At 41.7% G+C, this 72,089-nt stretch overlaps 1 protein-coding gene across 4 annotated transcripts; it reads right to left on the bottom strand.

The window, feature by feature from the left end:
- Positions 1-19,088: 19,088 nt before the first annotated feature.
- tmem218 (transmembrane protein 218) lies at positions 19,089-37,358 on the bottom strand. Of its 4 annotated transcripts, XR_013885359.1 has the most exons (5): positions 36,296-36,944; positions 34,072-34,192; positions 28,852-28,957; positions 20,611-20,834; positions 19,089-20,452 (listed from the first exon to the last, which is right to left on the bottom strand). XR_013885359.1 is itself a non-coding variant. In XM_080182257.1 (4 exons), the coding sequence occupies exons 2-4, from the start codon at positions 34,182-34,184 to the stop codon at positions 20,709-20,711; spliced, it is 345 nt and encodes a 114-aa protein (XP_080038383.1). In that variant the 5' UTR covers positions 34,185-34,192; positions 37,318-37,358; the 3' UTR covers positions 19,089-20,708. The 4 variants fall into 4 exon arrangements, 3 of the variants coding, with proteins under 3 accessions (XP_080038383.1, XP_080038381.1, XP_080038382.1); XM_080182257.1 differs by lacking the exon at positions 36,296-36,944 and adding an exon at positions 37,318-37,358 and having other exon boundaries at positions 19,089-20,834; XM_080182255.1 differs by having other exon boundaries at positions 19,089-20,834.
- Between the last annotated feature and the right edge of the window lie 34,731 nt (positions 37,359-72,089).

The following is a 72,089-nucleotide window of genomic DNA, read 5'->3' as shown; positions in this document are numbered from 1 at the left end:
TTTAGCATGGCCAATGCACCTAACCAACACATCTTTCAGACTGTGGGAGCGCCCAGAGGAAACCCATGCAGACATGGGGAGAACATGCAGACCACAGAGTCAGTGACCTATGCTGGGAATTTAACCCAGGTCTCTATGCTGTGAGGCAGCAGTGCTAACCATTGTGCTACCCTCTCTACTCATTGGAAATCTGGAGACGACTGCCCATTGTCTCTAAACATAAATACCTTGCACTACCTCTTCTGTAATACAATCTTAAGCCTTCCTTCGATTTCTAACATTCAAAACAGGCCAACTTGTTAGGCAGACCAGAACAGGCCACATAAATTCCCTACATTCACCCTCAATTTAAAGCTACGGTTGCAAAATAAAAATTAATCAGCCTCATAATTTTAACATAACTTAGTCTCAATATTTTGAAACCTTCAGTGGACAAGCAGCTCTCAAAATGTGTCCGATTCATAAAGGACAATCAGATTCTAGGCTTAATCCCCAGTCTCTGCTGATAATTTGTTCAGTAATGACCCAACCAAGAAAGGGAAGGAGGAGTGGGGATGACTAGGTTGGGTCAGGAGGGTAAGGGGGGGGGGGGGGGGGGGGGAGAGAATCAGCTGAGATTCTCATTCATGACCACTTAGAATCCTACAGTGCAGAATGAGGCCACTTGATCCATTAAGCCTGCACCGGCAACAACTCCAACCAAGATCTATCCTTGTCACTCCATGCATTTATCCTGTTAGTCCCCCGACAATTTACCATGGCCAAATCAACCTAACCCACATATCTTTGGGCTGTGGGAGGAAACACACGCAGACCCAGGAAGAATGTGCAAACTCCACACAGGCAATGACCCAAGACTGGAATTGAACCCAGGTCACAGGTGCTGTGAAGCAGCAGTGCTAACCACTGGGCCACACTTAGAAATCATAGAAATCCTACAGTACAGAAAGAGGCCATTCGGCCCATCGAGTCTGCACCGATCACAATCCCACCCAGGCCCTACCCCCATATCCCTACACAGTTTACTCTCAAATCCCTCTAACCTATGCATCTCAGGGCAATTTTAGCATGGCCAATCAACCTAACCCGCACATCTTTGGACTGTGGGAGGAAACCCATGCAGACATGAGGAGAATGTGCAAACTCCACACAAACGGTGACCCAAGCCGGGAATCGAACCCAGGTCCCTGGAGCTGTGAAGCAGCAGTGCTAACCACTGTGCTACCGTGCCGCCCTCAACATTTGCGCAGTGTTTCTGCCTGAAAGCTGTGTGTTGGATGTGAGGTTTAGTCTTTGCTGTGATGTACTTCTTTCTTCCCCGCTCTGTGATCGATACTCACTGTCAAGGTTTACAAATATCACTTCAGTGAGGCACAGAACTTCCATTATCTGTCGAAACAATGCCCCGAATGAGTGACAGCATCTTCAGGAGGGGACAGGAAAAATGGGGAGAAAATGGAATAAGAATGTCTTAGTGGTGGGGAAAGAAATGAATTCCCTGTTATATCATTGGGAAACCTGTGTGAAATTCTACCGAGGAATTGCAGCATTGCTCCAAAACAGCAAGACATCTCCTGGCACTTTATCTTATCTGGTAACACAGATTAGAGATGGTTCTTAAATGGAACTGAAAGTTGGGCACTCTGACCCTCCATATCTAATTTCCCATACTAGTGCACTATCATTTAACAAGATTATGTACCAAGAAAAGAATCTTATAACCTCAGGGCTCTTGTTTTCTTCAAGTGTGTTCTTTTACCACGTTTTTTAAAAAAAACCCCACAATGTTTTATTGTTGAGCACGGCCTTTGGAATCCTTTCTTCAGCAGTAAGGGACCCAGGCCACGGTCTCCTTACTTCCACTGTAATACTCAATAGCTTCCGCAAAGACACAATGCTGTGATTGTTCACAGTTACCAAGGAGACAGGAATGTTGTATCCTAGCAATGGTCACACCAGAATTTCAGACTTGACACCATACTGTGGGAAATTACAGAACAGCTACCCGAAAAGCAGAAAGGCCCAGCCTCCAGGAACTCCAAACCTTAGCTGTGTTTTAAAGTCAGCGTGGATCTGCATTCACATTTCCCTTATCTTGCTGTCCAGAATCGGGTTTCCCAAAAATCAGCAAATAGTGTTGGAAAAGCAGCAATTTGCCTTGTTTAAAGTTCACCACAATAAATATCTGCACAAGCGCGGAAGTAAGGATTAGGGTATGAACAGAAATAAGTATTGAAGCCCAAGTGAGACCTTAAGGAAGGGAGAGGTTTCAGAGCATGACCCACAGAAGTTTCTCTCAACATCACCTCACCTCACCTGATATAGGTGCCTCACCGTGCCGTAATTTGTATCTGCCACACTTTGGGGCACTGACCAAACTCAAAGTTTGGTTCACTGGATTGTGTTGCTCTGTAATACATATATCGACTCAATGTGTGCAGTTGTTTCTATGCTTCCATAGCCTCTAGCCTGGTAATGGGCTCTGATGAACACTACATTGTGCTACCGTGCTTCCCACAGTGGTTAGCACTTAATGAAACAATTCTGAAAAGTTAGAGTAACAATGATAAAACATCAACAATTCATCGTCAAGTTAATAGGCCCGGAGAATGGCAGTGAAGTTCTATTGTTCATTGTTTTGACTGCTGCCTCACAGTGCCAGGGACCCTGGTTCGATTCTTGGCTTGGGTCACTGTGTGTGCAGAGCATGCACATTCTCCCCATGTCTGCGTGGATTTCCGCCAGGTGCTCCAGTTTCCTCTCAGTCTGAAAGACATGCAGGTTAGGTGCACTGGCTGTGCTAAATTCTCCCTCAGTGTACCCAAACAGATGCCAGAATGTGGTGACTAGGGGATATTCACAGTAACTTCATTGCAGTGGTAATGTAAGCCTACTTATGACACTCAAATATAAAGATCAATATTTTCAGTAGAGCACTTTCACTGCAGCTGTGGATCCTGGGAAAGCTCCGTTTCCATATCATAGAGAATTGCATTGAACTTAAAAGCTAGACTAAGCCATTCACCCCAGCCAGCCCACGTGAGTGTTTATCATCCATACAACAATCCTAATCTTACCCCTGCTCTCATATCCCATTACTTGCTTTTCCTTTAGCCACCTATTCTTCATTGTTACATTAGCCTCTGTTTCTATAACTCACTCTGGTAATGCATTTTGCAGGCTCACATACCATTATGCGAAAAAACTTCCTGTTTCTTTTTAATTTCTTGCATTCAATCTTCTAGATTGACTTTCTCAATGACTTGGAACAATGTTTCTACCTGTCTCATCCCTTCATAATTTAAAACATCTCTATTTAATCTCCATGATTTTAAAGAATTTTGAAGTCCTTCGTTGTAATTTTATTCCATCATACAAGATGGCAAACCGAGTGAATTATTGTATTTGACGCAGTTGAGAACAGTTCAGGGTCATGTACCAAAGCGCAAGGGTTTGCTTAGAATGCAAGTTCTCCATAGAATTCCTACAGCGCAGGAGGTTATTCGGCCCAGGGTCTGCACTGACCGTCTGAAAGAGGATCTTACCCAGACGCGCACCAACCCCTCCCTGCTCTATTCCTGTAACCCCATGCATTTACTATAGCTAATCCACCTAACCTACACATCTTGGGACTCTAAAGTGGAAATTTAGCATGGCCAATCTACCTAACCTGCACATCTTTAGATTCGGAAGAAATCCACACAGACACAGGGAGAACATGCAAAACTCCCCAGTCACCCCAGACCAGACCCAAACCCCTGATCTCTGGCAGTGGTGCTAACCACTGTGCTATCTGCAGACTAAATTTTTCAGATGTCAAAACCACACCGTTTTCAAAATGATGAGATTATACATAATTTGAGAGGAGTTAAAACTTAAGATTTTTTTGGAACGATATGTTTGGGAGAGGTTTTCTACAAAGTAATCCATTTTATTAATTTGGAAAATTAGTACTCATATACAGTTTATCTTTCTATAAGATGAACTTTGCTATCACTTTTGTATTTCAATTCATTATTCCAATACATCGAAAAAAATAAATCACCCTGAGGCACAAAAACATTTGTATTCCCTTAGGCTAGATATTTATGTGCAATATATTTTAACAAAATGACTGGATTTGTTTACCTATCGGGTCTCAGGGAAAAAAAAGGGGGCTGTCTTCCTCTCAGCCAGAAAATACATTTCACAGCTGGAGTATGTTCATTGTCCATTCTAGTTAACAAAGTTGTTAGCTGTCTGAATATTAAGAGATCAATATTACAGGTGCCTGTGACAATCTTTCATTGACTGCTAACTACTTGATTTATTGTCACATGTATTAGCATACAGTGAAATGTATTGTTTCTTGCACACTACACAGAAAGCATATTGTTCGTAGAGAAGTTACAGCTAGGCTGTAGAGAAAGATCAACTTAATGCAAAGTAGGTCCATTCAAAAGTCTGATGGCAGCAGAGAAGAAGCTGTTCTTGAGACAGCTGGTCTGTGACCTCAGACTTTTGTATCTTTTTCCCCAACAGAAGGTGGAAAAGAAAGTATGTTCAAGGTGCATGGGGTCGCTAATTATGCTGGCTGTTTTGCTGAGGTAATGAGAAGTGTAGACAGAGGCAGTGGATAGGAGGCTGGTTTGCGTGATGGACTGGGCTACATTCATGACCTTGTGTAGTTCCTTGCAGTCTTGAGCAGAACAGGAGCCGTACCACGCTGTGATACAACCAGAAAGAATGCTTTCTACAGTACATCTGTAAACGTTGGTGAGAGTCTTAGCCGACATGCCAAATTTCCTTAGTCTTCCGAGAAAGTAGAGGCGTTGGTGGGCTTTTTTTAAACTATAGTGTCAGCATGGGGGTACCAGGACAGGTTGTTGGTGACCTGGACACCTAAAAACTTGAAGTTCTCCACCCTTTCTACTTCATCCCCATTGATGTTCCCCTCTATGCTTCCTGAAGTGAATGACAATCTCTTTCATTTTGTTGACACTGAGGGAGAGATTATTGTTGCCGCACCAGTTCACCAGATTCTCTCTCTCATTCTTGTACTTAATCTCATCATTGTTTGAGATCTAGCCCACTATGGTGGTGTCGTCAGCAAACTTGAAAATTGAACTGGAGGGGAATTTGGCCACACAGTCATAGGTGTATAAGGAATGTAGTAGGGGGCACCGGTGTTGAGGATGATTGTGGAAGAGGTGTTTTTACCTATCCTTATTGATTGTGGTCTATAGATTAGGAAGTTCAAGATCCAGTCATAGAGGGAGGAGCTGAGGCCCAGGCCACAGAGTTTGGAGATGGGTTTCATAGGAATAATGGCATTGAAGGCTGAGCTGTAGTCAATAAATAGGAATCTGACATAGATTCTTTGTTATCGAGATATTCATAGACTCTGTTATCGAGATATTCCAGGATTGCGTGGAGAGCCAGGGAGATGGCGTCTGCTGTTGACCTGTTGCAACGGTAAGCAAACTGTATTGGATCCAGGTAGTCCGGGAGGCTGGAATTGATTTGTGCCATGACTAACCTTTCGAAGCACTTCATAATGATGGATGTCAGAGCGACTGGACGATAATCATTAGGGCACGCTGCTTGGTTTTTCCTTAGGTACCGGGATGATGGTCGTCTTCTTAAAGCAGATAGGGACCTCAGATTGTTGTAAAGAGAGCTTGAAAGATGTCTGTTACCACCCTCTCCAGCTGATCCATGCAGAATCTGAGTGCTCTTCCAGGTACCCTATCCAGGCCCAATCCATGGGTTGACTTTTGAAAAAGCTGCTCTGAAATCTGCTGATACAGGTTCATCCAGGGCTTCCAACTAACTGCACTGTCTGAAATCATCCAGTTAAAACCACCGACAAGCACTATTTTAGTGGATGATAAATGATAAAAAAAGGGCAGCTCTTCTGAGCAAAGAGCAAAATGTGGCTGTGTAGTTTTTGTCACAGTCCAAATACCTATAACCTGTTTACACTGGCTATGGGCATTAATATGTCACTGCAAAGAATGTGTTTGTCTTTCGGTGAAAGGCTTTTATTTCATGGTCTTTTTAGCCCTGATCTGGGTTTATCATTAATTTATAAAAACTGCACTGTCATGTGATACTACAAAAAAACTACAAAAAGATGTTGCTGGCAGCAACATAAGAATAGCAATGGTAATGAAAATAATGTTTGGTGGGATAGTAGAAATAGAAATAGGAAGACCATTTTGAAAAGACAGATATTACTTTAACATGTGCACTTGCAAATATATCCAGGCCTGTTGCACAGTCCAAGTTGATGGACTTTTGACTACCGAGTGTTCACTCAATGCAGCCCAAGCACTTGCGAAGCAACTTCAACTTAGCCACGCTCAGGAAAAACTGAACAAGATTCCTCGCCCCTCATGACGTATGCATGGTAAGCTCCCCACCGATCATGGGCCAGGTGTTGGAAGTTGATAAAGGGATAGGACAGGAAATTCTAAGCATTCACCAAACGCAATGCTAGACTTAAGAAAGTAGAAATTTGGACTGATTTCATTTCAATACAATATAGTTAGTCGACGAATGGTTTGTTTTCATGGAGATCGCGTTATGCTCAACTATAACATCTACTGACAGTGTGGCTATATGGATTGTTAGCTAGATTTTCTCATATCTAACATCAGTCCCTCAAGAAACTCTGATTATTCAGGTAGACTTTATGGCTTTGGGATACAACCCGAGATCATTGGAATTACCCGCACGCTGAAACCGTACATTTCTCTTTTATTGCTACGCGTAACATAACTCAGAAGACTTCTCAGAACAAATCAATCACCATCCACACAATTAAAGTAGTCCAATAACTTACTCAGGAAGTCTTGTGCCACAGCGCGTAGCATCCCTGTCTCTGAGCCGGAACCTCTGAGTTTGAGTCCCACACCAGGACCCGACAGCCAAGGAAGGTATGTTCATAGTGTGGCCAAACAAGTTGACCTGCAAAATCCTCCTAACAGATGCCAATGACAGGTGGTAAGAGTGGAGAAAGACTTCTGGTCGGCTATGCTTGATGTGGAGGGGCAACCTTCAAGCTATAAGCTCCTTGCAACAGGCTAGTGACCTGTTCCGGGGGAAAAAAAAACTAGCTACAGAAACATAAAGAAAACTGCTTTAGTGACTTCCCACTAAGTGTGGGAAGATAAAGAACAGCAAATAACTTACCTAAGAACTGAAATGGCACATAAACATCAGTCACTCAACCACGAATTCAGATATTCATTCAGCAGGTAATCACCCATCCCATAAAGAATTTGCATTTGAGAAGCACCTTTCAAACCCTCAGGAACTGGAGCATCATCTAGGATAATATGCACAAATCTCTGCAATAGGGTTTGAACCAATGACCCTGTGACTTGAGAGGACAGTGATATTACTGAGAAGCCAAGGTTAATAGCTGGTGATTGATCACTCGTTCAAACATTGAATTGTTTAAATACTCCTCCTCTTTCATAACTCACTCAGACACTAATCAATCCATCAATAATTAGATTTTTGCCCATTTGGTCTATCATTTCTCGATAATTTACTACCCACTCAGCATCACTCAGTCCCTGATTTATTCACTCAACACTACAATCTAGCAACCACTCACCCACCAATTAATTAGTTAATCACTCACTCAATCACTTTAGACATGCCTCATGCAGATCGATCACTGAATTAATTGATCAAGCTAACTTCTGAAATAATAGCCTTGTTTAATTTTCATTCCTTGTCAATTCTCTCTCCTCACAGCAGTGTTGACCGAAGCAAATGGGCACTGTCCACCTCCCATTAACTGGCCAAGTGGGGCTCATTCATATCTTGACCTTGTCTTGTGTTCAAGCTTTGGTAGCAAGTGCTGACAGGCGATTGGGATTATCACAACCAAGTAGAGTCCTGTCATCACCCAGTGCCCACATAGACACAGTTTAATGAAAGGCCATTGATTAGCAATTCAGGAAAGGAATCTCTTCCTAACTGAGAGGTACTGAGGGCAACCATGTTGCACCGATTGTTCCCTCTGCTCCATTCCTGTTGTAATATTTCCTTTAAAGTTCCGAGTAACACGCAGGCAATAACCCCAATCATGTTGCTTTTAAATTACTGGCATCCGGGAGCGATTTGCCTATTTTCCGCAGTAATATCAGTAAAACAGTTAATGATGTGCATGGAACATTACTGGGACATCTGTGGCAAATTACAGAGTTATAGTTTCACTGGTCTTTTTCCATGATACTTCATTCATAACGAGAAATGTCCTTGTGGGTATAATAACACAGCAAAAATAATGGAATCGGAAATAAAGTAATCAAAATTTTATTCCGTACATTATCCAGAGCTTAATTTGGGTGAGAGTGGGAGGTTTTTCAATGATGTTGACATTAGAGTGGGTTAGACACAGATGATGCTAGGTTTTATCACCTCTCTGCTGCATGAATAAGATCAAAGCCCCGATATCTCCACTGACAGATTCCGCAAGAAGTTTTCTGATGTCAGTACATTTTCTTTGAGATGTGCCTTTTGCTCTGCTGGTTACATTAATGGGATATTCCAAATCTTACATTCTGTAAATGCATTTTTTTTTTAATTAGCTTTCAACCTTGGTCTGACCTGTCCACTTTTAAAATGCGCCTCATTTTCATAGTTAGCAAAAGGCATTGATCTCCCCGTTTAACAATTTGCAACAGGGCATCGAAGGAACAACACCGAATGATCTGAATCAGTACTGGAAAGCGAGGTTATGGAGCTTTGAGAGACCTGATGGTAACCGGTCTGAAAATCTGATTACATAGCTTGAATTTCCATCAGGTCATTAAAATAAACCATGCTGTGTGCTTTGATGATGAGAAAGCAAACTCCCTCTGGCTTGGAGCAGTGCATTACACCAGGGACTGTCGGGGAAACAGTAGCCTGAACCTGTCACAGGGCAATCCAGCAATAGGTTCAACACTTTCATTCCGAGACACTCACATTCACATTTTGAGCTTTTCACAGCCAGCAGAACATACTAACCAGCTAACCATCATCATTAAATTCTTATTAATCCTCTGTATGTTATGCCTCAACATCTCTTATCCCAAATCAAGCACTTGGACACTAGGACAGCTAGACTGTTAACATCTGCCCCTTTGCTGCAGGCACTTACTTAATAATCCAGTTGCAATTTGTATTTAGAACAGAATGCATCACCATTATAGTACATTGAACCAGAGCATAGGGCTAATTATAAGATGTTTATTATTCCCTTCCCCCAACATATCTTCTTTTATTGCACAATTGAAAAAAAAAACAACAGGCTTAACGGAAAGCTGAACGTAATGGCTGTTAAACTGACAAATCCTACAATAGTTTGGCCCATCGTTCATTCATAGTAGCTGCTTTTCTCTTAAATGTGCCCCATTTCAAGGTAAGGGGGAGTAAGACCTTGCGATCTCAAATCCTGGGCTACGGGGAGTGAGACCAGTTTGGGAAGTAGAAGTGTTGTGGGACTTGGTGCAGTTAAGGATGAGTTGTCATTGAAGTGTATTTTGAACAGGACGAAAAATCAGAAACTGACAAGGAGAGTTCTGACAAAATAAAGGTGCACTGTGTGAGCACGGGGAGCAAGGCTGGTGTAGGCAGCTGGTGTCACAGAGTTGAAGGAAGATGCCCTTCTCACAACTGTTAACATGGTCATATAGTAATAACTTCTCTGCCACCTTAGGTCTCCACTTGGGTTAATTCCTTTGTGACAATGTGGCTCAGAAATATATTCAGCACTGAGTCCATATTAATTCAAAGATTTGAGCGTCAAATCTAGGCACGATGGTACAGTGGTTAGCACTACTGCCTCACAGCGCCAAGGACCCGGGTTCAATTTCAGATTGGGTCACTGTCTGTATGGACTTCGCAGGTTCTCCCCGTGTCTGCATGGGTTTCCTCCGGGTGCTCCGGTTTCCTCCCACAGTCTGAAAGATGTGCTGGTTAGGTACGTCGACCTGAACAGGTGCTGGAGTGTGGCGACTAGGGGAATTTCACAGTAACTTCATTGCAGTGTTAACGTAAACCTTACTTGTGACTAATAAATAAACTTTAAAACTTTAGACTAACACTCCAGTGCTGTCTGGCCAGAAGTGTTGTCTTTCAAGGGGGGCTGTTACTGCCCTCTCAAATGGGTGTAAAACATCTCACATTATTTTGAAGAAGGGTTCTATCTGAGATCCCAACAGATGTGAATCCTTTTGGAAGCATCACTAAAACAGGTTTCTTGCCATTCTCACATTCCTGTTGGGTGCAAATTAGTCGCCAATTTCCCCTACGTTACAACAGTGCCTACACTTTGAAAGTACTTCATTGGCTATAAAGCCCTTTGCAAAGGTTGTGAAAGGCAATATCTAAAAAAAAGGCATTTCTTTTTTTATATAAAAAAAGCAGATGGCCAAAAGATTCAAAAGTCTGACGTCACGTACCAACTGACTCAAGAGCAGCTTCTTCCCTACTGCTGTCAAACTTTTGAATGGGCCCACCTTTCATTAAGTTGATCTTTCTCTACACCCTAGTTATGACTGTAACACTACATTCTGCATTCTTGCCTTTCCTTCTCTATGACCGGTATGCTTTGTCTGTATAGTGCGCAAGGAACAATACTTTTCACTGTATACTAATACAAGTGACAAAAATAAATCAGAGCAAATCAAATCAAAAGATGGTGAACACACAAATGGAGGTTATAGGAGGAGGCTGTTGGAAGGAGCTGTTATATTCTCTAACCTTCACACTAACTACATTGCAGTGTTAATGTAAGCCTACTTGTGACACCAATAAATAAATAAACTTAACCTGTAATGGTGAAAAAACTCTGCTTCTGATGACAGCTGTGCGCGCTGATTTAAAATCATCTCCCACCCAAAACACTGTTCACCACTCACTGTTCATTTGTAACTGAAGGGGCAGGTTGGAGACCCACCCAGCTCTCTATATAACTTAGTATCATGACATTCACAGCAAAGGATGCAGTTGCCTCACTCTCTGACATGCAGTGAGGTAGCCTTGTGCTACTGGGTGAGATCAGGAATGGGGGCTGATTTTAATATCCTTGTTTGAAATTTAACCTCGGGACTCCCCACCTGGTGACATCGTGAGGAACCTCTCACACAGACTTGCATTTATTTTACACACCACAGCACGCAGCACTGAAACAGGCCATTCGGGCAAACTGATCTAAACTTCAGTGGAGCCTCCTCCTCATCCCACGTTATCAGTTTTCTCCCTTGTGCACTTTTTTAAATTTATTAATGTCACAAGTAAGGCTTACATTAACACTGCAACGAAGTTACTGTGAAAATCCCTTAGTTGCCACACTCCGGCACCTGTTTGGGTACACCGAGGGGGAATTTAGCATGGCCAATGTACCTAACCAGCACGTCTTTTGGACTGAGAGTGGAAACTGGAAGAGGAAACCCATGCAGACATGGGAAGAATGTGCAAATTCTGCACAGCGACCCAAGCCAGGAATCGAACCCGGGTACTTATCTGGATTACTCTTGATGTTTTTTAGTATGTCACATTATATATGTTTCTCAAACGTCTCATACAATTCTATATGCCCTTGGTTGACTGCGATGCTCCAGTGAAGCCCAACGCAAGCTGGGGAAGTAGCAACTCATCTTCTAGCATTCAGGACTCAACGCTGAGTTTGGTAACTTTAGATTTTGACTTTTCCCTTCCATCTTAAACCCCCTTTCTCTTTTCTTTTTTTTAATATTCCATACACATATTGATCTATGGAAAACACCTCCTCCCCTTCTCACACCAGACCACCTATTGTTTGTTCTTAAAGTTGCTATTTTTTTGTTGCAGTTTCTTTCATTCTAACATTGTCCCTCCTTTCAGTTCTGACAAAGGGTCTATGACTTGAAACATCAACTCCATCCTTCTCCTGCTAGATGCTGGTAGAGCTGCTGAGGAAAAACAAACCAACAGCTTTTCAGGGTTGAAATGATGGAGAAACAGGAAAGGATATAGGCAAATGAGGGCTGTGAAGAAGGACCTTCCCTTGCAATCGGATGCCTAAGGTGCAAGGGGTGTAAGTTATCTGTGTGTGCCTCCTCCACCAGGGACACTTCAGTGACGGTCACTGGTCCTTTCTGTTGTAGGCCCTTTATTTAACATTCTACGTGCTCGCTCCCTGCAAATGGGGGAACTGAATCAGTCCTAAGAGTGGTTGGTGTGGATGCGTGCTTCTTCGTGATGTAATCGAAACAATGAAAGTAAAAATCAGGCAGTTGTAAAAGGAGTCGAGCTGGCAGCTTCTGAGGATAATGGGTACAGGCATTTTGATGGAGATTAGATGAGAATGGGTGCAGCTCAAGCAGGCCAGATAAGATGAAATGAGGATGACATTATCAGCAGTCATGAAATGATGGTGAAAAATGGTATAAAGCTGGAAATAGGAGATCCTGAAAAGTGCATCTTAAAGTTACGGTGGAACGAGAGACTTAGAGTTCCATGTATATAGTTCATTAAAATGTCATGAATTGGTATTGTACAAATGATCAAAAATTGCTGACCTTCATATCTAGAGGACTAGAATATTACAGGCTAGAAAGCTCCTCAAAGCCTTGGCTAGACCACACCTGGAGTACTGTAAACAGTTTTGTGTATCACACCTTAGGAAAGATATATTGGTCTTGGAGGGAGTGCAGTCTAGATTTACCAGAATGATAACTGGGACTGCCACAGGATAAATTTTTTAAAAAATGACCCAAACTAAGGTTATATTCTTTGGAATCCAAATGGTTGAGAGGTGATTTGGTTGAGGTTTTCCTGATATTTAGAGGAAACTGATGGAGTAGATAGAAAGTATTTCTGCTGAGGAAGCAGGAGTTAAAGTTAATTTGTCACGATTAGGCTTACATTAACACTGCAATGAAGTTACCATAGAAATCTCCTAGTCGCCACTCTCTGGCGCCTGTTCGGGTACAGAGAGAGAATTTAGCATGGCCAATGCACCTAACCTGCACGTCTTTCGGACCGTGGGAGGAAACCCACACAGACATGGGGAGAACATGTGTGAGAATCAAAATGGAAGGGAGTGCAATGAGCCATTGTGATTGGTGCAGTGAAAAAGGGGGTGTGGAGAGGAGTGGTATGAATAGGTTAGGTGGACAGCAGGGAGTTGAAGGTTCATTGCCAATGTATAAAGATGGGTGCCTAATTATTATTCTTGACCCGATCATGCCATTGAAATCTTTCCTGAATTGGATCCATATCAATGGCATCACAGTCCTGCTGATCCTCCTCCATCCAGGCAGTTTGACTCTTCTTTCTACTTGCGGAGAACAATCCATTGCCCCTTGCCCTCACAGCACCCATCAGGACCTCATCAGAAGCCTCAGAGAATTGTGTGTTAGAGTTTCATAGGGGCACACACCATATTCCCTCTATTTTTCAGTCATTTAACAATTTCTTTAACTCTATTTTCTCTGTCCTCAGCCTCTCTCAAAGAATTTGACAATGATTTTTAGGCAGTCACCACGAAATTGAGTCGTGGTGGGCGGAATGCCTGCAGACATGTGATCCTAACTTGAAAATGAAAGCTTTATTTAAATGACACCTAGGCTGTTCCAGTCTTCAAAGTTGCTCACTGATGATCTCTCGCACTGTGTTCCCCTCTTCCAGATAATACTGGGGTCAAGGAATTGGGAACAAGAACATTCAGACGGGCTAAATTTAATTGTTTAGATCATTCCAGTATTAAACAGGACTTAATTCAGCTTATATCTGACTTGCAGTGGAAATGAAGTCCAACTGCGCAGATAATTGTGGAATAGAGGGAAATGGTGGATGGATAAGACTGGAGAGTCATCATACCTTGCATCTGGATGATGATACTGAAGAACACCGCAAAAACAGAGAAATTAAGTGAGCCGGAAACACGGTATAATGGGGCTGACTAGGCAAGGGCAAAAATAGAAAGCATTGCTGGAGATGAACTGGGTACACTTGGACATCTAATAGTAGAACCATGAAAGGCTGGATCAATAGAGATGGATTTGGGTGATATGGACGGGCAGTGAACCATGATGAATGCCACAGAGGGGTCACACCACATGTTATCGATGGTGATTTTTGACCAAAGTGATCTTAGTACTTTCCCTACACGTCTGCTGCGGGGATAAATTAAGGCAGATTTAATAGTTCAAAGACTGAATCATAGAAACCCTACAGTGCAGAAAGAGGCCATTTGGCCCATTGAGTCTGCACCGACCACAATCCCACCCAGGCCCTATCCCCATAACCCCACATATTTACCTGCTAATCCCTCTAACCTATGCATCCCAGGACACTAAGGGGCAGTTTAGCACGGGCAATTAACCTAACCCGCACATCTTTGGACTGTGGGAGGAAACCGGAGCATCCGGAGGAAAACCACGCAGACACAGGAAGAGTGTGCAAACTCCACACAGACAGTAACCCAAGTTGGTAATCGAACCCAGATCCCTGGAGCTGTGAAGCAGCAGAGCTAACCACTGTGCTACCGTGCTGCCCCAGTACTGGCTCACAGTAGCTGCTTTCTGAAATGGATGATTAAATGCGTCCGAGTAGAAACATGACTAATGAATCAGATCTGGTCTTCAACAACTCCTACTGGAGGCGCTCAAAGGTTGTAATGGGTCATAAAGAAGAAGACAGAGCTCTGGGAAATGACTACCTGCCCAAACTCATTGTTGGAGGATGACAGACAGAAAACTTGAAAAGATGGACCATAAACAAACTTAGATTAGCATCTGTTTTTACCAATAAAGTACAACAAAGCAGCATTACAACCTAATAAACAAATGCTTGAGAGGCAGCTGTGGTAAAAATAGCAATCTTTAGAAATATAATGAGATTTTGCACAAAAAAAATCCCATTTGATTTCCGCAACAGTCTGCGGAGTTTATTTACTTGGAAGTTACAGGGCTTTAAGACAATTAGCGCAATGGACGTCAATTAAAGCGCAGAATCTGCTCTGAGATGGAAAAATAGAGGTAATTAGTTTTTCTTAATGAATGAGTGGTTTACAAAAGTTAATAATTAGCTGGAAAGAGCAAGTGATCTCATCTATGTGCTATCACAACTCACCCAAAAATTTCAATTACACAACACAGCCCTTGTTCAGCATAGCATAAGAAATTCAATTGGCCTGCTTTTTCAAAAACCTGAAATGTTCCCAGGAAGAATTGCCTTGATCTTCCAAAGATGTGCGGGTTAGGTTGAATGGCCATGCTAAATTGCCCATTAGTGTCCTGGATGCACAGGTTAGAGGGATTAGTGGGCTAAATATGTAGGATTCTGGGTGGGACTGTGGTCGGTGCAGACTCTTTGGGCTGAATGGCATCCTTCTGCACTGTAGGGATTTTATGATAGCGCCACATCAAGACGTCCCAAAGTACTTTACAGCCGATGAAGTAATTTTAAAATGTACTTGCAAGAAAAGCTGCAGCCAATTTGTAGACAGCAAGGTTCCAGGAATAGCAATGACCAGGTCATCTGGTTTTTTGTTATTGATGTACGTTAGTTGAGGGATAAATATTGGCCAGTAGGCTGAAGAAAACTCAAACACTTTTCTTCCAATATTGCCATGGGATCTTTTACATCCAGCACTAAGAACAACTGGGTGCCTTTGTTTAACATCTCATCCAAAACCACCCGCAGTGAAGGACTTCATCAATATTCAGCCGAGGTGTCCGTGTACATGCCTCTGGAGTAGTATTTGAACTCTCATCCTTTTGACACGGAAGTGGAAGTGCTACCATTGTGCATGGCTGACACCTTCTCTGGCGTGTAGGAGGCTAAGCGATAATCTTATCAAGGTCTATAAAATAACGAGGGGCATAGATCAGCTGGATAGTCAATAACTTTTCCCAAAGTTAGGGGAGTCTAAAACTAGAGGGCATAGGTTTTAAGGTGAGGGGGAACAGATACAAAAATGTTCAGAGGGGCAATTTTTTCACAGAGAGGGTGGTGAATATCTGGAAAAAGCTGCCAGAGATAGAAGTAGAGGCGGGTACAATTTTGTCTTTTAAAAGGCGTTTAGACAGTTACATGAGTACAATGGGTATAGAGGCATATGGGCCAAATGTGGACAATTGGGACTACTTTAGAAGTTTAAAAAGGGGTGGCATGGACAAGTTGGGCCAAAAGGCCTGTTTCCACGCTGTAAATCTCTATGGCCTTGGTATAATGACGTGTAGGAACACTGCATTCACTTTAGAAAAAGGCTAAGAGGTGACACGAGGAGTTTGTTCCATTAGCCCAGTGAGTAAAATGAACGCCCAATGTGGCACTGAACTATCTTCCAGGTTTAAAAATAAGAAGTAGGAGCAGCAGTCGGCAATACAATCCCTTGACCCACACTGCCACAATAGGTTCATGGCTGACACTCTACCTTAATTTTACTTTCCTGCCCTCTTCCTATATTTAATAACACCATAGCATTTATTTCCAGTGGAGACAAGAGGTTATATAATGGAGCCTGTAAAATAAATTGCAATGGTTTTGATAGCATGAATCAGAAATGACCTTTTCCTCCTGTTAAACATAGAAAATAGAAGCAGGGATAGGCCATTCAGCCCTTCGTGTGTGGTCCACCATTCATTTTTATCATGGCTGATCATCAAATTCAATATCCTGATATCCCTTGCCCCACCCCCCCATCCTTTGATCCCTTGAGACCCAAGTGCTATATATAATTTCCTTGTGAAGTAACACAACGATTTGGCCTCAAGTTCTTTCTGTGATAGTGAATTCTATCGGGGAAAAGATACAAAAGTCTGAGGACACGTACCATCCGACTCAAGAACAGCTTCTTCCCTGCTGCCATCAGACTTCTGAATGGACCTACCTTGCACTAAGTTTATCTTTATCTACACCCTATCTATGACTGTAACACTACATTCTGCACTCTCTCCTTTCGTTCTCTATGAACAGTATGCTTTGTCTGTATAGCGCGCAAGAAACAATACTTTTCACTGTATCCCAATACGTGACAATAATAAATCAAATCAAAATCCACAGATTCATCACTCTCTGGGTGAAGAGCTTTCTCCTTATCTCAGTCCTAAAAGGTTACCACCTTATCCTCAAACTATGATCCCGAGTTCTGGACTCCTCCCACCAACAGGAATCAATAATAAAGGATTCTCAATTAAAAGCTGTTACGCACATGAGGAAGTGATTAAAATAAACTTCACTGTAAACTGGCGCATAGAAAGCCATGCCCAGATAGTAGTTGAGACAGAGATTATTGAATCTTTTAAAAGGAAGTATATGAATATTTAAAGTGGAGCAAAATCTAAACAACAGGACAGTAGGAATCAATTTGGATTACTTGTGCAGAGTGACAGTGGACCAAATGGCCTCAGAAATCATAGAATAATAGAATCCCGACAGTGCAGAAACAGGCCATTCAGCCCATCGAACCTGCACTGATCACATCTCACCCAGGCCCTATCCCCATAACCCCATGCATTTATCGCTACGAGAGGACACAGGTTTAAGGTGCTGGGGGGCAGGTACAGAGGAGACGTCAGGGGTAATTTTTCCACTCAGAGGGTGGTGAGTGAGTGGAATCGGCTGCCGTCAGTCGTGGTGGAGGCAAACTCGTTGGGGTCTTTTAAGAGACTTCTGGATGAGTACATGGGATTTAATGGGATTGAGGGTTATAGATAGGCCTGGTAGGTACAGATATAATCGGCGCAACTTGTGGGCCAAAGGGCCTGTTTGTGCTGTGGTGTTCTATGTTCTATACCCTAGCTAGTCCCCCTGACACAAGGGGGCAATTTAGCATGACCAGTCTGCATATCTTTGGACTGTGGAAGGAAACCAGAGCACCCAGAGGAAATGCATGCAGACACGGGGAGAATGTGTAAACTCCACACAGACAGTGACCCAAGCTGCGAATGGAAGCCGGGTCCCTGGCACTGTGAGGCAGCAGTGCTAACCACTGTGCCACCCAGTTCAGATACAATGACTTACCTTGAAATGGAGTGATTGCTGTTGTGACATTCATCCTGGTGCAGCAGCCATCTTACACACAGTGAGATAGCGCAAACAACAATTCCATCAACGCCCAGTTCATCTGGTTTTTTTTGGTTGAAGGCACAATTTTGGTCAGAACTTCCGGCTCTTCAAAACAGTTGTGGGTTCTTTGGTGCCCAAGCAAACAGAGTGAGTTTAATACATCCTATGTCTTCAGTTGCAATGTAGCGTCAGCCTAGATTACATGCACACCTTCAGTCACAGTTTCCTGACTCAGAAGCATCCTGCCAACTGAGCTGAAGAGAAGCAGGCATTCAGCCTCTCTCACCATACAAGGGAAATCAGTATTTCAACTCCATTTACCAGTCGGGGGGAAAGACTGGAAAACATGACCGAGGACTAGAGATATCACAGGCTGTATGTTTTGCTGGAAGATCAGGTTAACAATAAAGGGCACAGTCTGCTTGTATGCCTAACTCAGATCTGTCCAATCTTACCTCTCTGTGGTCTGCTGAGGGTGGGGTATTCACTGTGGGAATCAATCACATGAGGAGAATACCTAACCAGGTATGACTGAATAAATCTGTTCTAGCTAGCATAAATTAACTTAAGCGTGACATCTTACATTATGCAGGGGTGTTACAGAAAGTGCACAATAGATTATGTGTGCAAGATGTAGCTAGATGTATTTCCTTCTCTCTCTTCATCTTTAATGTATTTCCTCATGTGTTCTACTTATTTTTGAGACATATTCTAAATCCTATTTCTGTGCTTTCTGTTGAACAGCTAAAGCTGCATTTACTTTCCAAATAGAGATCCTAGATTTTATCAGTAGGTGGCAGTATGGCACCACTTAGTGCCAATTTCTTTAATCAAGAATGCCAATTAACAGATAGGGGCTAAAGGGACAACAATAAGAAGCATTTTGCTGCTCTCACAATGAATCACGAGTCTCGGGCTGAATATTTTATGTGTAGAATGTGTTTTTTTTAATTCAAAGAGACTAGGATATATGGCCGCGCTTGCATTCTCCAGCACTCTGTTTTAAACAGCTGACTGTTTTAAATTATGCAAATCTAAACTGCAGATTTATAAAGCAAACTGTTTATTCAAAAGAAATAACTACAAAATATATGTTTCCAAAATATGCAAAATATTCTCACTGTACAAAGTTTTGTTTTAAATAAATAATCAACTGCGTAAGGCAACTACAGAAATAAGAAAGCAGCAGCATCTTGTTGGTTCATCATTATTTTAACTACTTCTACCAGACTCCACATCACCATTCCCAACACCCCTCAAATCCCTTAATCTCCTCTGGCCTAACAAAAACAGTTCCCATTTTCCGGTCCTCCTTTCTGTTTCACTTAGCAGGCAGCATCTTGGTGAATGTGAAGGATCGCCTCTCATGCCTCAACGCCCTCAGTGTTGTCTGGAGCTAAAAGCTGCACACAATAATCCCAACTGCGGTCTTTGTAAAGTTTTATACAGGTTTAATAGTGGGGATGGTGGTGGGGGCGGGGTGTGCCTCTGGGAGGATGCAGGATGAGACGATGTCAGTAAGCAACGTCTCACAGATTCTAATTATTTGTACACAATGATATATCCTCCACTTATGGTGGCACAGTGGTTTGCGCTACTACCCAACAGTGCCAGGTTCCCGGGTTCGATTCCCGGCTTGGGTCACTGTCCGTGCAGAGTCTGCGCATTCTCCCTGTGTCCGCATGGGTTTCCTCCGGGTGCTCCGGTTTCCTCCCACAGTCCTGAAAAGACGTGCTGGTTAGAGTGCATTGGCCGTGCTAAATTCTCCTTCAGTGTACCCAAACAGCCGGAGTGTGGCGACCAGGGGATTTTCACAGTAACTTCATTGCAGTGTTAATGCAAGCCTACTTGTGACACGAATAAGTAAATTTAAACTGTGTTGGGCGTTTGGAATGTGGATTTTCTATGAGTCTGCAATAAAGGCATGCTTTGTGTTTAAACAAAGAATACTTCTCCTTTCCTCATTATTCTCTCATTAGCTCGGATATAACCACAGATTGGCTGCCAGCTACCAAAGCTTGCGAGATTAGTATCAAATAAGCTGGTTGGACTCTAACCTGGTGTTGTGAGACTCCTTACTGTATCTACCATTTTCTCCAGGGGGCTGCCCTTCATTCACTATTATCTTCAGTATACTGAATTAAAGGATGGTGGCAAAATTTAGCTGAGCATTGTTCTATAAATCTGGAGTTGAATCATACACTCATTGGTATGAGATGGGGGAGGTGGTGGGTGGGGTGTGTGTGTGTGACATGGCCCAAATAGTCGTATTCGATGCTGTAGTTTCTATGATTCTAAGTTAGCAGCAGTCTCCATTTTGATCGCCTGACCTTGGAAATGGTATTTTCCTCACCAAATGCTGCTTCAATCAAGGAAAATTCTCCTGACTTCCTTCCAAGACCCTGGGAAACTGTAGAAAAGTAAAAGTAATCAAAGATTTGTGGGAGTTTTGCAATTGGAAATTACCACAGGTCTGTCATTCCCCCACCAGATATTACAATATCTGCACCTCACAGGTTACACAAAAATAAACTTTTTAAAAGGTTGAGTAAATCACAGAATCCTTACAGTGCAGAAGGAGGCCATTCTGCCCATCAGGTTTGCACCGACCAAATGTTGCTCTAATACACAAAAAATGCAGAGGCTCGCTGGATCATTTCTCAGTTTCAAATGAGTTTAGCTTCCACATGTTCCAATAGATAATGGGGAAAGAGTAGAATCAAGCCCATCAGTAATGCCACAATCAGTATACACAGCAGGCTATAGCGGCCAATGAAGAAACTGTCATAAATCTGAAAGAGAAGCAAAGGGGGACAGGGATCAGATCTGTGTGCCAGCTTCAAACACTTCCCTCCTTTTGAGAAAGCAGAGGTAATCTGCTTCCATATTTGATCAAACCAATTTAATCGGAGTGCAAGGTGGAGACCAGTCTTAGATGACATCTCTTTCTCCTCACCTCTTTCAGAGAAGCCCTCAGCTGCCATCTCAAAGCCTCTCACTGTAAATTGGGAACTAATTCTAGTAGAAAAATCGCAAGTTGTCATTTCAATGTAACATCCGACGATGCTGGTTGTAACTAGCCGAAGCATAATTGCTGCAATATTACTGGCCCCAGTACAAACAAGGGTTTAGTTCTCCCTGCTAATTGCATCATGCAGATGAGTGCTGAGGTACACAGACCAGAGGGGTGCAGATTTTGATCAACAGATCCCGCTGAGTTAGCTGATTTGAGCTTGGATGTTGGGGTGGTGCAGTACAAATAACCTCAATGAAACTGGATAAAGATGGAAAGAGAAACAGGGCTGTCACTCCCATTTGCTACCTGGCAGTCCGCGCCCCCAACCCCCACCCCCTCTTGACAGTGAAGATCCAAGGAGAAGATGGTGCCTACGGTAATTTTACCAGAGAAAGAGTACAAGACGTAGGGTGAGAAAAGGAAAAAAAAATAAAAATAACCTGGCTTATTTAAGTTGGATTTTGCAACATCCTACAGTAATATGCTGAAATAACACTGAATTACACTTATCTTGACAACGTGCCAAAATTATGGATTGTTTCTTGTACAATGTGCTATTTCCAAGGTCAGACTATTGTAAACAGAAACTTTTGAGAAAAACATTTTACAAACCCCTTGAATTGAAGAAAGGCTGTTTTTAAAAATACAGAAAACAAGGGACTCTTACACAAAGAGATTATATTTCACTCTTTTTCCAGAAAAAAACAAGTGTGACTGACTTAAAAAAAAGTGGGACTTCGTAAGTCTGGAGTTTCAGCCCACACCATGCAAGGCAGACAATGTGCAGTGAAACACAAGACCTTGTTAAGTCCAGTGCATTTTCGCACATAATCTATTCTGGTGGCAACATCAAAAACTGGGTAAAGCTCACAGCAGATTTCCTGTCTTATGCCATTACCATTCTGTAACTAGCTGCCAAAAGGTACATGCAGGAGGATCCCAAGCTGCTTTTCATGTTGATATTCCTTTGCTAACTGTAAGGATGTACCCAATTCTTCCCATGTATGCTGCAAATCAGCAGTTTGATGAATCACCATCTCTGAAGCTATATCCTATTCACATTAGCGTCCAGCGTATTAGCCCACCTTACTACTGGGATAGCACTGCTGAAAGTGGGTCTTGATTGTTGTCTAGTGATATTTCTAAGTGTGTGCAGCAAGTAAATAAAGGATCCTGTTTGTCCATGATGCCCTTCACGCTCAGCAAGCTGAACAAGGCCAAACATGTAGGCTCATTTAAAGAATGGTGAGTTGGAGGTATCAGAGAACAACTACAGCCTGGGGAACAGTATCTCAGTCTGCAGACTTCTGGCAGAAATCGAGAGAAAATTGGAGGCAAAGGAAAATCCTTTTCATACTTTCTGAAAACTCCTGGCAACTAGGGAAGTGGTAATCCAGAGCACAACACTCAGATAAATGGAACAAAATCAGAAAACGCTGGAGGAACTCAGCAGGTTTGACAGCATCTGTGAAGAGAGAATAGAGCCAACACTGAGTCAGGATGACCCTTCCCACTCAGCTCTGCTGAAGGGTCATCCAGACTCAAAACATTGGCTCTATTCTCTCTCCACGGACGCTGTCCGACTCAAGTTCCTCCGGCATTTCTTGTTCTGGTTTCAGGCTCCAGCATCCACAGTATTTTCCCTTTATCTTGTGTTTAACTCAGATAAATGGAACCACTGTTGTGTAAATCAACAGCGGAGAAGACAAGAGGAGTTCTCATCTGAAATGGTGTTCTCACACTGACGTCTGATAAATAATGAAACGAACGGCTGAGACACATCATCTTTATCAGCATTCTGTCCACAAACTGTTCAATCAAATTTTAAACAATAATGGAAAACGATCATCAAATTTAAGCAATAATGAAACAGACAACTGAGGGGGTGGAAGATACATTTTCTGATGGGCAGTGTACCTGAACAAACACTTAAAGGATATGTGCTCTATTCCTGCAGATAGCTTTTATTTAAACCAGAGGTGTACCTGTTAACCAGAGATATACCTATTAAACAGGTAACACAACTATGTTAATAACACAGAGAATCTTTGTGCAAACACATTAAGTACACATGGAATGTTAACTGGTAACCATAAAGTTATATTTGTTAATTGTGTGGTTGTTATTTTGAATAATAACGTAACATTAGTTGCAAGCTTAAAGCTATTTCTAAACACACATACATGTTTGAATCCCAACTAAACTGTTTTATATTGACTTTAGACTTGCTGTGTTCCTTTGCTGTTGTCTTGGGTGGGGTGGGGTGGGGTGGGGTGGGGTGGGGGGCACTCACTCTTTAACATACTTGGATCTCTGAAGTAATTGTAAGCTTGCTGGACTCCTCTTGGTAATATGGATCCAGTTACGGAAGGCTGACTCTGTATATTTAATCCTCTGGTACAGGGACCTTAATCTGATGCTAAAACCACGGACCCACTTTTTCACTGGCTAACAATGTCAGAAGCCTGGATGTCTGTACTTTGGAAGGCAGTTAACAGAAGAACAACCAGGCATCTGCAGCTAACTGATCCCCTGTGTGTAACAGCACCAAAGGCTTATAGGAATCTCCAGCGACACTAGAGTACAGTTGATTGCTAAAGGCTGTCTTTTGAATTTGATATTAAACGAAAGTCTGGTTCTGCTAATCATAGTCAATATGGTGGTGGCACTTTTTCCACCTTTGGAAGAGAACAGAAAAACACTCAAACAAGAAAGAAGTAAAAATATAAAATGCCAAATTCATGAAAGGAACAAACTTCACCCTCAGAAAGTAAAATAAACTCAGGGACTTGCATTTGATTTACAGAGTTTGGGCTGGGAGAGAGAGGAGCATAAACAACAAGAAAGAGGAGCAAGTAGGCCATTTGGCCCTGCAGGTCTTTTCTACTATTTAATGAACCACGATTGAATCTCGAGTTAGCCTCCCTGTCTGATTCCCTTGAATCCCTGAGTATCCAAACATATACCAATCTCTGCCTTGCATATACACAACAGACCAAAAGAGAATTCTGAAGACTTACAATCTTGTGTGTGAAAAAATTTCTCATATCTGTCGGTAACAGCTGTGGTCTTAACCCAAGTCGGTGTCTCTGGCTGTAGACCCCCCACCCAAGAGAAAACAGTTTCTCGGGATCAACTCTTCAAAACCTTCTGTTTCAATGAGATTATCTCCCCTATGCCTAAACTCCAGAGAGTACCGGCCAATTGTTGCACTCCTTTGGAAAGTACATCCTTCCTTATGCACAGAGTCCAAAACTGCACACAGTATTCTAGGTATGATCTCAGTTAACCTTGTCCAATTACCGCCTGACTTTCTCACTTTGGTAGTCCAATCCTCTTGCAAATAAAGGTCAACATACTATTTGCTTTCCTAATTTTCTGCTGTACCTTCATGCTCACTTTGTTTTTTGCGCAAGGACACCCAAATTTCTCTGAACAGCACCATCTAATTGTCTTTCATCATTGAAATATAATCAGCTTTTCTATTCCAACCAACCTCACCTATGCCCAAGTTACGCTTCACAGCCAACCTCTTGCACACTGACCTGCCATAAAACCTCACGTGCAAGGCAGCATTTTCAGAACTGGTTTATGACATAGAGAATGACCAACAACAGGAAGAGACTGTCCAGCTGATAGAAGGGGCCAGGACACTAAACGCATTAAAGTGGAAGGGGTAGAAGCATCAATATTCTGCAACAGCGAGTCAGATGGATGGACCTTCTATACGCAAACATTTTGTGAAACGACAGCTTTTCCGCTGTCGTGCTGCAATTTCCACCCAAAATTTAAAAGAAATAACTGAGTTGAAATAAATTTTAAATGGAATCATCCATGCCCTAATAACAGCATCATTTTGATCATGATTGACGGGACATAAGCATTTACTTGTGACTCACCAAATAAAATCAGTGCTACACTCATAACTCCATTTTAGAGAACACTTTACTTGAAATTCCTAGATAATGTTAGCATGCAAATCTGCAACTTTATGTGTGGTCTAAAATATTAATTAGATTTGAGAGCAGAACGGGCAGAGAGAGAACACCAGAGAAAGAATGCTAACGAATGCTAATCATTGCCTCTGCAGGAGGTTTTGGCCGTGTGCTCTCGTGCAGCAATACAAGGGGCTTGCTACACGAAGATGATGTTGAGGAAGAATAAACTCCACCTCGGCGACAGACAAATCTCCTGCGGACTAGACAGGCTCTCGTTTAACACACCTCATTCTTTAATGAGCCAATTAGTGGGGCCTGGTACTGTGAGCAGTACACAGAGCTTGGGCCATGTAATATTAATAGCTCATTGGTTCACGAGCAGAAGTCCTGCCCTGTGCCCTGCTAATTGGTACCACGGTATTCTATTATTTGATCAGAGGTGGAAGTTAGCTGAAGCACACTACAACACAGTTCCATTTTAAAGTCAGTTTTATGAAATCTCACATCTGATCAGCTGGAAGTGTTCCAGCCAGTAATTTACATTAGTCAGGCTAAATTATTCCCATTTACTAGGCTTTTATTTTTAAGATCCTATATATTTTTCTTTGACACTTCACCTTTATTGATTGACACAAATACCAAAGGAGAACTTGCAATATGCCAAGAAAGTATGTACAGCCCCTTAAAGAAAATGACTACAGCCAGTCCCAGGTGTTTTCATATTATAGTGTGGAGACCATCAGTGCAGAGAACCACGTGAGGTGGAGGTTTTCTGAGCCTCCTCTGGGGCATTCGTACTGCTGGCAGTGTGTATAAACAGATGCAGATGCTGCTGGATGCAGTGGCTGCAGAATGGCCAGAAAAGTTGAAGTCACTATAATCTTTTGAAAGCACAGGCACTGCTGTTTCCCACTTGATACTAATGCTCTTAATTTTGTTCTGCAGTGTAAATGAAACAGACCCTGGAGCACTGTGAGCCAATGCATAATGCTGAAATGCTTCAAGCAGAAAGCAGTTCTGCAACACAAATAGGAAATATTTATATATAATTTATACAAAGAGAGAGAGAGAGAGAACAGATGGAGAGAAATTCCTCTCTCCCTGGGCAACTGTTTTTGTTTGTTTTCAGCTCATGCATTGCAATGCTGAATATAACATTATCACTGTAATAAAAGCTACTCAAACACAATCACTTGGATGTTTTTCAATTCAACCATGACAGTCTACCTCTGTGACATTCCTCTGGAACTGTACACTCAAATTTTAGGCAAGTGGCATCAACTTAGACATCTCCAATGTTTTCGACGCACCTTCAACAAAGCATTTTTAAGATCTCCTGCTTCATCTTCCCTTTGGAAAAGCTCTGTATCTGTGGTGCAATTGATGACTCATTTTTAAGACTCTGCATCATTGCAGAGATTCTTCCAGACTGCCACACTATTTCTACTTTGTGATCTCCTGCACCTGTCATTCAACACAATCTCTATAACCTTAAGCTTTTTTTCTTGAATTGCACACCGTCAAGGCACAGGCCTCAATCCTCACTCAGAGCAATTATTGAATCTTTACATTTTGATCACCTGCAAGCTCTTCATTGGGTTCAATTCTTTGAAGGTTCAGTTTCTTCATATCTGTCACAATTACAACTAAAATCTTTCACCTTTTTCCTTTAATTCCTCCACTCTTAGTCTTATTTATTGTTGAAATTCTTCTCTGACCTCTGATGTTACTTCTATATGTGATCCACTTCCTTGTCAAATTCACACTTTTGCCTTCAACAACCATAAATCCAGTGTTTTCCAGACTGTGAGTCACCAACCCTATTTGGGTTGTAGAAAGTGGATGGAGTTGAAAGTTCCCTTTCTCAGAATGCACCCTGCACTGAAGCCCAAACTGTAGTCCTCTCTACCCTGCCCTCCTTCTCACTTTCCTATGAAGGGATCGATGCACCTAGTGGCTAGACAGGGAGGCTTCTGACATCCTGTCTCAGCTGAAGACCCCAAAAAGAAGCTACCAGTCCCATCAGACAATTTCCGCCAGGTTTCTCCAGGGGATGGGCCAAAATTAATGGCAGATATCCTGGGATCGGAAGCAGGTCAAAAGGGGCTTTGCTAAGTCTCCCATAACTGGGGAATGTGGTGAACTGAAACCTAAGTATATGAAATCATAAGTACTTTAAAATACAGATTTTTATAATTACGTGTATCTACAATGCACAAACTTTAATTAATATATGCTGAATGTTACTCTGCTGTTTTATCGTGTTTTTTATTGGCATCTGGGTCACATTACTTTTCAAGTGTTAAAATAGAGTCCTATCAAAAATAGTCTGGGAAGCACTCTGTTGCATACAATTTTCAAATGAGGATCCTTTCACTATGATTCCAACAACATCATAATTGTATCAGTAAGTTGTAAGATTTCAGGATTTTTTGGTTGATTTTTGGCACGTGTGTTCTATTACTGTATACCTATTGAAGATTGAGGCTTGTGGGTGTCTGGAATTCACTTCCTGAGTTGGTGATGGAGGCAGAAACCCTAAACCCATTTAAAAAGTACCTGGATCTACATCTTAAGTGCTGTAAATTACAAAGCTATGGGCCATGTGCAGGAAGATGGGATTAGAATATGCACCAGGTGTCGTTGGGTCAGCATGGATAAGATGGGCCAAATGGCCCCTTTTTTAATGCTGTACAATTTCTATGGTTCTATGTTTTCTGCAATTATTACAACTTTTGGGCAGCTGATATGGTCTTAAGGAAGTCAGTTTTTCAGTGAGGTGGATCCCATGGAATGTCAATATTTTTCGATACTCCACAGAAAAAAAGTTTGAAAACTATTGCACAATAAATCCCACATCCACCCAGGACTCAGAGAACATGGACAAACCAGATAATGCTTACAATACCTTTCTTGTATCAAAGACCAGATTAGTTTAAAGGGAAAATTTCTCACCTGATGCAGGGGCCATTTTCCCATTCTCGCCTCCAACATCTGGTTACTCAATCCTCTTTGTAGCTTCTCCTTGTATCAGTGTTTCTGTGGTCTTTGCTCCTCTAAACATTCTCCCCCAGATTCAGGTATGTTGCTTTTTCATTCCTCTGTTTTCTAGACCTCACTTACATTGAAATCAAGATTTATATTTGGCATGGATCCCTCTGTAACTCATTCTTGTCCCAAATCCCATTCTGGAACTTCAGACCTTGTGTCACCTCACCCTCTTCCAACAGTCTAAATGTTTTTAAAAGCCAAGTGTCTTCACCTAAACACAACCTCTTCTTCTCTCCTACTTCCTTGACTTTTTTCCTGCAGCACATGCTTTCAACTGAGTTTCTCAATTTCAAAATAAAAAAGATAACATCAGGGAAGATCAAAATGATGAGGGTAAAAAATAGGTTTACAATAAAATTCTGATCTTAATCCGAGGCCCTGGTGCACTAGCAAAATTTATAACATGAAGAGGAGAGGTCATAGATACTCAAGCGACCTCAATAAGTGAGCTTTGATGCTCTGTTCAGAGGAATATGTAGGAGTCCAGAAGCACTCACTGAAATTAAATGGATAGAGTGAGGGAGTGATATAGTGAAGGGAATCATTTACCACTGGGGTTTAGTTTGCTTTTAGGTTAAACCTTTGATTTGTTCTTTTGGGAGTTTTGTCTGGGTTTATGCTGCAGGTACAGTACTTCATCTTTCACTGAAATCAATACATTGTGCACCGCATATGTGAAAAATGTGACTGCCCTGAGGGTTGAAAAGGTTCTGTTGCCTGCACATGGTTCGTTGTTTTTAATAAAAGCTCAGGGGCAGGTTATGAAAGATAATATAGAGGAACACATATAAGCACTGTTCTTACCACATCTTTAGTTACTGGCTCCGGTGTTTCCTTGGTTCGAGGAAAGAAGATGAGGATCAGTGTGATGATCAATGCAAGGAAGAAAACAAATACAATCGAAAGCCAGCTGCATAAAAATAACACACAAGATATTCTTATTGAATCCGTATTGCACACCAGATAATACTTTATTGTACTGGATATCAACCCAGAGACACAGCAAGGGGATCGGAGCATCAAAATCAATGAGCTAAAGATAAATTTAACTCAAACAAAACTGGTGCTGCATTGATGTTGCACTAGCTCCTGCAAATTGATTGCAGTTTCATCAGACCAAGCTTCTCTTCTGTTAGTCATACAAGTTTCACTTTCTTTTTCCAATTTTTATTTTTTTCAAAAGGTCTGCTCTCTGGTCTCCATCCATTAACTTGACCCACTCTCTCCCAAGCTGTGCATTCTTTGTATAATAGCCCAAGTTCAGATCTGCTTTCCACAGGCCTGACCTGTACCAATCTGCCCTTGCTGTGCTCCTTTCTAAGCAACTCAATCCCAATCTTTATTTTTATGCTTCTCGAATGATGCTTTGACTCTGTGTCATTCCATATACTAACCACTAGGCACATATAATTAATTGGGTATCCAGATGTGATTAATTACGTTTCTTATTGGTAAATAACAAATGGCCTAGGAAATCTTATCACAGTACAATTTACAAAGTACATGTATGTACATTTTGATGGGTTGGAGGTGTTGTGGATAGTGTGGAGGGATGTCAGAAGTTGCAGCGAGACATTCATAGGATGCAAGGCTGGGCGGAGAAGTGGCAGATGGACTTCAACCTAGATAAGTGTGTGGTGATTCATTTTGGCAGATCAAATACGATGACAGATTATAATATTAAGGGTAAGACTCTTAGTAGTGTGGAAGATCAGAAGAATCTTTGGGTCCGGGTTCACAGGACGCTCAAAGCAGCTTCGCAGGTAGAGGCTGTGGTTAAGAAGGCATATGGCATACTGGCCTTCATCAATCAAGGAACTGAGTTTAGGAGTTGGGAGATAATGCTGCAGCTGTATAAGACCCTGGTCAGACCCCACTTGGAGTACTGTGCTCAGTTCTGGTCGCCTCATTACAGAAAGGATCTGGAAGCCATAGGAAGGGTGCAGAGGAAATTTACAAGGATGTTGCCTGGATTGGGTGGCATGCCTTATGAGGATAGGTTGAGAGAGCTTGGTCTTTTCTCCCTGGAGAGACGAAGGACGAGGGATGACCTGATAGAGGTGTATAAGATGATGAGAGGTATTGATCGAGTGGATTCTCAGAGGCTTGTTCCCAGGGCTGAAATTGTCGCCACAAGAGGACACAGGTTTCGGATGCTGGGGAGTAGGTACAGAGGAGATGTCAGGGGTAAGTTTTTCACTCAGAGAGTGGTGGGTGCATGGAATGGGCTGCCGGCAGTGGTGGTGGAGGCGGATTCGATAGGGTCTTTTCAGAGATTTTTGGCTAAGTACATGGAACTTAGTAAGATAGAGGGTTATAGGTATGCTTAGCAGGTAGGGACATGTTCGGCACAATTTGTGGGCCGAAGGGCCTGTTTGTGCTGTAGTTTGCTATGTTTAATATCTGTATGCATATGTTAAGCCAAACTGTGTGACAAAAAAAGTGTATGCATGTACTTTTTGATCATGCTGAATGATTTATTTCTTGACTATTAACCACTGGTAGATACTTACAAACGATATACGTGAAGTACATTTACATTTATTGTCTAAGTACATGACCTGTGATTGAGAGATTTTTGTTAACCAACGGTATTAAGGGATGTGGACAAGGAAGGTTTCTGGAATTATGTTGCAGATTAATCATGATCTCATGGCATGCCAGAACAGGTTCAAAGGGCTAAATGGATTACTTCTGTTTCCATACTTTCCACTGAAATTAGTGTAAATAGCCTAATGTGTTGCTATGGCCACACCTGTGGCTTGTTAGAAACTTCTTTTGGACAACACTCTCCTATTGCCTCCCATTTTCTGTGTTTGGCGTTTTATGGCCTGAACCATTCTCTTCAGTTCTTTGTGCTCCTTGTTTTGTGACATGACCTCTCGGAGGGGATTTTTTTCCATCCCCTCCATGGCGTGTTTCACAGCGGTGGAAGAACCATAGAACCCTACAGTGCAGAAAGAGGCCCTTTGGCCCATCAAGTCTGCACTGTCCACAAATCCCACCCAGGCCCTACCCCCATATCCCTACATACTATTACCTGCTAATCCCTCTAACCTAAGCATCATTGGACACTAAGGGGCAATTTTAGCATGGCCAATCAACCTAACCTGCACATCTTTGGACTGTGGGAGGAAACCGGAGCACCTGGAGGAAACCCACACAGACACGAGGAGAACATGCAAACTCCACATGGACAGTGGTGCACTAGTCGCTGGCGATGGAATGTTATGGTCTCGCTGATGTCAATGGGGTTTCCCACAGAACAAACCTCTCGCCGCTGGCCAACCCGCAGCAGGGGTACACCCAGGTGTAAACGGCAGCAAGATTTTGCCAACTCACACCCACTTCCTATACTCCTTGTTCCGTGGCTTGATTATTTCATTATAGCTCCTTATGTACTAACTATGCAGCAGTCCTGACATCCTCCCTGTATTCCTATAAAAGTACAAAATTATAGTGCAGAAAGAGGTCATTCAGCTCATTGTGTTTGCACCAGGCAAAAAGAAGAAGTTTATTATTTATTTACTAGTCACAAGTAAGGCTTACGTTAACACTGCAATGAAGTTACTGTGAAATTCCCAAAGTCGCCTTGGTCCGGTGCCTGTTCGGGTCAATGTACCTAACCAGCACATCTTTCAGAATGTGGGAAGAAACCGGAGCACCTTGAGAAACCCACGCAGATATGGGGAGAACATGAAAACTCCACATAGACAGTAACCCAAACCAGGGATCACTGGCCCATTCTCTTCAGCTCTTTGAGCCTCTTGTTTTGTGATGTGACCTCTTGGAGGGGATTTTTCCATCCCCTCCGTGGGTCTCTGGTGCTCTGAAGCAGCAGTGCTAACCAGTGTGCTTCTGCATGTTAACCTCACTATCTAGTACCTGGTCCGTAGCCTTGCAATTACAACACTGCAGGTGCCGATCCAGGAATCTTTAAAATGAGTTGAACTTTTCCATCTCAGCCACCAACTTGGACAGCCATTTCTTGATGTCCACAACCTCTGGGTGAAAATGTTTTTCTTAAAGTACCCTCTAACCCTTCCAACAATCATGTTAAATATGTACGCCCTGTAACTGACCCCTCAGCTCGGGGATTAAGTCTTTCCTGTCCACTCTATCTAAGCCCCTCACAATTTTATACACCTCAATTAGGTCACCCCTTAGCCTCCTCTATTCCAAGGAAAACAACCCTAGCCTATCCAATCTCTCCTCACAACTCCAATTTTCGATCTTGGAACATTCTTGTAAATCTCCTCTGCACTCCCTCCAGAGCAACTGTTTCCTTCCTGTGATGTGGTAACCGGAACTGTTCACAAAATACCAGCATTTTATTTAGTTCCATTATTACATCCCGGCTTTGTATTCAGTACCTCGCTCCATAAAGGAAAGTGTTCCACAGGCTTTCTCTATTACCGTACCCACCTTGCCCTGCCACCTTCAAGGACATGCACTCCAAGGTCTCTCACTTCCTCAACCCCTCTCAATATCCTCCTGTTTATTGAGATTCCCTTGCTTTGTTTGTCCTTCCCAAATGCATTGCCTCACACTTTTCCGACTGAATTCCGTTCGCCACTTCTCAGCCCACTCAACCAAACCATTGATATCATCCCGGAGTCGACAGCTATCCTCTTCAGTATCAACTACTCAGCCAATTTGTGGTTCACCTGCACATTTCTCAATCATGCCACTCACATTTAAGTGTAAATCATTAAGATACCTAACAAATAGCCTCAAGACTAAATCCTCTGGAACACCATTAGAAACAAATTTTCTATTCGCAAAAACAGCCACTGATGATTACCCTTTGTTTCCTGGCACTGAGCCAATTTTGGATCCAACCTGCCATCTTCCCAAGTACCACAAGAGATTTCACTTCTGAAAAATTCCTTATTAAAATCCATGTAGACAACATCTACTGCACTACCTTCATCAATCCTCCTTGTTACCTATTCATAAAATTCTATTAAGTTAGTAAGACATGATCATCCCCTAACAAAACCACGCTGACAATCCCTGATCAATCAATGCCTTTCTAAGTGACAGTTTACTCTGTCTCTTAGTACTCTTTCCAATAATTTACCCACTATCAAAATTAGGCAGATCAGCCTATAGTTTTCTGACCTATCCCTTGCACCCTTTTTAAAAAATGGTGCAACATTTGCAGACCTCCAATCCTTAGGGGCCTCACCTGTACCTAGTGAATATTGGAAAATTATCCTTAGAGCATTTGCTATTTCCTTCCTGGCCTCCTTCAATAGCCTAGAAAACAATCCATCTGGCCCTGGTGATCCACCTTCAAGGATATCACACCCTCCAGTACATGCATTGGGTTAGTGCATTGACTATATTAAATTCTACCTCAGCGTACCCGAACAGGCGCTCGAGTGTGGCGACTCAGAGATTTTCACAGTTACTTCATTGCAGTGTTAGTGTAAGCCTACTTGTGACTAATAAGTACATTTTAACTTTAAGTACTGCATCTTTGACTATGCTTTCTGTACCTAACATTTAAAGAGGAGTGAGACAGATATGACAGAGATAAAAGTGGATCGAGATACGGAGATATATAAAATAAGGGAAAGAAAGCGAAAGAAGCAAAGAAAAATGAAAGAAAATATCTGAAATGGAAGATCCATTGATAGTAAGATTGGTAACCACTGGTTTAGAACAATTTTTAAATCCGATCAATAAAAAGTCATTTGAGCTGCAGTTTATGTTTATTTTAAGGAACAATTTCCACTTTCTTAAAAATTAACGTGGACTTTGCATTAAACAAACATTTGAGTAAAACAGATCTGTCTCAAATTCAGCATTTGGGTTACAGTTTCAGCTTAAGTCGGAGAAATTGTTTCAGGCAGGTATATCAGTACAGGAAACCAGAGACTGGGCTAAGTTTGACATAACTACATTAATTTAAAGCCAACTTATTAAGGTAATAGTTCCAAAGTAAAGGGAGAATCCAAAATGTGCTCAATCTTGCATTTAAGTTGTAGATTTAAGCAGCAAATGGAAGTGCCTTACCTAATCGTGCCTCCTGATCGCGATAACAGCATACATGTCAGCAACACCAAAATCCATAAAATAGCAAGGATAAAAACCCCTGCCCCTACTCCCATTATAGTGCCAGTCATCATGGAGGTTACTGTAAGTAGGAAAACACTGTTAGTGCCAGGAAGAACTTAAAAACATCAGTAGATGTATTGTTGGAGTACAGCCTCATCATTATCTTTAAGTATGTCAATCTTTTCAGTAGTTCTCCTAGCAATCCTCTCCAATCAGGCTTTGATTTTTCTTTCTTTCTACCCTAAGTTTCTTTATGCTACACACCATTTAATAGCTAACACAGCAGAAGCAGACAAGCTCAGGCAAGCTGCTGAGTAGTGTGCGAGATTAGCCAGGAATGTCTCCTCACTCTCTGATCATCCTGAAAGGAAAAGGCTGCCTAGATTCCAACACATAATGTGTTTCTCCCAGATTTGGCAAGCCAACTGTTTGCCCTGAAAGAAATCTGCTTTTGCCTCATCGCCATCATTCTGACAGAAAGGACATAGTTGCAAAGTGAGAATAAATCTTGCTTCTTGCTAAAAACTTTAGAAATACTCAGTTTGTCATGCAAGTTTTTGTACAGAGAATAACAGAGGATATGGGGAATTGCCACTTTGAGAGAACCTATGATCAAGCTTGTCACATGTAAGGTGCCAACAATATAGAAATTACACTATATTAGCTGAATACCTTCAGGCCTTTGACAGCAATCTTTAGAAATGATGTTTCACAAAGTTTTTATTTGAAATGTGTTTATGACCTTTTCAATACAATAAAGAATGTATCACATCTCAATCAATCGCCTATTTCTTTGCGCATTTCATCGAAATACTAGCTGCAAAATATTTCCATCCCACTCACTGTTATTAGCAGGTCCCAAGACCCAAAGCATGGGGATAAATGAATTCCCCAAACATTCTGAACAGTGTGAAGGATAGCCCTTGGAAGGATCGAAGCAATCTTCAAAATAATTGTTTGCAAACCTCAGTCTAACACAGGGAGAAGATAAACTGTGGATTGTGTTCTACAATAATACATAAAACTGAGTGGTGCACTTTGAAGTAATGTATTTTACAAGTCTGTAAAACAATAGGAAAAGATTTGCCAGATATAATGATTCAAGAATCTTTAAATTGTCAAGACAATAACATTTCTATTTTAACTCTTGATAGTCAGAAACTTCTTCCCATGGTGGAAGAATCAATTAGTAGGAGGCATTGGTTTAAGTTGCGAGGAGCAAGGTTTAAAGGAGATGTACGAAGCAGTTTTGTTTTACAGAGAGGGAGGTGGGTGCCTGGAACTTGTAGTTTGTAGGAGGTAGTAGAAGCAAATACGATAGTGAGTTTTAAGGGGCCTCTGGATAAATACATGAATCAGATGGGAATAGAGGGATATGGTTCCCGGAAGGGTAGGGGGTTTTAGTTCAGTCAGGCAGCATGGTAGGTGCAGGCTTAGAGGGCTGAAGGGCCTGTTCCTGTGCTGTAATTTTCTTTGTTTACTCCCTACTTACATTTACCTTGTCTCTGCTATTTTCTGCTACCTGAGGAAATATATTTATTCAACCCCAAGTATTGCTTTGTCCTTATTGATATCCAAAGATTATAAAACAACTTTGGGCATGCAAAATAAGTGGTAACGAATTACCTGCCATTATGCAACCAACCTGATTTTCCCATGAGCTGCCGACCCTCTACTTTCCTTTGTGCCAAAGGTTAATTTTATCCCTATGCTCTCTACCTCCAAGTTATGCCAGGAAATCTGCAGCCACCACCTACTTGAAGAGTCCTCCAAACTGTCCTCATCCTCCATCACCCTTTTCCACCTAGTTGAAATTTTGCTTCCATTAAAAACACTTTCAAGTCAAAAGGTATTCTAGGTAAAGGTAAAAGGCATTGCTATGGATACGCAGAAGAATCCTTCTTTTGCCTGTCCTAGATAGAATATTTTGAGCTTTCTTTGTCTAATCCTAGTTAGGATCCATTTCAAGCTCTCATTTCAAGACTGGTGTCTGTGTCTGTACTGTTTCTTACTCTAGCTCTGATCTAGAAATTTTCTTTTATTAACTATGCTTCAAATTTCCAGTTCTTATAACTGTATGGTCCAATTCAAAGTCTGCCTTTCTTTGTCTCCAGCAGTGCTTTATCTCAGGGATCAGCTTTCCAGACATATCTAGTACGTGCTCACTAACTCTCATATGAACCTGGGCAATACTTCTTTCCGCTTTGCTTTCTGCGAGGACGCATTTCTTTCTCCCAGTTCTTCAATTGCCATTTAATCTGTTCTGATGATGCCCAGTTTTATTCCAGAGCAGTGGAGATGCCATTTCTTTTCCCTTTTAGGTTGCGTGGACCCAAGAAATGACCACTTATTTACCTGCACTTCCCTTGTCTTTACCAATAATGCCACTAATGATTTTTAGCGTACAGTCAATTCTTTTAATTACAGCAAGCTTTTCCATTTTTTACTTAACATACAAGGGAACTTTTGGGTTGCTTTGCAGCTGTGCACAAATGCAGCTTAAATTTTTAAAATTTATTTATTTGTGTCACAAGTAGGTTTACATTAACTCTGCAAAGAAGTTACTGTAAAAAATCCCCTAGTCACTACACTCTGGCACCTGTTCAGGTACACAGGGAGAATTTAGCATGGCCAATGCACCTAACCAGCACATCTTTCAGACTGCGGGAGGAAAAGAGAGCACACAGAGGACAGCCACGCAGACATGGGGGAGGAGGTGCAGACTCAGCACAGACAGAGACCTAAGACTGGAATTGAACCTGGGTCCATGGCATTGAGGCAGCAGTGCCAACCACTGTGCCACCATGCTGGACCGTTAGCTTCCACCCTGAGAATTTTGCCAACTTGATCCCGCCAGCAAACACATCTTTCTCTACCCCCCCCCCCCAACTTTTTTCCCCCATCTCTACTCTTTAAAGGACTCCAAACGGTGAGGAAACTCCTCAATTTGCTGAGCTTTTTTTTTGGCACCTCCCCAGTGCGAGCGCAGCCCCCATACTGATCACCTCCTTCCAGAGGATAACCCCATATGTGAGGCTGTCAGCCCGGAGAAACCAGCTGCACTGTTAACATGCTGATGGTTATGGGGCTGGGCCCCTCTCTCTGAGAGGACATGGGCCGCTGAAGCAGCCGGGCCGGACTCACTGTATCCACCCCAACCAGCCCAGCACCGCGCTTCCTTTCCCCGAATGAAGAATTACAAACCCAGGCCTCCGGCCTTGGCGACGCACACCCACACCCCGCAACATCCGCCACTCTGATTGGGCGAGCCCCTAGAGTCACCAATCAGAACCACCAATACTGAGCGGGTAGCAACTCCTTAGCAACAATAGACTTAACAGTACAGCAGGAGAGAGAGAGACGAGAATACAGAGTTAATGTACAGGGAGAGACTAAAATACCGAGTTAATACAGAGAGAGACCAGAATACAGAGTTAATAGAGAGACTGAGATACAGATTTAATGAGCAGGGAGAGACCAAAATACTGAGTTAATGTACAAGGAGAACCCCAATATACAGATAGATCAAAAAGCAGAGTAAATACAGAGTTAATGTACAGGGAGACACCAAAATACTGAGTTAATACAGAGAGAGACCATAATGCAAAGCTAATGAACAGTGAGAGACCGAAATACAGAGTTAATACAGAGAGAGACCAAAATACAGAGTTAATACAGAGAGAGACTGAAATACAGAGTTAATGAACAGGGAGAGACCAAAATACTGAGTTAATGTACAGGGAGTGACCAGAATACAGAGAGACCAAAATATAGAGTTAATACAGAGAGAAATTGAAATACAGAGTTAATGTATGGGGAGAGACCAAAATACTGAATTAATACAGAGAGAGACTGAAATACAGAGTTAATGTACAGGGAGAGACGAGAATAGAGTTAATGAACAGGGAAAGGCCAGAATGCAGAGTTAATACAGAGAGACACCAAAATACAGAGTTGATACAGAGAGAGACCAAAATACAGAGTTGATACAGAGAGAGACCAAAATACAGAGTTGATACAGAGAGACACCAAAATACAGAGTTGATACAGAGAGACACCAAAATACAGAGTTGATACAGAGAGAGTCTGAAAAACAGAGATAATGAACAGGGAATTCCAAAATACTGAGTTAATACAGAGAGTGACCAGAATACAGAGTTAATGAACAGGGAGAGACCAGAATATAGGGTTACTGAATAGGGAGAGACCGGATAACAGAGTTAATGAACTTGGAGAGACCAGAAATCAGAGTTAATGAACAGGGAGAAACCAGAATACAGAGTTAATACACAGAGACCAAAATACAAAGTTAATAAACAGAGAGGCACCAAAATACAGAGTTAATGCAGAAAGAGACCAAAATACAAAGTTAATGAACAGGGAGAGTTAATAAAAAGAATTAATATACAGTGTTGCAGTGATGTAAAAAGAGTTAATAGAGTGATCTAACGTACAGAAAGTTGATATATAGAGTTAATGTGTAGTGTTAATGTAGAGTGATCTAATGTACAAAGAGTTAATGTACAGAGAGTTCGTGATCTAAAACTGAATTAATATAGAGAGTTAAATACACATAAAATTAATGTACAGAGTCATTTAATATACAGTTAATATAAAGAGATAATATACAAAGTAATCTCATACAGTTAATATATAGAGTTTAATAGAGTGATCTAATATACAGAGTTAATATACAGGGAGTTAATACACTGAGTTACAGAGTGATCTAATATATAGAGTTACAGAATGATCGAGAACAGAATTAATATACAGACACTTTATATATAGATAAAAGCAAATTACTGCAGATGCTGGAATCTGAAACTAAAAGAGAAAACGCTGGAAAATCTTAGCAGTCTGGCAGCAACTGTAAGGAGAGAAAACAGCTGACATTTTGAGTACAGAATATTTAGAGTTACAGAGTGATCTAAAAAAGAGTTATTATGCAGCATTAATATGTAGAATTACAGAGTGATCTAAAAAGAGTTAACCTAGAGTTTCAGAATGATCAAATATACCGAGTTAATATATAGACTTACAGAGTGATCTAATATACCAAGTTAATATGCAGCAAGTTAATACGTAGTTACAGAGTGATCTAATATACAGACTTAATATATAGTTACTGAGTGATCGAATATACAGAGTTAATATACGGAGAGTTAATATGTAGAGCTACAGAGTGACCTAATACACAGTTAATGTACAGTTAATATACAGTTCATAATATAAAGGAGTTAATATACAAAGTTACAGAATGATCTAATGTACTGTTAATATACAGTGTTATCCCCCAATGGGTGATCTAATATAAAAGCAGTTAATATACAGAGTGATCTAATATACAATTAATGTACACAAAGTTAATATACAGAGTGATCTAATATGCAGTTAATATAGAGTTACTTTACATAATGTTAATACATCGATGATCTAATATACAGTTAATGTACAGAAACTTAATATACAGAATGACCAAATATACTGTCACAATACAGCAGTCAATATACATGGCGATCTAATATACAGATTGATTTGATGTGCGGTTAACGTACAGAGTTTATATATAGTGATCTAATGTACAGTTAAGATGGAAAGATAATATAAAGAGTGATCTAATATACAGAGTTAACATTCAGAGTGACATAATATAGAGTTAATATATAGAGTGATCTAATATACAGAATTAATATTCAAAGTTAATATCTAATATACTCAAGTGACCTAATATACAATGAGTTAATATATTCTGTAATGATATGCGGCAAATTAAGATACAGAATGAATTAAACAGAGTTACTATACAGATTGACTTAAAATACTTAAAAGTAATATACAGACTGACTTACTAAATAGAGTGATTAATGTACAGAATATCATGAAATGAATTGACTTTATTTATAGTGAATTAATATACAAGGAGCACTAATATAGTGTGCTTATACAGAGTGACCTAATATAAATCAACTTAATATACAGTGACCTATGATAGAGAGTATCCTAATATATACACAGTGCATAGTGTAGAGTGCTCTGATACATTTGTTTAGTGGACAAGTTGCTTTAATCTGTTAATAAGGACAGGGTCTCTAAATACTAACCAAATATGAACTAATCAGAGACAGCCATCATGAACTTGTAAAGGGTAAGTCATATCTAACTAAACTAGTTGGATCTTTTTGAGGAATTAACTGTAGTGAGGAAAGAAATGTCTGTACATGCTATTTTTTGGATTTGCAGATGACATTTGATGAAGTTCCACACAAGAGACTTCACAAAAATGGGAAGATATTGAATTGGACATTAGAAAATTGGTTTGGTGTACACTTGTATAATGGTAAACACTCAAAATTGGCAGATGTAGCTTATGATTTCCCCAGGGATCTCAATATTCATAAATGATTTAGGAAAAGGAATAGGGAACCATATGGGCACATTTGCTCATGACACAATGGCATTGCTGCGAGGAACAAATGAGGAAATAGTATATGTAAGAGAAGAAAGTTCTGAAGGATTGCATAAATTAAGTCAATGTGCAAAACTGTGGTGAATTATCTGATCATTATCTTGTTGCTGTTTGTGGAACCTTGCTGTGAGCAAATTGTTTCCTATGAGACATCAATATAAAAGTACACTGTTGGCTGTAAGGCAGTTTGACATCGATTAGAAAGATGCTACTGAATTGAAAATTCTTTTTGGGGCACTGTATAAATAAAAGAAAGACTTGCATTTTTAAAACATTTTTCACAACCATCATACTTCTCAACAACACTGTACAGCCAGTGAAGTACACTTTGAAGTGCATTCAAAGTTGTAATGGAGGAAAGTTGGCAGCCAATTTGTACTAAGTAACCTCCTCTAAACAGCAGTGCAATATGGACAGCTGTTTTTGTGACTTTGATTGTGGAATAAATATTGGCCAAGTCAGCAGGAATAAATCCCCAGCTGTACTTTGAAAGATCGCCATGGCAGTAAAATAACCCTCAGTTAACATCTCATCAGAAAAACATGTTTTCCTGACATCCCGTGCTCCGTCAGCACTGGGGTGTCAGCCTTGATTTTTATGCTTAAGCTTTGAAGTGGGACTTGAACTGAGAACTTTGTGACTTAGAGGTGAGAGTGCTCCCAAATGAGTCACAGTGAATGAGTTCAATTTTAGCTCTTTCTTTCTTTAAAGTTAAATCTTGAGTTTACACAATATTTGGATTAGTTTGGTTTTCAGTAGCACACTCTGAGTCCAGGGGTTGAATCTTCACCTGGAACCAGGAAAACCCGACCTGCTCGCTTCCACTGCTTGCAAACTGTCACCCATGTGTGATCTTGTGTGCCATTTTTGTCTTTTCACACAGTGTTCAGACCTGCATACATTTTGCAATAGGGTGAATGCAGTTAAAAGGCCCACTGCAGTCCTCCAGCATTACGCACATTCTCCCAACATTATTTAAAGACTTCCAAACCTCACACCTCATTGCCTTCACTCCTTCCACCCAGTCCTATGCCAGTCAGTACACCAAGATGCCTATGCCAGTTCATGCCCTTTCTGTGCCTCCCATGTATCATCTATGCCCCCTCAGATCAACCATGCCACCTCAACTTTCCCCATGTATCTTCTATAGCCAGAATGCACTATGTACATTCCTGAGGCGATCTGCAATAGCAATGGGAATTATCTTAAAATCTTGAAAAATCATTAAACCTGAACAATCTTTTAAAAAAAACCAAATGCAAATATCCTATCGTGGACAAAAAAAAACGGAAAAGGAAGACATTTGTAATCCATTAAGTGCCTATTGGCTTCTAAACAAACAAGAAGCCACATCAAAGACACATTCTGTAATTATAGGTGTGTAAAAGTTCAATAGTTCCAAGATCATCTGTTAAACAAAGGCTTTTGAAACCCAGCCAAGCACTCATAATGGTGCAGCTATCATAACAAAAGCTTCCAGCTCTATTAACAGAACAGATGTCCATTTCCATTTCAAAGCAGCGTATCTGTCAATAAGTAGAGGGGGAGTAGGTATAGAGCATTTCTTTTACTTGCAGAGGCAGTTTTTTTTTAAAAGACAGCCAATCTGGCAATTCAATTAAGTCAGAGTACAAAAACAGAACATCTTTTCACATTTTTGACTGCATTATGGTGCTTTCTCTCTCGGAAAAATACTAAAGTGCCTGTGAACGATTACATAGTGCTGGGTAATGTAAGCATCAACTCACCCTTAAATGACAGGTGCCTGTGATGAATCACTGCATTAAAAATACATCGACATTACAATACAGCACCAAATAGTGACATTTGAAAGTGCGAAAATATTTTAGACTTACCTTTCAGAAAGTTCCCAACTCCTGAGGAGGCTTTCCATTTTCTTCACAAACTCTGACATCTGCCTTGCTTTTAAACGGCTTCCAAAACACTGCATCACCAGACGAAAATGGTTTGCGGAAGAAATCCAACTTTTCTCCCTGATTTCAAATGGGGATTCTGACCTCAGTGAGGGGTGGGTGTACATGCACAATCGGCATTCCCTACCCACAAAAAGGTCAGAAGAAAATGGCGTGGGATTGGGAATGTGGAAGAAAACTGGATTTCCTTCAGAAAAATACAAGTGTGGCCATTCACACACTAAATTAGACCTTCACACCCAGACGAAAATTCGGCCCCAGGCTTCAACTTATTAAGATTGACAATCACCTTGTACAGGCACAAGCACTCTCTGCCTCACTCTCACCCAATCAATGTCAGAATGACTAACAAACAGAAACTGGAACACTGGCTGATATTTTCTCTCCTGACCTAGATGCACTGGGGCCAACTGCAATATTCTACTTCCATGACTGAGACCAAGTAAGTCAGTGTTGGTCAGAAAATGAATTGCTGAGACTTGGACATTCACGTGCATGGGTCTTAGATGGTAACAGGAAATACTGAGAGAGTTGTTAGCAAACCCGATTGGAGCTGTGGCTTCACAGTTAAAGGTACTGGCTACAAAAGCAGAGAAGTATCGCAGAACCTCTCCAAAGCTGTAGTATGGCCACAACTAGACTATTGCATCCAGTTCTGGTCCCACATTTTAGAAAGAATTTGAGGATTTTTGAGATTTACCACAATGATTCCAGGAATGGGGGAATTTCGGTTAGGTTGAAGAAGTTGAGTTTTTCTTCTCAGAGTAAAGGAGGCTGAGGATGATTTGACAGGAATGTACAGGATTATGACAGATTTAGGTAAGGTAGACAAGGAAAAGCTGTTCCCACCAATTGATGGTACAGGAGTAGGTGACACAGATTTAACGTTTTGGATAAGAGGTGTGGAAGATAAACTTCATTATGCAGCAAGTGGTAATCCTAGAATTTATGGTGCATGGTGGCATAGTGGTTAGCACTGCCGCCTCACAGTGGCAAGGACCAGGAATAGATTCCCGGCTTGGGATGCTGCCTGTGTGGAGTTTGCACGTTCTCCCGGTGTTGGCGTGGGCTTCCTCTGGGTGCTCGGTTTTCTCCCATAGTGCAAAAGATGTGCTAAAATTTTCCCTCAGTGTACCCGAACAGGTGCTGGAATGTGGTGACCGGGGGATTTTCACAGTAACTTCATTGCCGTGTTAATGTAAGCCTACTTGCGACACTAATAAAGAAATGAAATAAATAAGCTACTGACTAGAAAGGTGATGGAAGCAGAGGAGATGATTCATTCTGAAAGGAAATTGTTTCGGGCACTTGAGAGATGTAAGACCTGTGGAAGTGGGAACAATTGGATTGCTCTACAGGGAGCTGGCATGGATTTGATGGCTCAAATGGCTTCCATCTGTGCTAGGATGACTGCATGGGTTCTATGATCTTTTGGCCTATGTGGTTTATTGTATCATGTGAGTTAAGCCCTTAGGTTGTTCTCCAGAATTTGCCTCTTCTAACAGAATTTTAATTACACTCCATTGGTATCTGAAAACCGCTCTTTGAAATATCTTCATGGATAATAAGGAGCACTTGCTGTGCAGATCAAAATGGCAATAATATTTATTCTTTATTCCCCTTTGCATTAAGCTATAAGCCTATGGGGTGGTTTTTACTCACGTTAAGGAGCGTGGGCAAAAATTGCTGCCATTATGCAATGTGCTGATATAAAATGACATTGGAAGATCTGCTGGTATTAATGGTCCCCAACAATATACAAAAATTATAGAAAAACATTCATTTTGCACAATAATCTTACCTTTGTGGTGGAACTTTTATATCTTCCCCTATTGTGTAATAAAAATGATTTAATTTGTTTGTGCTTATGATGCTGCTGAGTCATTGGATCTTAATAGCCGATGAAGGAATATTTTGTTTTGTGGGAAAGTGTGGGCTACATTCTCTGGATTCTACTTTGAATATGTGTGAGAATGATCGAGGGGGTAACTCCCTCTTTTCATTCCTTTGGGAAACTTGCATGGCAAGGCTAAGAGCTTTTCCAGAGCTGCATAACTACCATCAGGTACTCAGTGCTGTTGCAGCAGAACCCTGATCTGCTGTACCCTTGTAGGTGGTTCTCAATTGAAATTATTCTGGATCAAATAAGCAGTCTGAAAACATTAAGAGAACAAAAAAAAAATCACTTGCAATTTAAGCATGGGACCTCTTACAATCTCAGGAGGCCCAAAACGCTTTGCTGTCATTTTCAAAGTATAGTTACGGTTGCAATGTAGGAGATGCAACAGCCAATTTGTGCACAGCAAGGTCCCAAAACAGCACTGTGATAATGATCAGAAAATCTGTTTCAGTGATGTTGATTGGGGAAAAATATTGGCCAGGATGACGAAGCACACTCCCCCTGTTCATGTTCAAAATTGTGCCATGGAACTTTCAAGTCTCATCTGAAAAATGGCACCTATGGCAGTGCAATGCTCCCTCAGGATTGGTGTGTCAGTCTGGATTTGCACTAAAGTCTCTGGAGTCTTCTGACTCAGAGTGCAAGAGTGCTACCAGGAGGCCGTGGCTGACAGATTAAAAGACTATTTATTATTTAAGGAGTGTTGAGACTAATCAGAGTGGGCACGTCACGTGTAGCACAATTTAGTGGTGCCAAGGCTGCTGTCTCTAGATGTCATGTAGCACAACTTAATGAACTCATGGGAGGCACAGAACCAAGAAATAGGAGCGAGATCTTAACCTTTTAACTCTATGTGTAAGCAACACATTTTAAGGTCACAGATCTGGGTTTAAATGATAGCAAATAGATCAGAAAAAAATTGCACCCTGGACAGCCATTCGCACTTTAAACTGACACTCAGGCCCAGATGAGGAACAGTCCCCCACCCTGGACCAGATGTCTGGTAAACGTTTGTGTTGCAGAGCTGGAAATCTTCCCAACTCTGCGCACCCAACACTTGAACAAAAATCTGAGTTTCGTGTTTCGACCCCACGTGCCAGCCAGAGAGGTTTACAGCATGGAAACAGGCCTTTTGGCCCAACTTGACCATACTGCCCAGTTTTTACCACTAAGCCAGTCCCAATTGCCCGTGTTTGGTCCATTTAACTATCTAAATGCTTTTTAAAAGGAAAAATTGGAATCACCTCTATGGGAGACACTCACCACCCTCTGTGTGGAAATAATTGCCCCTCTGGACCCTTTTGTATCTCGCTCCTCTAACCTTAAATCTATGCCCTCTAGTATTAGACTCTCCTACCTTTGGGAAAAGATATTGACTATCTAGCTGACCTATGCCCCTCGTTATTTTATAGACTTCTATAACATAACCCCTAAGCCTCCCAGTCTGTCCAGACCTGTTCTGGTTCGACCTATCAAAATGTATCATCTCGCATTTATCTAAATTAAACTTTATCTGCCATTCATCAGCCCACTACCCAATTAATCAATATAAGAACATAAGAACTAGAAGCAGGAGTAGGTCATCTGGCCCTTCAAGCCTGTTCCACCATTCAACAAGATCATGTCTGATCTTTTCATGGATTCAGCTCCACTCACCTGCCCGCTCACCATAACCCTTAATTCCTTTACTGTTCAAAAATTTATCTGTCCTTGTCTTGAAAATATTCAATGAGGTAGCCTCAACTGCTTCACTGGGCAGGGAATTCCACAGATTCACAACCCTTTGTGTGAAGAAGTTCCTCCTCAACTCAGTCCGAAATCTGCTTCCCCTTATTTAGAAGCTATGCCCCTAGTTCTAGTTTCACCCGCCAATGGAAACAACTTCGCTGCTTCTATCTTATCTATTCCCTTCATAATCTTACATGTTTCTGTAAGATCTCCCCTCATTCTTCTGAATTCCAGTGAGTATAACCCCAGTCTACTCAGTCTCTCCTCATAAGCCAACCCTCTCAACTCCGGAATCAACCTAGTGAATCTCTTCTGCACCCCCTCCAGTGCCGGTATATCCTTTCTCAAGTAAGGAGAACAAAACTGTACACAGTACTCCAAGTGTGGCCTCATACCTTATACAGCTGCAACATAACCTCGCTGTTTTTAAACTCCATCCCTCTAGCAATAAAGGAAAAATTCAATTTGCCTTCTTAAATACCTTCTGCACCTGCAAACCAACTCCTTGACATTCCTGCACAAGGACACTCAAGTCCCTCTGCACAGCAGCATGCTGCAATTTTTTACCATTTAAATAATAGTCCATTTTGCTGTTATTCCTATCAAAATGGATGACCTCACATTTACCAACATTGTACTCCATCTGCCAGATCCTTGCCCATTCGCTTAGACTATATCCCTTTCTGGACTTTCAGCATCCTATGCACATTTTGATCTGCCACTCACCTTACTGTCATCTGTCAATTTTGACACACTACCCCAACACCAAATCATCTGTGTAAATCGTAAACAATTGCAGTCCCAACACTGATCCCTGAGGCACACCACTAGTCACTGATCACCAACCGGAAAAACACCCATTTACCCCACTCCCCCAACTTTTTGCTTTCTGTTAGTTAAAGATCCCATCAAGATCCCATTGCAATCCTAGATAACCTTCTTCACTGTCCACTCTGCCACCAATCTTGGTGTGATCTGCAAACTTACTAACCTCCTAAATTCTCATCCAAATCATAATGGATCTTTTCAGCATGATTGAAAAATATAGACATCAACTGATATGATCAGACCAACAAAGAATTTTTCAGATCTGTCAGTAACATTAAAATTAGATATAGGACAAGATTGAAGACTAAGAGGTAATCAATCAATCAATATTATTTTATATTACTGAACAGTCAGGTACAAACTAACTTGAGGCAGAAAAGTTTTAAGATGAGCTAATGGCTTCTGAGATTTGTAAGCATGTTTATTTTGACCCAGATAAGTTAGATATCGCAAGTAAGTTGATAAAACGGTTCTTATGTTTACAAACTTTGATGGTCATAGCTTTCTTTCCTCAAAAGAATTTCTTACGTTAATTTTATTTTCTTCGAGATTGCTTGCAGTATTTTTGTAATGAAAATTATTTTGAGCAATGCTGTAAATGCACTGGGTGGGATTTTCCAGCTCTTCCTGCAGTGGGATCTTATGGTCCCCATGATTGTTGCCCTGGAGTGGGACAAGCCATACAAAACGCTGCAGACTTTGGCAGGACTGGAAGATCCTGTTGCCAGTCAATAGTGTGCTGCCTCCACTGCCAGAAAGCATGACGTGGGGCGGCTGGAAAATCCTGGCCCTGGTGTTTAAAAATTGATGGTGAGGTTTGAGTGATGATAAGTTTGACTTTGTTTTCATAGATGAAGGTGTATCATATTTAACACCTCACAACATAATTGTGTTAAATGATGCAGTTCCTTGACCTATTTGTAGGTGAGCTGTACAGCAGTGTAGTGGCTGTATCTCTGACCAATTATTCAGAGATCTGGACTGATCTGAGTATGAGTCAAAATCCAGCCATGGTCATCCTAAAGTTTTAATTGAGCTTTAAGAATTTGGAAATGGTTTCACTAAAAGTAACTATGAAGGTGTTGAATTATCCTTAAAAACTATTTGGTTTACTGATGTTCATTAGGGAAGGAAATCTCCCATCCTTATCTGGGTTACCAAGAACCTTGACCCAACCCCCTTTGGGGTTTTGGGAAATACAATTCTGGAATGATAGTTGATCTTGGAATAGATATAGCACAGCTGCCAGAGTTTGGAGGGCTAAATCTTGAAGATAAGTTGCACAAACTTGGCTTGTTTTCCATTGAACATAGAGGATTGAGGGGAGATCTAATTAAGGCATTAAAAATGTTTTAAAAATTCAACAAGCAAGACACTGCAAATCTACTTTCTTAGGCAGAGCAATCAAGAACAAGGGACGTGGTTTTAACATTAGATCTGGGCTATTTAGGAGGTAAATCACAAAGGGTAAGGGAAATCTGGAATTTTCTCTTCTAAAAGTCTATGAATGCTGGCACATTTAGAACTTCTAAGACTAAGGTTTATGGTTAGATCTAGATATCAAGGGATATGACAATATTCTGCCAAAGACTTGTGCTCCAAACTTGCCATGTCCCTAGCCAAGCTATTCCACTGCAGCTACAACACTGGCATCTACCCGACAACATGGAAAATTGCGCAGATATGGAAACAGGATAAATCTAACCTGGCCAATTACCACCTCTACTCAGTCTACCCTCGATCATCAGTAAATTGATGGAAGGGGTCAACAACAAATGCTATCTAATGGCAATTACTCAGCAATAACTTACTCAGTGACGCCCAGATTGGATTCCACATAGGGTCACACAGTTCCTGATCTCATTACAGCCTTGGTTCAAATATTGGTAGATGAGCTGAACTCCAGAGGTGAAGTGAAAGTGACTGTCCTTGACATCAAGTATGGCATCAAGAAGTCAATGGGAATTGGGGGGAACCCTCTGCTGGTTGGAGTCATAGCTGGCACAAAGGAAGATGGTTATGGTGGCTGGAGGTTAATTATCCCAGCTTCAGGACATCATTGCAGGTTGTTCCCCAGGGAAGCGTCCTAGGCCTAACCATCTTCAGCTGCATCATCAATGAGCTTCCTTCTATCGTAAGGACAGAAGTGGGGATGTTCATGAATGACTATATAGTGTTCAGCACCAGTTGTGACTCCTCAGATAGTGAAGCCGTCCATGTTCAAGTACAGCAAGTCCCAGACAATATCCAAACTTTGGCTAACAAGTGGCAAGTAACATTTGTGCCACACAAGTGTCAGGCAATGACCATTTCCTACAAGAGAGGATCTAACCATCACCCCTCGATATGCAGTGGCATCACCATTACTGATTCCCTCACTATCAACATCCTATGGATTACCATTAACCAGAAATGAACTGGACCAGCCATATAAATACTGTGGCTACAAGAACAGGTCAAAGGCTAGGAATCCTGTGACGAGTAACTCATCTCCTGACTCCCCCAAAGCCTATTCACCATCTACAAAACCACATGTCCAGAGTGTTATGGAAGACTCTCAACATGCCTGGATGGGTGAAGCTCCAACAACATTCAAGATGCTCGACGTCATCCAGGAAAATGCAGCCTGCTTGATTGCAATCCCCCCACGAATATTCAACTCCTCCACTGCTGACAAACAGTGTTAGTTGTGTGTAACATCTACAAGATTCACTGCAAAAACCCACCAAGGTTCCTTAGGCAGCTCCATCCAAACCCATGACCACTACCATCTAGAAGAACAGGGGCAGCAGATCTGGGAATAACACCACCTGGAGGTGCCCCTCAAAGCCACTCACCATCCTGACTTGGAAATACTTTGTCGTTTCTTCACCTTCGCTGGGTCAAATTCCCTCCCCCAACTGCAATGTGGATGTACCCATACACCTCAGGGACTGCAATGGTTCAAGAAGGCAGCTCATCATCACCTTCTTAAGGGCAACTAGGAATGGGCAATAAATTATGGCCTTAGCCAGCAGTGCCCACATCCTGTAAATGAACAAAAGAAACGGAGCAAAGTTAGGTAAATGAAGTTGAGATGCAGATCAGCCATTATCTAATGGAATGATGGAGCAGATTTGAGGGGCTGAATGGCCTACTCCCATTGCAATTGTTTGGGCTATATATGACGTTGGTCCCTCACAAATGTAGGTGATGCTTAACTGCTTTCCAAAGTGACCTAACAAGCCATTCAAGTGTATTACCATCTAGGAATGTCCACGTATTGAGAGTGAATAAAAAATATATATTTCTCTACTTCAAGGATATAAAACCCTTTGTTACTATGCAGTGAGGAGAAAGTCATATTGTATGTATTAGAGCAGCCAATGTCTACAGGGAACACGGAATGATAATAATCAATAACAGCATGATATTAGATTGAAAACTATTATCTGAAAGAATCAACTCCATCTGAATGCAAATTCCAGCTCTAATGACTTCTTGCGAATCATGTTTTCGTACATGATAGACTTTTTTAATGATTATAATGTATAAGTATTTTTATTTTCCAGTTAAAGAAAATAAACATTATCAAAAGAACAATACAGACTAAGGCCAAGGTAGAGTGTGGAAAATGAGGAAACTTGTTGGTGAATTGGCGGGAGCTCTGCATTGCTTTTCTTATGAGGCTCAAAGTTATTCCAATCTAATCAGACACTTCTGATTACCTTCCATCAGATTGGCCCCCAGTAAGACTGAAATACATAAGAACATAAGAACATAAGAAATAGGAGCAGGAGTAGGCCATCCAGCCCTTCGAGCCTGCCCCGCCATTCAATAAGATCATGGCTGATCTGTCGCTGCTCAGTTCCACTTTCCCGCCCTCTCCCCATAACCCTTAATCCCCTCTCCTATCAAAAACCCATCAACCCGCGTCTTAAAAATATTTAGCGAGGCAGCCTCCACCACTTCAACGGGCAGAGAATTCCAGAGATTCACCACCCTTTGAGTGAAGAAGTTCCTCCTCAACTCCGTTCTAAACCGCCCCCCTTTTATCTTGAGGCTGTGCCCCCTACTGTCTTTTTTGAGCGGGAAGAGTCTTTCCACCTCTATCCTTTCCATCCCATTCATCATCTTATACGTCTCAATGAGATCTCCCCTCATTCTTCTAAACTCTAACGAGTACAAGCCCAGTTTATTCAGCCTCTCCTCATAGCTCAACCCCCTCAACTCCGGTATCAGCCTAGTAAACCTCCTCTGCACTCCCTCCAAGGCCAAAATATCTTTGCGCAGGTGCGGCGCCCAAAACTGCACACAGTACTCCAGCTGCAGCCTCACCAATGCCCTATACAGCTGCAGCAAGACCTCCCTACTTTTATATTCAATCCCCCTTGCTATGAAGGCCAGCATCCCATTCGCCTTCCTGACCACCTGCTGCACCTGCAAGCTGGGTTTTTGCGACTCATGCACAAGGACCCCGAGGTCCCTCTGCACCGTCGCCTGCTGCAGTTTTTCGCCCCGTAAGTAATAGTCCTTCCTACCATTCTTCCTACCAAAGTGGACCACCTCACATTTGCCAACATTAAATTCCATTTGCCATTTCCTGGCCCATTCACCCAGCCTATCTAGATCCTTCTGTAGACTCTCCACACCCTCCGCACAATTTGCCGTTCCCCCAACCTTGGTGTCATCAGCAAATTTCGACACTCTACACTCGGTTCCCTCCTCCAGATCATCTATATAAATGGTAAAAAGCTGAGGCCCCAGCACCGACCCCTGGGGCACTCCACTAGTCACCATCCGCCAATCCGAATAGCACCCGTTGACCCCCACTCTCTGCCTCCTATTTGACAACCAATCCTCTATCCACGCTAACACCCTACCCCCAACTCCATGTCCCTCGACCTTCTGCAATAACCTCTTGTGAGGTACTTTGTCAAACGCCTTCTGAAAATCTAGAAAGACCACATCCACCGGCTCCCCTCTATCCACCGCCCTAGACACATCCTCATAGAACTCCAGTAAATTTGTCAGACACGCCCAGAGAGTACCTGTAGCCATACTGAGAGAGATCCGCAAAGTTGGACTTTCTTTGGGGATATGGGTGAGTGTGGGTGGTGTGATTGGGCACAGAGTATCCAGGATAGACATTGATTTGATTTATTATTGTCACATGTATAGTGAAAAGTATTGTTTCTTGCGTGATATACAAACAAAACATACCATTCATAGAGAAGAAAATGAGACAGTGCAGAATGTAGTGTTACAGTCATAGCTAGGGTGTAGAGAAAGATCAACTTAATGCAAGGTAAGTCCATTCAAAAGTCTGACAACAGCAGGGAAGAAACTGTTCTTGAGTTGGTTGGTACGTGACCTCAGATTTTTGTATCTTTTTCCCAAATGAAGAAGGTAGAAGAGAGAATGTGTAGGGGTGCGTGGGGTCCTTAATTACGTGGGCTGCTTTGCCGAGCAACGGGAAGTGTAGACAGAGTCAATGGATGGGAGGCTGGTTTGCATGATGGATTGGGCTACATTCAAGACCTTTTGTAGTTCTTTGCGGTCTTGGCAGAGCAGAAGCCATACCAGGTTGTGATACATCCATCTGTAAAAGTTGTTGAGAGTCATAGCTGACATGTCAAATTTCCTTGGTCTTCTGAGAAAGTAGAGGCATTGGTGGGCTTTCTTAACCATTGTGTCGACAGGGGGGGACCAGGACAGGTTGTTGGTTATCTGGACATCTAAGAACTTGAAGCTCTCGACCATTTCTAATTTATGCCCGTTGATGTAGACAGAGGCATGTTCTCCTTTACGCTTCCTGAAGTCGATGACAATCCCCTTCATTTTGTTGGCATTGAGGGAGAGATTATTGTTGCCACACCAGTTCACCAGATTCTCTCTCATTCCTGTACTCTGTCTCGTCATTGAGTGAGATGGCAAATGTGACAGCATTTGCTGAGCAAGTTCCTGAATGCTGAGTAACTTACCTACCCAGCTTGAGTACCAAGCGATGGTGGGATGTGGTTCTTAAATGTACCTAAATGGCCACTTCAGTTAGCTGTCAGGTGGAAAAGCTTACTGCAAACCCCTCTCCCCTACCCCAACTTGATCAGAGAGAAGGGGGGAAGGCAACTCTAAGTCTTCAACTCATGTTCCCACTCAATACACAGTCCTTCCCTGTCTCTGAATGTGCCTGGGCAGGGATGATGGTGCCATTGAATTCCATCCTAAGTGTTAATTTTCTGTCTATTATTTTCAATTGTTATCTATTATAAATGGACTCAAAAATAGCAGAGGAATTTCAAATGAATGGAACAGATGCTTGTCTTTTATTACTGCAAACTGTTCTACGCTCATATTTTAAGATTTTGCAGCTGAAAATATTTACAGTGCCTATCAAGTTGCTCAGAATATAAATGAGGAAGGATAACTTTGTGTTTGGTAATTGATCAGAACTCATTTCTATAAAGTTTTGATTCAGTGATATTGACTCAAGCTGATTCTTTCCGAAGTAGTTCAGAAATACAGATAACGCTTTTTAATAGTTGAATCAGCTAGCGTGAATCCTGGTATTCACTACCATTCCCTGGGTTATCATGAGCTCTGGGACAGGGATACATGTAGTCAGTCAGTTTTGTCCTTGAGGTTGGGATTGTTACAGGTGTCTTTCGTAAGAGTAAGCATGCAGGTACAGCAGGCAGTAAAGAAGTCAAATGGTATGTTGGCCCTCATAGCTAGAGGACTTGAGTATAGGAGTAGCAATGTTTTACTGCAATTATACAGGGTGTTTGTGAGGCCACACCTTGAATATTGTGTGCAGTTTTGGTATCCTTACCTGGGGAAGGATGTCCTTGCTACAGAGGGAGTGCAGTGAAGGTTTACTTGACTGATTCCTGGGATGACAGGTCTGTCATATGAGGAGAGACTAAATCATTTAGGATTGCATTCATTGGAGTTTAGAAGAGTGAGAGGGGATTTCATAGACATTTATACAATTCTAACAAGGTTAGACAGGGGAGATCCAGAAGAATGTTCTAGATGGTGGGGGAGTCCAGAACTAGGGGCCATAGTTTGAGGATAGAACTTTTAGAACTGAGATGAGGAGAAATTTCTTCACCCAGAGAGTGATGAATCTGTGGAATTCACTACCACAGAAAGTAGTTGAGGCTAAAATGTTGTGTGATTTCAAGAAGAAATTCTAAAGGGATCAAGGATTATAGGGGGGTTGCGGGGGGGAGGCTGGGTTGGGATATTGAACTTGATGATCAGCCATGAATGACAGAGCAGGCTTGAAGGCCGAATGGCCTACTCCTTCTTCAACTTTCTATGTTTCTATTATGTTAATAATTCAGCTCAGAAGTTAAAGTGAAACATTTGGGATAAGCTTCCAGTTGAGAGAGATTTTCACTGTAAAGTGTTGTTGAACTTCTCCACAATTATTTTTACTTTCATATTTAAAACTGCGGTAATGCTTACAGGATCAATAATGTTTGGCTGAAAAGTCAAAACTTAGTGGTTTTCAAAACGTGCCAAATAAAATGTGGGAAGTTAAAAGTCCTCAAAACCTGCTATAAATAAAATCTCATATCTTCAGCACTCACCCTACCACAGCATATTCAAAATTCACCACTGATATTCTGTGCTTTCAGTATTTAAGCTCTTTCCACTGTAATAAAAGTGATGGATTGCTGAATATATCTGTGGGTAAGTTATAACAGGCCCACATCCCATTGCATTTAAATGCTACCTCTTTGTCATCATTTATGTAATAGGGCTGTAATAGGATTTTCAGTATTCTTTGATTGCTGTGCCAGTTTTCTTTTTCAAGCTATTGATTATCTTTTGTTAATTTTCTAGGCTGGCGTATATGCAGGGACCAGCAGCATTCCTACCACCTGACTCAGGAGGATATTTGGACTAAGCTATTGCACCAGGTGTGACATTATGTTCATTGGCTCAAAATCAACAAAAACAACAAACTCCTTCAAATCCTGGAGGAACCTGGCAGTAAATTTCAAATAACATCTCAATGATCTCCACACTCAGTCTGCTGTAAAGCTCCACCAAATGACAGGCACCTCAATGTCAGGTTGTCGTCTCACAAGACTAAGTTAAGGTCCAACAGGTGTATTTGGTAGCATTAGCTTTTGGACCGTTGCCCCTTCATCAGGCGAGTGAAGATATTTAATGATGAAGTTTGATATCTAATGATGTAAGGGCTCCTAATGATTAACTTTTCCAGCCCAGGAAAGGAACAGTTGAAGCATTGGGATCTCATTCCGAGCAATTCTAACAATTTTACCACCAAAACTTTTGAGATGAAGAGTAAGAAAAAAATCTTAACAAAAGCTGCAGCGAAATCACAGTTTACAGAATAATGTGTATGCCTTTATATGCCCTGTTTCTGATCAGAGCTCTCCATTCACCTGGCGAAGGAACAGCGTTCTGAAAGCTAGTGGCATTTACTATCAAGTAAACCTGTTGGACTTTAACCTGATGTTGTGAGACTTCTTACTGTGTTTACCCCAGTCCAACACTGGCATCTCCACCTCAGATTGGCACATGTACAGTGGCCCGCTCAGCGCTATGCTACCAGCATCTCCAGTGGGAATAGGCCCCACCCCATGATTTTCAGTGGGATTCACGCTAGGGTACTTTGCAGTGCTCAGAGTGTGGGAGATTCATTCCAAAAATCATGCTAAAAAAAATCAGTGGGAGTTACACCACTTTTGATGCAAATTCAGCACCTAGAATTGTTTTGGGAAAAATGCCCCCAACGTTTTTAAAGGGGATTTGGAGTGCCTTTTTGCTTTTTTAGCAATTTCATGGGCATTCCACGTACTAGCCTGCGTTATAATAGGGTGTATTAGTTTTGTGCCCAGTGGATACTGGAAGGGTGCTTCAAAGGCTAAGAAGATGTCAGTTCATTAAATCAGGGCGAACATCAATCAACAAGGTCTCCTGCACATGTTAATAACTGATTTCAAGATTGTAGCATGTAGGAGAGTACTTACTCCACAAAAGAAAGTAGCCTAAAACATAGCTTGCACAATGCTGATCAATTTAACGGCCACTGTTTTTAAAGAAACAATCTCTATCATCAATCACTGCATCAAAACATATTGAATCTATCGTACACCATTTAAATATGACATGTGGGATTGTGAACACTTTTAAACTTACTTTCTCTTCGGATAATTATTCAATTTCCTTTTGAAAGCCACAACTGAATCAGCTTCCACTTGATTCTCAGGAGATCCTAACCACTTGCTGCGTAAACAAGTGTTTTTCTCATGTCACATCTAGTTCCTTTGGCAATCACATTAAATCAGTGTCTTCTGGTTCTCCACCCTTCCACCAATGGGAACATTCCTCCCTATCTTTCCGTACTGACCCCATGTGGTTTTGAACACCTTTATCAAATTTCCTCCCCATCTTCTCTTCTTTAAGATTAACAACTCTAGTTTCTCCAATCTATCTTCATAACTGAAATCTCTCATCCCTGGAACCATTCTCTTAAATCTTTTCCACATCAGCTCCAATGTGTTCACATGCCTCCTAAATAGTGGTGTGGGCGTGTATGGGGTGTCGTGTCCTTTTGGGGCAGTTTGTCCATCCTTTGTCCCCACCTGGCACTCAGCTCTCACCTGTGGCTCCCCGTAGCTGTTTGCATGCGACAGCAGCCACACCCCAGGCAACGGCCTTGACAAGCGGGCTAAACCAGGTGAGGGTAGCCAACAGGTCTCAACCCTCGGTCAGACAGGGAGAGTCTCTCCACCTCTATCCTATCCATCCCATTCATCATCTTATACGTCTCAATGAGATCTCCCCTCATTCTTCTAAACTCTAACGAGTACAAGCCTAATTTATTCAGCCTCTCCTCATAGCTCAACCCCCTCAACTCCGGCATCAGCCTAGTAAACCTCCTCTGCACTCCCTCCAAGGCCAAAATATCCTTGCGTAAGTACGGCGCCCAAAACTGCACACAGTACTCCAGCTGCGGCCTCACCAATGCCCTATACAGCCGCAGCAAGACCTCCCTACTTTTATATTCAATCCCCCTCGCGATGAAGGCCATCATCAGTGTCCTGTTCAACCCTTGAAGTCCTGTGGCGATGGGCGAGCGACAAAGCAGCAGGTGTGGATACACTGGGAGCTGTAGTCATGGACCTGCACGCGGCGGCTCAGGTCTAATGGTCGTTTTCTGCTGACCGAAGCAGCAGTGGAACTCGGCATTTACCTGGGCGACTGAGCAGTCCTCTTCAGGAATGCACTGCTCACCTCCATAGAATGAGGAAGGGGCTAGAAAAGGCGCCCTAAACATTGTATGCTTCACTACACCCTGGCCAGTTTACTGCGGCTGGCAGGGATCCCATCTTGCGGTCGAACAAACAAAATAAAACACAAGGTGACACCGCTCACCATTGGCACTTGGAACGTGCGCACGCTTTAGGACAACCCTACAGCAGAAAGAAGAACAGCCTTAGTAGCCAGAGAACTTGCAAGACACAACATTGACATTGCAGCCCTGAGCGAAACTTGTCTTGCTAACATAGGTCAGTTGACTGAAATAGTGGTGTCCAGGACAAGCTATAATTTTGTCTTTTAAAAAGCATTTAGATAGATACATGAGTCGATGGGTATAGAGGGATATGGGCCAAATGTGGGTAATTGGGATTAGCTTAGGGGTTTTAAAAAAAGGGTAGCATGGACAAGTTGGGCCAAAGGGCCTGTTTCTGTGCTGTAAACCTCTATGACTCTATGACTCTAAGCTAACTTATGAAACTTGATTGAGGTTGGAGAAGTACTCATGTGGAAGCATTCTCCAACACTGCAACTTCCATCAGAGAGAGATAATGCGTAAAAATTAGGAAAAGTATTCTTAATCATGTTGTTAACATTACCTGGCAACCATTATTCCTCTTCTTAATCCTGCTGCCATGATGTCTACAGGATACAATCTCCTCTTAATTTAAAATCCCTGAATTCAGAATTTCTGATAATTCAACTATGTGCCTCTAAATCCCCACTTTGCTCCATTGTTTAAAGTTTAAGTTTATTTATTTGTTCCACAAATAGGCTTACATTAACACTGCAATGGATTTATTCACAGTAACTTCATTGCAATGTTAATGTAAGCCTACTTGTGACACTAATAAACCAACTTTAAACTTTAAAAAACTTTAAAGTTACAGTGAAAATCTCCTAATCGCCACACTCTGGTGTCTGTTTGGGTACATTGAGGGAGAATTCAGCATGGCCAATGCACCTAACCAGCACATCTTTCAGACTGTGGGAGGAAACTGGAACACCTTGAGGAAACCCACACAGACATGGGGAGAATGGGAAGACTCCACACAGACAGTGATCTGAGCTGGTGCCTTGTGCTGTGACGCAGAGTATGAACTACTGTTTACATTGTTTACTGAAAATTATTGGATAATTCATTTTTATTGATTGTAAAATAACCCCCATTTCCCGAATAAGTTTGAATTGTCCTAAATGCTTTGCTGAAAAGAGAGTGTTTCTAATTAGAACCTGATATTACCATCTTTTAAACCACTGAGTAAATATCATTTAAGACAAGTCAGTGATGGGGTAAGGGATTCATTGATTTCAAATTGTCACAGTAAAAGTGAGAAGAGGTCACATGAAACTTAGTTACACCAAGGACTGTTAGGACATGAAATGCTTTTCCACAGGCAGAGTCTGTTGCATTTGCAAGGGGGAAATTGGATAAACACATAAACAGAGGAAGATACAAGATGATGGGAAGACAGCAGGGCAATGATTAATGTTCTAAAGTCCCTGCTTAGACACAAAGGGCTGAATCCTGTCCCTCTGTGCTATTAATACCTGTCGTTCTGAGTGTTTTCATGTAAATCATATCTGAATGTCGGCGAACAAACCAAAAAATGGATTAACTAAATATTTTCAGTAAAGAGTCAGGATTAGCCACATTGGTTAATGGATCACCTAGTGTAGAACAGGGCCAGGAAAGTCAAGGTTTGATTCACAATTTGGTGTGAATTAGTTGATCTCAGTGAAGATGATGGTGGAGCTAATATTTCGGGCCCCTTTGATAGGGAAGGAACAGTCAGTTTCTGTTCCTCAGTGCTACCGAATGACTTCTCACGAAGGGTTAGAATTGAATCTGTCTGGATGTTAAGTGATCCACAGAGATCTTTTTTTAAAGTGCACCCCGATCTATGTTAAAACAATGCCCCCCACTTCTGCACCCAATGGATACAAGTAACTGCCACCTTCTCACAAGTATCAGGGCAGCCTCTTCCTCCACCCCCCAAAAGCACCGCAACAACTCCTTCCCACCCAAAAGCGCACACATACTCTCCACCCCCTCCTAATGGAGCTCCCCAGAGGGTCTGCCTCTGGCAGTGACAGGGTGGCAGCCCCCTCAGAAATGTGCTCTGGTTGCACTGGGTATGCTTCCATAATTTGCAACAGAGAATTGTGGGTTTCTAGAAAAAAATGCTAGTTTGATCATACTTACTGTACATTGTCAAGATGTATCTCTCTGGTCCAGTAATGTTAGCTATGAGGGATGTCCCAAATTCACCTCATTGCAAACAACAAAAGTGGGACTTTACACTGCCTGGAAGGACGTGTTAGCTGAGCTGCAAATGCAAACTTCTGGGTTTAGCAGGTCTTCTCCCGGTGGCTTTGTATTGGCTCTCAAGACAGTTTGAAGTCAACATTCCCTCCTGCCCCTCCCCTGGATACAGCCTCTGACCATGCACACAGTGTTGGTACTACTGCAGTGTGCAATGGAGGTACCACCTCCAATATGAATGCCTCAGCTGCCATTGCACCAAGAGCTACATTAGTGGAAACATCAGTCTCCATAAATTGGCTGCAATGGCATACCTTCTGAAATAACTCCTTCACCAGATTCCCTTTAATTACAAACTTTTTTCTGCTCCTAAGAATGCTTCAGATACAAAGTCAGAATCCAACCTGACACTCCACATAATATAAACAACTGAGACTCTCTGATTGGGCAGGCAATCATTTCCTCAATCAGGGCCCCTCTTTCATCGCCAGAGGCTAAGTCCAGTTTTGTTAATGTTACCTGACACCTCCTTTCCAGGCCGCGCCCCCCCCCCCTTCCTCAATCAGAGAACTCATACTCCAAGAGGTCAACCGCATGGGCCTCATTGAGGTCATTACACCATTTACTTGGGGAAAACTGAGCACTGCAATTTAATGCCAGTGTCTGAATAGAAAAAGCCTTACATAGTGTGCAGCTGGGACCTCTGTTGAGAAGAAGCCTCTGTTCGATCTCCGGGCTTTTAAAAGACCAGGGGGTTCCTGTGTCCAATAGGATCTAGTTGCCACATGAAATGCCCTCTCCATTGGCTATTTGCTGCTGCTACCAGCTGGTAGTGATGACAATTGGGAAAAAGGCACAGAGGCAGGAACATATTGTGAAGCTGGCCTGTCTTTTCTACATTCTTTCATAGGATGTGGGCATCGCTGGCTATGTCAGTGTTTACTGTCCATCCCTCATTGTCCTTGAGACGGTGTTGGTGAGCCGTCTTCCTGAACCGTTGTGATCCACGTGGTGTGAGTACACAGACAATGTTGTTAGGGATCTTGTTCCGGCCACAATTTTCCTATTCCCTGCTTCCATCACCACTGAGCTCAGCCTAATGTGTCTGAAACACAGTTGAAGGAATACTTGACTAGAATGTAATTTTCTTCCATATGTAATAATGGGGATTGTGTTGAACAGCATACATTATTATAAATGATTACTTCTCTTTCTATCCATAATGGTGTTGTGAATCTGATGTGGAGCACTGATTTCATCACTCATTATTTTGTCCTGATGATAGTAACCAAGAATTTAGAGAGGAAGGATCCAAGAACCAAATGAAAGATGAGCTGAATAACTGCTGTCAAGGTTTAGAATTGGAGATTATAAAAATAAGCAACAGCTACTGAAAGTACCATGGAAGAAAAGATCAGTGTGACAATCAATCCTGCCCCAGACTTCATGGAGGCTGAAACACCATGGCTAGACACTTCTCATCTTGCCCCCTCCCTCCCCAATTGGCTCAATACAATGACCACAGTAAAAAAAGTTGCATTTATATCGCACCTCACACAACTTTACTATATTCCAAAACACATTACAATAATATGCTTGTGACTTGTACACCCAATATTGTACAGCAATATTGGTTGGGACTGAGATATAAAATATGCCATCAGATACAGTGGAAGATGGTCTCCTGTGCTGAGGATAGCCAGCTGGGATTTTGTACTAGAGCAGTGGCAATAGGTGGACAGATATCATGGATTTGTGGCTGACTACCCTGGTGTTCTCTCTGTTTTTCACATGTAACTCCAACTGCACTTACTCAAATGGTTAACATCAGGAAAGCCAACTGAAATGAATTTGCTTTTCTGAAATGTAAGGCAGCTATGAAAGATAATACAATCTGTATGAATATAAGCAGGGTGCAATATATCAGGTCGGCTCAATAATATTTTATTCAGTATAGCATGCCAGTGTGAACCACAAACATTACAGGGTAGTAATATCAGTGCTAAAGCTATCTCCTACGCTTTCATCTCAACACCAGGAAGTTTCTAAGAAGCTACATGTTCCCATGACCTTTCAGTTTGAATCCTTTTGTATTCTTGTGCTTCTTACATGATTATTTCAAGAAATTTGGGAAAAAGTACTGTTTCTATCTTTCTGTGATTTGGAAGTTAGTCCAGTATTGTTTCAATATCGGTATTAGCTATCTGTTTTGTGACATTGGTTCTGAACAGTGTACGGTCTGGAGCATGGTTTGGATGTTTGTCTGCAAAGAGAAGCACCAGTACTTACCCTGGCTTGTCCTTTCAAGGCCCAGACACTCCATAGGAGGTTAATAAGAAGACCTTGTATCAGCATGCACATCCTTGCCTTCCTATCTCCAGGGAGAAACTGTGATTTCAAAGTCAGAAATTCATGATCAGTTAAGAGTCAACCACATTGCTATGAGTCTGGAGTTGCACGTAGGCCAACCCCAATAAGAAAAACAGATTTCCTTCCATGGAGGACATTAATGAACCAGATGGGTTTTTAATACATTTGATGATGGTTTCATGGTCACCTTCACTGAGTCTTGCTTCCAATTCCAGATTTTTAGAGTTAAATGGGCCAGCTCCATGGAGGGATTGGAACCTATGTCCTCAGAGCATTCGCCTGGATTACTAATCTAGTGAATTTGCCCTGTGCTCCACAGACTCCCATGTTTTATGTGTTTTTCAACACGATCCCTTCAGTTTCTAAGTCTGAACTATGCAAATGGTGAGCAACAGTTGGCCAGCACAGATCTCTGTGGGACATTGCTTTTTCTTTCTGTTCATCAGAAATACCGCCATTAACTCGTTAAGGTTCCTATGACAGCAGCTTCCAAACATGCGACCTGTACCACCTGGATTAGGTCAAGGGCAGGAGCTGCATGAGAACACTGCCAACTGAAAGTTCCTCTCCAAGCCACACACCATCTTGACTTGGAATTATATCGCCATTTCTTCACTGTCACTTGGTCCAAATCCTGGAACTCCCTAACACCATTGTGAGTGTACCTGTATAACATGGACTTCATCATTCAAGAAGATAGCTCATCCACCAGCTTCTCAAGGGCAGTTAGGAATGGGCAATAAGTACTGAGGTAGCTAGCAATCCCTGATCCTGTGAAACAAAATTGCAGCATTAATGTAAGCCTACCTATGACACTAATAAATAAACTTAACTCATGTCCATATTCATAACTCCATTAAGCATTTGAAATGACAAAGGTAACAAAAAAAAAAGAAGATCATTAATTTCTGATTTTGAAGTCAAGGTTTCTTCATGAAGACAAGAAGGTAAGGATAGACATGCTGACACAAAATCTTCTTATTGACCTCTTATAGAGTGGGCCTTGAAAGCTCTCACCCTTTGTTTCCAATTGGTAGCCATCTTTCACTTCAGCATGCCATCTGGCCCCTCATTCCACATATCTTGACCTATCACCTGAATGTCAATCACCTTATCAAAGGCCTTGATTTGTTACTAGCTTGAAAATAAGCTTTAAACGTATTCTGTTTTTGTTTTGCTCTTTGTGTGGAAAGTATTTTATTCACCAGAACTAGTTGCATAGGCAGTGCGATCACTGTCTTGCACCCTATGTGGTTGCAACCTATGTGGCAACAGAGTTTAGCATATTCCAGTTTATCCTCCAGCTCTGATAGCGGGTCATCCAGACTTGGAATGTTGGCTCTATTCTCTCTCCACAGATGCTGTCAGACCAGTGGAGATTTCCCAGCGTTTATTGTTTTTGTTTCAGATTCTAGCATCCGCAGTATTTTGCCTTTATCCTCCATTCTTGCCTGCTTGCTGTCTTTGTGTGCTGACCAGCTAAAATCAGTCGAGAGAAAGAATCACGTCTCTGAGCCAATGTGGTACCATTTTGAAGAAAAAAGTGTTAATGGATGCGGCAGTCTGGCTGAAAGTCATGTGTTAACACTGATCTAATGCACACATTGGCTAGATGGTTCATGTAGGTTGCAATAAAATTGGGTGCCATGCCATTTGTGCCATTCCTGGTGCCAACTTTCCCGCCCCGTTTCAATTTTACTTGTGATGGAGGAGGTGTCAAGTGGCCTGCCCATCTGTGGGACAATTGAAGCCCTTAAGTGGCCAATTAATAGTCACTTATGGGGCCCCTCCCACCATCACTGAGATTTACCTTGCAGTCGGAGAGGCATATGACAAGTGGCATCACTGGCAAACTTCACTGCTCAGACTAGTGGCTAGTAGAGTGGGGATCATCATCTGGGGACGGTTGTGAATGTAGGGTTGGTTTTGCTGATATCAATGCCCTCCCCCCACTCTCACATTTCATACCCCAAGCTGAGCCAGCTCCTTCAGGAGTGGGAGGAAAGAAACTCAAAAGGACAAAAATATTTTTGTCTAAAATAAAACTTTCATATATTTTATGTTGAACTGAGGGAGTGCTGCATTGCCAGAGCAGTCACCTTCTGACGAGACTGTCTGCCCTCTCAACATCATAAAGAAAACAGATTACCTGACCTTTACCAAATTATTGTTTGTGGGACCTTGGCATGTACAAGGTGGCTACTGTCGTGCGTAAATTATAACCAAGGTACTTAATTGGCAATAATTTCTTTTAAGGCATTTGACATTGTGAATCTTTCTTCAGGTACCCCTAAGTGGGCATTAGCTCCAATGGACCACCATTTTATTCTTGCTCTGGAGGCACGGATCCTCTTTGTTCAAGGTGTATTCATCCAGTTTGCGAGGCTCTTGTAAAACTCACTCTTTGTCTATCTCAATCTCTTTTACTACCAATCTTCCCCTTTAGACTTTCTAAATCATGATTTCTTATTGTGTATCCAATAAATTCCAGCTGTCTCTTCCTGATCTTAGTCACTGGGGTTCTTTTGGTTTCAGATTTTACTAGCAACTCTTCATTGGTAATGTAACTTGCCCAAGCTATCTTCATTACTCATCTTGTAAACGACAACTCTGCACCCTCAGAGGGAGCAAGCTACCCTTGATCTAGTCCTGTGTAATGAGACAGGAATAATTAATGATCTCTGTTAGGGATCCTCTCGGAAGGACCGATCATAGAAAGGTTGAATTTGAAATACAGATGGAAGCTGAGAAGGTAAAATCCAACACCAGTGTCTTGTGCTTAAACAAAGGAGACTACAATGGGATGAGGGAGGAGTTGGCTAAGGTAGACCGGGAGCAAAAACTTTATTGCGGGACAATTGAGGAACAGTGGGAGACTTTCAAAGCAATTTTTCACAGTGCTCAGCAAAAGTATATCCCAGCGAAAAGGAAGGACTGTAGTAAAAGGGATAATCAGTCATGGATATCTAAGGAAATAAAGGAGGGTATTAAAGTGAAAGAAAATGCACACAAAGTGGGAAAGATTAGCGGGAAACTATAGGATTTGGGAAATCTTGAAAGGTCACAGAAAGCCACGAAAAAAGCTATAAAGAAAAGTAAGATGGATTATGAGAATAAACTAACTCAGAATATAAAAACATAGCAAAAGTTTCAACAAAGAGCTAAAATGAAAAAAATAGCTGAGGTAAACATCAGTCCTTTACAGGATGAGAAGGGGGATTTAATAAAGGGAAATTAGGAAATGGCTGAGGCATTGAACAAATATTTTGTGTCAATCTTCACAGTGGAAGACACAAATAACATGCCAAAAATTGATGACAAAAAGGCTAAGGCAGGTGAGAACCTAGAAACTATCGTTATCACTAAAGAAACAATGTCATCAGGGTCAGGGCTAAAGTCTCCTGACCCTGATGGAATGAATCCCAGGGAACTAAAAGAGATAGAACATAGAACATTACAGCACAGTACAGGCCCTTCAGCCCTCAATATTGTGCCGATCTATGTCCAATCCCAAGATCAAGCTATCCCCTCCCTATAATTCTGAAGTGCTCCACGTGCCTATCCAATAACGGTTTGAAAGTTCCTAAAGTGTCTGTCTCCACTATCACAGCAGGCAGTCTATTCCACACCCCAACCACTCTCTGGGTGAAGAATCTACCTTGGACATCCCTCCTATATCTTCCACCATGAACCTAATAGTTATGCCCCCTAGTAACAGCTACATCCACCCGAGGAAATAGTCTCTGCACGTCCACTCTATCAATCCCTTTCATCATCTTATAAATCTCTATTAAGTCGCCTCTCATCCTCCTCCGCTCCAAGGAGAAAAGCCCCAGCTCCCTCAACTTTCCTCATAAGACCTACCCTCCAAACAAGGCAGCATACTGGTAAATCTCCTCTGCACTCTCTCCAATGTTTCCACAGCCTTCGTATAGTGAGGTGACCAGAACAGAACACAATATTCCAAATGTGGTCTCACCAACGTATGGTATAGTTGCAGCATAACCCCACGGCTCTTAAACTCAAACCCCCTGTTAATAAATGCTAACATACGATAAGCCTTCTTCACGGCTCTATTCACTTGAGTGGCAATGTTCAGAGATCTGTGGATATGAATCCCAAAATCTCTCTGACAATCCACATTCCTTAGAACCATGCCGTTGACCCTGCAATCCCCTATCAATTTTTTTAAAAAGTCATTCATGGGATGTGGGTGTCGCTGGCTAGGTCAGCATTTATTGCCCATCCCTAACTGCCCTACAGAAGGTGGTGGTGAGCTACCTTCTTGAACCACTACAGTCCATGTGGCAAATTCCATCTGATACTGCTGTTGTGAAAAAGCGCAGGATATTGCCAGGGGAAATAGCAAATGCACTCATGGTAATTTACCAAAATTCATTGGCCTCTGGGATGGTTCTGGCAGATTCGAAAACAGCAAATGTGACACCACTGTTTAAAAAGGAGGTAGACAAAAGGTGGGTAACTATAGGCTGGTTAGCTTAACTTCTGTAGCAGATACAATGTTTGAATCTATCATCAAGGAAGGAATAGTGAGACATCTGGATAGAAATTGTCCCACTGGGCAGACACAGTATGGATTCATGAAAGACAGGTCACGTTTAACTAATTTACTGAAATTCTTTGACAACATTATAAGCACGGTGGCCAATGGGGAACCGGTGGATGTGGTGTATCTGGTTTTCCAGAAGGCATTTGAAAAGGTGCTGCACAAAAGGCTGTTGTTTAAGATAAAGGTGCACGGCGTTATATGTAAATGTATCAGTGTGGATAGAGGATTGGTTAACTAACAGAAAGCAAAGAGTGGTTAGCAACATGGGACTAGTGGTGTGCCTCAGGTATCAGTGTTGGGACCACAATTGTTTACAATTTATATAGATGATTTGGAGTTGGGGACCAAGTATTGTATGTCAAGGTTCACAGATGTCACTAAAATGGGTGGTAGAGCAAAGTGTGCAGAGGACACTGAAAGTCTTCAAAGGGATATAGATAGTTTAAGCAATGGGCAAGGGTCTGGCAGATGGAGTACAATGTTGGTGCATGTAAGGTCACCCATTTTGGTGGAAATAACAGCAAAATTGACAGTTATTTAAATGGGTAAAAAAAATTGCAGCATGCTGCTGTGCAGAGGGACCTGGGTGTCCTTGTGCGTAAATTGCAAAAGTTGCAGGTGCAGCAGGTAATTAAGAAAGCAAATGGAATTTGTCTTTCATTGCTAGAGGGATGGAGTTTAAAAACAGCGAGGTCATGTTGCAGCTGTATAAGGTGCTGGTGAGGCCACACTTTGAGTACTGTGTACAGTTATGGTCTCCTTACTTGAGAAAGGATATACTGGCATTGGAGGGGGTGCAGAACCGATTCAATAGGTTCATTTCAGAGTTGACAGGGTTGGCTAATGAGAAGAGACAGAGTAGACTGGTGCTCTACTCATTGGAATTCAGAAGAATGAGGGAGAATGTTGTAGGAATGTATAAAATTATGAAGGGAACAGATAAGATAGAAGCAAGGAGGTTGTTTCTACTGGCAGGTGAAACTAGAACAAGGGGCATGGCCTCAAAAAAGGGGGAGCAGATTTAGGACTGAGTTGAGGAGGAACTTCTTCATCCAAAGGGTTGTGAATCTGTGCAATGTTCTCCTCAGTGAATCCGTTGAGGTTACCTCGTTGAGTGTTTTTAAGGCAAAGATAGATGGATTTTTGAACAGTAAAGGAATTAAGGATTATGATAAGTGGGTGGGTAAGTGGACCTGAGACCGCAAAAAGATCAGCCATGATCTTTAAGTGCAGCAAAAAAGTGCAAAAGAAACTTACAAGGATGTTACCAGATTATGGTTATCACTAAAGACTGAGCAGGCTAAGGCTATCCTTCCTAGAAAAGAGAAGTCTGATAATTTATGATGGACATAAGAATCATGAGGAGGTTTGAGAGGATGAATATGGAGCAATTGTTTCCACTTATGTTTAATGAGTCCAGAACAAGGGACATAAATCTAAGACAGCCACTGACAATGTTAGAGACAAGCGAGAGATGTGGGATAATTCTCCCTTTTCCCACAGCTCAACTGACTGCAACAAGATATTTTTCTTTTTAAGAAATGTATTAAGCCCTTGTACGTTATGACTTCTAAGACCAGGCGCAAAACAGGCTTACTAGTAAGTTTAAATCATAAAAAAAGTTTGTTTTTCAAAACACCTGTAATGTAATTGCAACAAATATCCATTTCTCATTCACATAAAACACATAGGGTGGCATTTTATGGCCTTGTTTGTCCCAAAACTGTAAAATCCCACCCAAGGTCAATGGACCTTTCCATTGTCCACCCCTTGCCCGCTCTGATTCCTGTGGTGGGTGCAGGGAAAATTTCCGGCCATGGAGACGTACAGAAGACTTCTCAGGATGCACCATAATCTTAATTTTCTTAACATCTGAAAAGTCAATATTACTCTCCTTCTTCAGGAAGATCATCAGAAGTGTTGCGACCCGAGAATTCTCTATCGGTTCGCTGAAGGAAAAATAGAGGTTGAAAGTTCTGGTGATGAATTCACAATGGCTTACTGCAAGCAACAGTAGGTTCTGGCTTCTATTGTTGAAACTATGAATGAGTCTCTGTGGTGAAATAATAAAACCTTGTGGGTGAAATGAATTAGCCCCACTTCTCTGCTTGTGGTGGACTTTTCAGGTTGAGTCCTTGCTTTTTCTAGGTGAGATATCTTCCTTCAGATATTGGTATCTCAGACTAACCAACTGGACTACCATGTGGGTTAATTTCCTAACACACCAGTTTCTGTCATATGACAACTATATTGATGATTCCATCGTCCATACAAATGGATTGATAAGTAAGCAACTTACGACACAATCTAAGATGCTTGACATTCCATCAACAGCCCTGCCACGAATAACCTCCAAAATATCTTGAATTGTAATCCCATCTTCATGGGAGCCAGCAAGTCTACAAGTCAATGTTACTTCAAGTCTGTTCAACCGAAACGGAGAGGATGGTCATCAACACCTGAATAGGTAGTTAGCATTTTAAGTGACATGCCTGTCTCTGTGTCTGCATTGAAACCATAAGAAGGTCACCTGAACCCAGGAGTCTATTTTTTCAAGTTAAATTATCAATACTCCATGCTCCTTTTAAAAGGTAGGAATGTCCATTGTCTTCAATATGTTCATAAATATATAACACAGGATAACAACAGAGCAATGGATATTTTAGATGGAATTTCTTCATACAGAAAATGGTGAGGATATGGAACTCAAATGGTTGAAGTGGATAGTATTGATGCTTTTAGAGGAGTCTTACGCATATAAGGGAGAAGGGAATAGAGGGATATTGGAGCCTGGTTGGAAGAGGTAATGAGAGTATAAGGAGACTTATGTTGACCATAATTATAGTAAAAAGTCTGACAACACCAGGTTTTAGTCCAACCTATTTATTTGATAATATACTCACAAGCTTTCGGGGTTAGCCCCTTCGTCAGGTGAATGGAGAGTTCTGGCCTCAGACAGAGCATTCACTCTCCATTCACCTGACGAAGGGGCTAACCCCGAAAGCTTGTGAGTATATTATCAAATAAATAGGTTGGACTAAAACCTGGTGTTGTCAGACTTTTTACTGTGTTTACGCCAGTCCAACGCCGGCGTACCCACATCATGACCATAATTATTACAGAGCAGCTGGGACCAAATGGGCTGTTTCTGTGCTGTAGATCCTGTCATTCTGTGTAAAACGCAGAACTAAGGACTATCGTGATCCTCTTAAATGCCATTGTAATTTTTCAATGTTTAATTTAGATAAATTATCACAAGCAACAAAGCCCCAATTTACATGGAATTGCACAGAATTCACACCACAGAAACAGGCCAAAGGTTTACCAAATTAAATACAATAAAATTGAAATTACATAAAATTAAAAGCTCATTGATGGAAATCAAATATTTAAACCAATTTACAACATTAGATTAAAACTGTGCAGTAAAGCCATTTCAGAATATTCAGAATTGCAATGAATGTATCACAGTATAAAATTCAGGGTGTAGCAATCATAATATCCTTATTATGGGCAACACGATGGCACACTGATTAGCCTCACTGCGCCAGGGACCTCAGTTCAAATCTGGCGTTGGGAGACTGTCTATGTGGAGTTTGCAAGTTCTCCCCGTGCCTACGTGAGTGTCCTTTGGGTGCTTGGGTTTCCTCCCACAGTCCAAGGATGTGCAGGTTAGGTGGATTGGTCATGCTAAATTGCCCCTGAGATATAGGTATAGGTGGATTAACTATTATGGATGTGCAGGATTATGAAGATGGGACAACAAGGGGGTGGGGGGGGGTTGGGTGGGGTGCCCTTCGAAGGGTCAGTGCAGACTTGATGGGTTGAATGACCTCCTTCTGCACTGGAGGGATTCTATGATGATAGTTTTGAAAACTTGGCAGTAATGTTAGGAATTAACATGGGAGTAGAGAAGTACTCCTTTGCAGACTGTATTTTTTTCTTCTTATTTAAAAGCCTGGGGCAATGGCCAAAATGCAAGGTGAGGAGATGAGGTGAATCAAAAAGTAATATGCTGGCAGCAAACCCAGAATTTTAAACTCCTCAAAGTTCTAAAAGTCTCAAAAGGAGGGAGGGAAGCCAAAGTCTCACAGTTTGAAGTCCTGGAAGATGATAAGCTGAAGCAGCTGATGGTCTGCTTAATACTGGCTGAAATTTTATCCCCACACCCGCCACAGGAATCGGAACGAGCAACGGGCAAAACATGGAAAGACAGGGCATGGGCGGGAGGTAGTAAAATCCCACCCTCTAAGTTTAATGTTTTGAGGATGTAGGGAGAAGGAAGAACATGCATATAAAGTAAGGTAATTACTGTCACAAATAGGTTTATATTAACACTGCAATGAAGTTACTGTGAAAATCCCCTAGTTGCCACACTCTGGCACCTGTTCGAGTACACTGAGGGAGAATTTAGCATGGCCAATGCACCTAACCAGCATGGCCTTTGGACTGTGGGAGAAAGCCAGAGCATCCAGAGGAAATCCATGCGGACACGGGGAGAACGTGTTGACCACACAGACAGAGACCCAAGTGGGAATCGAACCCTGGTCATATGGCAGGCTTTGTGTCACTTTTACTTGATTTGAGGCACTCACCTCTGAATCAAGAGTTTGTGAATCTAAGCCCTGCTTCAGAGTGGAAACCCTGCTGAAAATCCAGTTTGACTACTCGATATAGGATTGAAGGAGTGCTGCATTGTTGGAGGTGCCATCTTTCAGGTGACACATTAAACCTGTCTGTTCAGCTGGATGTTAAATATCCTGTTACACAATTTGAATACAAGTTGGAAGTTCTCCCAGTGTCCTTGACAACATTCCTCACTGAATCAACAACACCACAAAACAGATCAACTGCTTTTACTGTTTGTGTGAACTGGCTGCATGGAGCTGGTTGCCACATAATAACAGTGACTGCACTTCAAAAGCAATTATTTTTTCTGAACAACTTTGGATGGCCTGGGGATCAAATGAGGTGCTTATATGTTTTTTCTTTGTTTGTTTCTTGCTTTCCATTTGTACGTCAAGCTTAAGAGGAAATAGAGAGGGATTTTCTCAGAAGCAATGGTGAGAGTAATATCGGTGATGTGGAAATGCCAGTGTTGGACTGAGGTAAACACAGTAAGAAACCTCACAAGATCAGGTTAAAGTCCAACAGGTTTATTTGGTAGCAAAAGCCACTAGCTTTCGGAGCGCTGCTCCTTCATCAGGTAAGTGGGAGTTCTGTTCACAGACAGATAATATCAACAGAAAGAATACTTTGAGGGTATAAGTGAGTCAGAAGTCAGCTATCAGTTTTTCTTCTTGTATCCTTTCTAGATAGACATAAAGTACAAATACACCCCACTTCATTTGAAAAACAGAAATTTGACCAAATGCTTTCCAGCAAATGAACTACTTTTCAAGTGCAGTCTGGGAAATGGAAAGAAAATGGCCATGATGTATCATAAGCCAACCATTAAATAACAACTCCCATTTAAAAAGTTCTAATGTTTATGTATTAGTGTCACAAGCAGGCTTACATTGACACTGCAATGAAGCTACTGTGAAAATCCCCTAGACGCCATACTTGGGTACACTGAGGGAGAACTTAGTATGGCCATTGCAACTGACCAGCACGTCTTTCAGATTGAGAGA

The sequence above is a fragment of the Carcharhinus amblyrhynchos genome, unplaced genomic scaffold, assembly GCF_965287045.1.
Source record: "Carcharhinus amblyrhynchos unplaced genomic scaffold, sCarAmb.v2.hapA scaffold_49, whole genome shotgun sequence".
Lineage (NCBI taxonomy): Eukaryota > Metazoa > Chordata > Chondrichthyes > Carcharhiniformes > Carcharhinidae > Carcharhinus > Carcharhinus amblyrhynchos.
Note: the sequence above shows the minus strand (reverse complement) of the source record. Positions and strands in the feature narration are given on the sequence as shown.

Coding starts and splice junctions, on each gene's coding strand:
- tmem218 (XM_080182255.1), bottom strand. CDS start 36,338: ATGCGTCCTCGCAGAAAGCAAAGCGGAAAGAAGTATTGCCCAG. Junction 28,958..34,071: donor CGATCAGGAGGCACGATTAG/GTAAGGCACTTC, acceptor ATTTTTATGCAG/CTGGCTTTCGATTGTATTTG. Junction 20,835..28,851: donor AGCCAGTAACTAAAGATGTG/GTAAGAACAGTG, acceptor CTTCTCTTTCAG/ATTTATGACAGTTTCTTCAT.